The sequence below is a fragment of a genome, unplaced genomic scaffold, assembly GCF_019419815.1.
Source record: "Pyrus x bretschneideri cultivar Hongxiangsu unplaced genomic scaffold, Pyrus_bretschneideri_v1 Contig6, whole genome shotgun sequence".
NCBI classification, from domain to species: Eukaryota; Viridiplantae; Streptophyta; class Magnoliopsida; order Rosales; family Rosaceae; genus Pyrus; species Pyrus x bretschneideri.
This window is the reverse complement of record NW_025999798.1, coordinates 3314182-3382455: the sequence shown is the minus strand read 5'-3', so window position 1 is coordinate 3382455 and position 68274 is coordinate 3314182. Positions and strand designations below refer to the sequence as shown.

At 37.4% G+C, this 68274-nt stretch overlaps 5 protein-coding genes across 11 annotated transcripts; 1 reads left to right on the top strand and 4 right to left on the bottom strand.

Annotated features, from left to right (window-relative positions):
* The first annotated feature begins 12987 nt into the window (after positions 1-12987).
* LOC125471596 (cysteine-rich receptor-like protein kinase 2) lies at positions 12988-31182 on the top strand. 3 transcript variants are annotated; one of them, XM_048572220.1, is made up of 8 exons: positions 12988-13271; positions 14086-14936; positions 15078-15191; positions 23135-23283; positions 23366-23576; positions 23680-23914; positions 24009-24153; positions 24266-24842. In XM_048572220.1, exons 2-8 carry the CDS (start codon positions 14177-14179, stop codon positions 24596-24598), a joined length of 1947 nt encoding a protein of 648 aa, XP_048428177.1. In that variant the 5' UTR covers positions 12988-13271; positions 14086-14176; the 3' UTR covers positions 24599-24842. The 3 variants fall into 3 exon arrangements, with proteins under 3 accessions (XP_048428177.1, XP_048428176.1, XP_048428175.1); XM_048572219.1 differs by lacking the exons at positions 14086-14936; positions 15078-15191; positions 23135-23283; ... (2 more) ...; positions 24009-24153; positions 24266-24842 and adding exons at positions 28103-28962; positions 29104-29217; positions 29359-29498; ... (2 more) ...; positions 30198-30348; positions 30470-31182 and having other exon boundaries at positions 13031-13271; XM_048572218.1 differs by lacking the exons at positions 12988-13271; positions 14086-14936; positions 15078-15191; ... (3 more) ...; positions 24009-24153; positions 24266-24842 and adding exons at positions 26248-26601; positions 28103-28962; positions 29104-29217; ... (3 more) ...; positions 30198-30348; positions 30470-31182.
* Positions 30785-32889, bottom strand: LOC125471599 (2-phytyl-1,4-beta-naphthoquinone methyltransferase, chloroplastic-like). 3 transcript variants are annotated; one of them, XM_048572221.1, is made up of 8 exons: positions 32748-32876; positions 32602-32639; positions 32414-32504; positions 32227-32315; positions 31938-32071; positions 31796-31857; positions 31588-31687; positions 31097-31349 (listed from the first exon to the last, which is right to left on the bottom strand). In XM_048572221.1, the coding sequence occupies exons 2-8, from the start codon at positions 32619-32621 to the stop codon at positions 31249-31251; spliced, it is 597 nt and encodes a 198-aa protein (XP_048428178.1). In that variant the 5' UTR covers positions 32622-32639; positions 32748-32876; the 3' UTR covers positions 31097-31248. The 3 variants fall into 3 exon arrangements, with proteins under 3 accessions (XP_048428180.1, XP_048428181.1, XP_048428178.1); XM_048572223.1 differs by lacking the exon at positions 31097-31349 and adding an exon at positions 30785-30917 and having other exon boundaries at positions 32602-32889; XM_048572224.1 differs by lacking the exon at positions 31097-31349 and adding an exon at positions 30816-30951 and having other exon boundaries at positions 32602-32889.
* Positions 32890-33763: 874 nt separating this feature from the next.
* LOC125471240 (homeobox protein knotted-1-like 6) lies at positions 33764-42334 on the bottom strand. Its single transcript, XM_048571450.1, has 5 exons — positions 41665-42334; positions 41424-41573; positions 41169-41322; positions 34293-34534; positions 33764-34135 (listed from the first exon to the last, which is right to left on the bottom strand). The coding sequence occupies exons 1-5, from the start codon at positions 42016-42018 to the stop codon at positions 33977-33979; spliced, it is 1059 nt and encodes a 352-aa protein (XP_048427407.1). The 5' UTR covers positions 42019-42334; the 3' UTR covers positions 33764-33976.
* Positions 42335-53416: 11082 nt separating this feature from the next.
* LOC125471622 (protein trichome birefringence-like 2) lies at positions 53417-56334 on the bottom strand. Its single transcript, XM_048572284.1, has 5 exons — positions 55195-56334; positions 54696-54888; positions 54418-54608; positions 54154-54312; positions 53417-53996 (listed from the first exon to the last, which is right to left on the bottom strand). The coding sequence occupies exons 1-5, from the start codon at positions 56094-56096 to the stop codon at positions 53654-53656; spliced, it is 1788 nt and encodes a 595-aa protein (XP_048428241.1). The 5' UTR covers positions 56097-56334; the 3' UTR covers positions 53417-53653.
* Positions 56335-57829: 1495 nt separating this feature from the next.
* LOC125471526 (protein NSP-INTERACTING KINASE 3-like) lies at positions 57830-62909 on the bottom strand. Of its 3 annotated transcripts, none has more exons than XM_048572012.1 (11): positions 62190-62909; positions 61834-61966; positions 61646-61717; positions 61383-61526; positions 61203-61274; positions 61033-61092; positions 60845-60939; positions 60596-60739; positions 59614-59958; positions 58887-59278; positions 57830-58505 (listed from the first exon to the last, which is right to left on the bottom strand). In XM_048572012.1, exons 1-11 carry the CDS (start codon positions 62311-62313, stop codon positions 58188-58190), a joined length of 1899 nt encoding a protein of 632 aa, XP_048427969.1. In that variant the 5' UTR covers positions 62314-62909; the 3' UTR covers positions 57830-58187. The 3 variants fall into 3 exon arrangements, with proteins under 3 accessions (XP_048427969.1, XP_048427970.1, XP_048427971.1); XM_048572013.1 differs by having other exon boundaries at positions 59614-59955; XM_048572014.1 differs by having other exon boundaries at positions 60596-60733.
* Positions 62910-68274: the final 5365 nt, after the last annotated feature.

Below are 68274 nucleotides of genomic sequence, written 5' to 3'. Positions count from 1 at the left end.
GACGATGTCCAACTGACAGCAGAGACGGCTGTCCAGGTCGACCTCCATCCTACCGAAGTAGGTCCAGGCCATGAAGTGGCACCTCTTGTTAAGCTAAAAACGATGTCAGAGATGCTAGTTCATCCCTAGAACCAGAACCTCGACATTCCTCCTTAGAAGGTCACTTCAACCTTTGTAAGCCTCATCATCATTTTCTTTAAGTACTTTCTTGCCTTATAACTCTAAACCAAGAAAACATTAAATGCCAGGTGCCCAATTGCTCATTTCATCGAAATTTCTATGCGCCAAAGGGTGTTATTTATATTTCCTGGCCACCCTAGTGGCCATCAAACGTAGATAACCTTTATTGGCCACATGAATTAAAAGGCTGCCTTAAACACTGGGCTCGAGCAACAAACCAACAGACATGGCCGGAGTCTCTTCTCGGTATGTCTAAAACAACTTCTTTCTTTGCCATCCCTTTGAATTCTCTTTTCTCTAATAACTCTTCTCTATGCAGCCTTTATGGAAGGTCAAGCTCGACGTCATTTTCTCCAGTACTTCTGGGATGGTTTGGTCTTCTGCAACCGCGGCTAAGTCTAGTACTCTCGCTAAGCTGCATGAGTTTCTGTCTCTCTCGGCCTCGTAAATCCTACAATGCAAAGGTCTTAACTCTGTGAGAAAGTGCCTAAATGACCTTGCATCCGACGGCCTGGTGAGCAACGAGTATGTTGTTCATTTGTCATCTGTCCTGGAAAGAGCTCGATAATATTTCATTATTTTCAAGAAAGCTCTTTGGGCAGATGATGACCTTAAGGCTGCAATGGTTGCTCATGAAGCTATCCAACCATTGAGGCAAGAAAGGAAAAAAATGAAAGACTGGCCGACCTTGACCATCAAATCGCTGAGCTTTAACGTCAGAGGTCGGCCGTTACTTCTGAGCTTGAAAAAGATTTTAAGTCAAATAAACCTCGACTAGTAGAGTACACAACTGGCGCGAAGTGGATTCAGCAACTAAAGCTTGACAAAAGAACATGATTGGCCGAGGTTACGATGGGCGAAGTGAAGTGGTTAGAACTGAAAGCCGCTCTTGAAGATTTTCTTCCTTCGACTCCTAAGGATTTTGTATGCCGGCTTGTAACCCGATCGATTTTTTTGTTTATAATTCTATATGTATGCCCTTTGAAAATCAATAAAATAAATTCTTTATTCTTACATCTCCCAAGTGACCGAATAATATTTCTTTAAGAATTTCCCATTGATCTATAATTTATGAACTAAACCAGTTCGATCTTTATGGTCCTTCCCAATTCGTCAACCATTTCCTGAATCTAGGATCTTTAAGCCCTACTGGTAACACTGTTTGCCATACTAATTCACCTTCGCCGAACGTCTTTTGCTTAACTCGTCGATTATAAGCTCGTTTGATAATTTTTTTCTGCACCACTAGTAAGTTATAGGCATCGAGCTGAGCTTTCTCCAGATTTTTCAAGTCTTGCCTCATGGCTTGACTATACTCAGCACTGAACAAACTGCTTTGTTCGATAACTCATAACAAGTTTATGCTTAGCTCGACCGGTAGCATCGTATCGTGTCCGTAAGTTAGCGCATATGGGGTCGTCCTTGTTGCTAATTGGAGTGAAGTTCGATATGTCCATAATGCCTTGTTTAACTTTAAATGCAATATACCAGGCTTTTCTTTAATAACTTTCCCAAGGATACTGATTAAAACTTTATTACTTGCTTTGGCATGTTTGTTTACTTTGTGGGTAATACGACATGGACTAATCGAGCTGAATTTCAAACTTGCCGCGTATTCTTTAAACCTATCGGCTGTAAAAATTGTGTTGTTGTCCGTTATAATTGTTTCCAGTACGCCGAATCTTGTTATGATGTTTTCTTCTACAAGATTACAAACTTCTTTAGATGTTAACTCGATATATGATTTCGCTTCGACCCACTTGGTGAAGTAGTAAATCGCAACGAGTATCCACGTATGCTTTGCTGATTCAGAAGACAACATAATTTTGCCAATTACATCCATGGCCCACCCTTTGAAAGACCATGATTTAGTGACCGAGTGAAGTAATTCGGCCAAAAATAACTGTGTTAGAGGAGTAACCATTGTGTTTTGCATTCGAATTGATAAACCCTGCATATTCCTTTGTGTACCTCTGTGATAGCTTGGGCGGCTTTTTTTGGGGTGAGGCACAATAACAACAGATCGTCTTCACCTTTTCGGTATAGTTCATTCTGGTACATTACGTAATTTGTGGCATGTACCTTTGTCTTGCAGTCGTGTCTGCCACTAGGATTATCGAGATACTACATGATTAACCTTCTCAAGTCGTCTGGTAATGTCTCGATCGCGCAAATTTCTATAGGATCCTCCCATTCTAACAACGAAGGTATGGATATAACTCGTGTGCGGATGACATGGTCGTGTTGGAGAACTTGTTGATTAACCAAAGCTAGGTGTGGACGTCGCTCCACTGGTATGAACGGCCCAGTTTGCCCTCCCAAAAGTTGTGCTTCGGAGGCTATTTGAGCCTGTCACGCCCCGATCCCTACATACGTCCAGGATCGACACGTGACATCACCAAATACTCATCTCTAACATACCCCGCCTCCGAAAAAAGGTAAAACATAACTTAAGATCCGACTGCACAATTATTCTTCGTAAACTTTATGGCTGCATCTAACATCCTCGTTAGATTGCATACGTACCCTAAATAGGGATCAAGCCATTCGTAGTTCATTGCTTCATTACACTCGAACATTCATTACATAAGTCGTTATGTCCCAATGAAATACCACACTGCATATCATGCAATATTTCAAAGAACAAACAACGAAGCACAATTTTATTCTCTCGCCATATTTATCAACAAGTCTAATCATAACAACAATGATATCCAACATAATAATCCCACATGACGAATAACATTTCCACTTCATCCATCACATAAATCATCACGTTTCCCCACATAAAATCACAATTCATAGCATGTAACATATTAAAGAATTAACAAAGCACAATATTATTCTCCAGAAATATTAATCAACTAAAATAAGCATAATCACAACACTCATATCCAACGTCACTCCACAATCCCGTCAATTAATCAATTCATGAATCAAGAGTACAATCTTAGCATATAATTACGTTCATCAAGCAATGCGATAACAAAACATTTCACGAATTACCAAGAAACTCTATATAATTCCCCACTTGGATTATGAGTAATAAACATGGTAGTTCTAATTTATTTTCACAGTATCTGTTATGGGTAATTCCCATTTACTCAAATTTAGGATTCTAAGATCACCTTACGGAATGAACAAGAGCAAGGATTCCGGACCACTCAACGGAATCCAACAACATCGAGTTCCGGACCACTCAACGGAACCAAAATATCAAGCAGTTTCTCATAATCTACCTAGACCTGTCATAAGTAAAGTCAATGTCTACATTATGGGATTAGTGCATTGGCAAATCAGTCACTCAGATAAACTACAAGGCTCGGGTGAGTGACAATAATATAAGCATGTGATACAATAATGAAACCAACCATCAATCACAATTTATAAACCTTGAATATAAATCATTCATAAGAAATCAATACCAAACTTTTGAAAACTCCGAGGGAGTCACCTAAACATCCAACGGTTCGTCTGAAACAACCACAACATCTCACAACCATATTCTCATACATACAATGAAAAGTAAGGTTAGAGTGACACAGTTCGGCCGAAGTCTACATCTTTGAAGCTATCTCAATCCAAACTCAATGAAATCCAATGGGGATGCAATCCCGGACCATCACTCAATAGAATTGTGGAGTAAGAGGGATTCCGGACCATCACTCAACAGAATCCAAACCAGGATACGATTCTGGACCATCACTCAATGGAATCGCGGAGTGGAGTAGGAAGGATTCCGAACCATCACTCAATGGAATCCAAACCATGACACGATTCCGGACCATCACTCAACGGAATCGTGGAGCACAATGCATAACAACCAATCAATGAAACAACCTATGAATCAAGTTACTCAAGTAACAAAGACTCGACGAAATGAGAATGAAATAATGACACAAACATTGACACATGTTTCGAAGCAACAAACCCCATGACAATGGTTAACGGTCCACTATTAGCCCTCACCTTTCATTAAATCAAGTCAATCATACAAAACAAACCCTATTTCCAATATGCACGTCAAATCCCACTTCATATAACTACATCGATGACTAAATATAAAATTAACAATTTATAGGAAACATAATTATAAAACCATTTCATATTCACATATATTAGAGTCACTCACATTTCATCATATCATGCCATCTATGCAAATCAACCACCCTTCGAATATGCACGTCAAATTACCTATCACGATCATCATCAGTACACAAACCGAATCATGTTTAATGAACATAGGTCAATGGCTAAATATATATATATATATATATATATATAATCATATTTAAATAGAAATCACATTATAAAACCAAGTCATATTCACAGATGATACCAATATAAGAAATCAAGGTAATAAAGATATCACATATATTCAAGTCATTCTCTAACCAATGTAGGCCCACTAGACTTCACTTAAGTCTCCCGTAGTACTAATTTTATTATTTAGAACGTTTCGAGACATGTTGACCACAATTCAACTCTCGGTCAACGATGGGGTCCACAATGATCCGTACATCAAATTTATGATCCATAACTTCTCAAAGTCCACATTATGCTTCGAGAATAACATACTAAAATTTCATTATGATCCAACGGTCAGATTGTCGTCAATCACACAAACAAGTGGCGGTCCAAATTGATCACCACACCAAACAATTGAATTTTGGGAAACCAAGCTAGACATAGGTTCACAGGGTCACTAGAAGGTTTTTGGAACCTAGAAAACACTCGTGAACGATCCCATGCACCGCCACGCGGTGGTAGTCAAGATGGAGGGTTTAGAAACCCTGAATTTTCAACATTAACTAGATGAGCTCAAATTTACGTGGTAGCTAGAGATCAATGAGGGAAACACTTTTCATAACTAGGCCGACGATAAATTCTAACCAGAAACCATCCAAATTCACTGGAGAAAACCGGATTTCTTGGGTTCTAAACACCCAACTCTAACATGAATACGAAAGCACAAACTAAGCATACCAACTTGAAGATTACGAAGAGTAGATGAAGTTTCATACCTCACTCGAAGGAAATGGTTGTCGGAATCACCGGAAAAATGATAAAACCGCCAGAAAAGTCGTGGGCTTTATGGCTTCGAACTGCAAAGATGGAAAAGAAATTGGGAAATCTAACACCACAGAGATGTAGGGTTCATCAAGAGCTTTCCACGGACACCAAGATCACCCAAAACGGAGCTCAGATGAAGAAGATACAAGCGGGTCAAGTTTGTGGGTTAATGGGTCCAAATCTCCCCTAAAACGGGTTAGTAGCAGCTCCCTACCCATTTTTTTTTTTTAGAAAACCTCCCCTTTTCTGGAGGTTTCACTCACATTTATAGCATTTTGGTAAATTTACCGAAATGCCACCAACTTCAAACGACTCCAACTTCTCCGTTTTGACTTGAAAATAAGATCCGTTTATGCCTACGTGCTCATGGAATCGAACTCTACCTCACAAATTCAAGAGTTGACAGAAAAGGTCGAGAAAATTGTACCCCTCACTTTGTTTTTCTCAAATTTGGAGAATTAATGAACTAGTTCTAATCAAAACTTTGAAATACGTCAAGAATAAAATAAAATAAAATAATAATTTTGCGGATGGGATATCACAGAGCCAATTCGTCTACATCAGTATTTTGAACTCGTGAAATGTGCTTAAATGTAATGCCTGCAAACAATTCGGCTAAGTAGCTGGCAACCATATGATAAGGCGCCATAGTACAACTTATACAACGAAAGGTCTAGTTGAGTTGGTTAATCACAAGTTCGGAGTTGCTAAGGACAAGCACGCGGGCTGCCCTCAAGTCGTGAAGGACATTAAGGCCGATGATGAGGGCTTCATATTCGGCCTGATTATTTGTACAATCAAAATCCAACTTGAGAGAAAAATATCATCGCTAGTGATCAAGTGATTGGATGACGATTTCAATGCCAGCTAAGGTTAAAGTACTATAGCTATCAAAATACATCATCAAAATACACACCAGCTGATGTTGAAGTCATTTCCCCCAAAAATGTATGGAGAAGGATGTTGAGTGAGGAAATAAGCCAGCACTTGTCCTTTGATAGCTTTTTAGGGCACGTATTGCAAACTAAATTTAGACGGCGCCACTGTCCATTTCCTAATTTGTCCTTTTACTATCGGTCGAGTGAGCATATAACGAATAACATCTGTTTAGGCGATGACCTAAGTAACATAAGGGAGCATGTAATGCCTGAGCTTAGATGCAGCGAAGAACAAAGCCAAACAGAGTTTCTCGATGGCTGAATATTTTATCTCTGCTGGGTTGAGATTTTGGCTAAGATAAAAAATGGCTTGCTCTCACCTAGTGTCATTGTCTTGCGCAAAAAGACAATTAATGGATTCCTCGACAGCTGAGATATACAACTTAAGAGGTTTACCTCGTCGAGGTGGCACGAAGACAGGTTGGGTAGTAAGGGAGACTTTGATTTGTGTGAACACATCTTGATGTCCTTCGCGCCATTCAAATTTGTCAGAATCCTTAAGTTTCTAGAGTGTGGAGAATGCCTTCATTTTTCCTGCCGAGTTAGAAATGAAACGGCAGAAGAAATTGATTTTGCCAAGTAAGAATTGTAATCGCTTCTTGGTTGTTGGGGGTGGAGCATCAATGATCGCTCGAGCTTTATTGTTATCTACCTCGATGCCATGATGATGTACAAGAAATCCTAAGAAGTTGCTTGCTGATACACTAAAGGCACATTTGGCAGAGTTCATTTTAAGGTTATGTTGGCACATACGAAGGAAAGCTTGTCGAAAATCATCTAAATGTGATCGGTAATGCTTTGATTTGGCCACAACATCATTAATGTATACCTTAACGATTGTGCCAATTAGGTCATGAAAAATGGTATTCATAGCGCGTTGATATGTGGCACCGTCGCTTTTAAGTCCAAAGGGCATGACGACCTATTCGTAAAGCAGTTTTGTGGACATCAGCCTCAGCATTGAAAATCTGGTTGTAACTAGCATGGCCATCCATGAAGGATAACATCTCATGGTTTGTTGCGACATCAATTAACAAGTCTGAAATTGGCATTAGATATTCGTCTTTAAGGGTTACCAAATTCAAATTACAAAAATCAATGCAAATACGTAGAGCACCATTTTTCTTTAAAACAAGGATAATATTTGCTAACCATTCGACGCATCGAGCTGTCCAAATAAACATGGCTTTTAAAAGTCGAATGAGTTCATCTTTTATGCCGAGTTGAACTTTGGTCAAGAATCGTCGAGGGGGTTGGTAGAAAGGTTTACAACTAACCTTGATGCGTAATTCGTGATCGATGAGAGTTCAGTCCAAGCCAGGCATCTCATGGTCACTCCAAGCAAAACAATCTTTAAATTCTTTGAGTAATTTACAAAGCTCAGTTTTCTTAGGTTAGGGCAACAAAGAACTAATAAATAAAGGTCAAGGGTCATTGGCTGTTCCAACATTTATTTCATCTAATGGATATTTGACTTGGGGTTGACTTTTTTCAAGCTCGGCTAGGGCAGCTTGGACTTCATCAAGTGATAGGATTGGACTGTTGTTTCCTTCGGTGAGGAACTCTACTAAGTTTATGCCAGAATTCGGTTGCTTGGAAATAGTATACCAATGGGCCAAGAGGCATTCCATGATAGATGAAATTGTGGCCTGACGTTTGCCTGTTTGGTATCAGGCATCAGGATCGTCAATTAGGTTAGCCAACCCAAGTCTCGTCGAATCCTGGTGAACAATCTCGACGCCAACCTCAATGGCTTTCTGAACTGAGATCCGAGTTGACCGTTTTTCTTCGTTAAAACCTTGCAGGGTGATGTAGCCAACGTGATCATCGTAATAACGAGCCTAAATCATATTAGCTTCGAACATCTGATTGTCAGTCAGATAAACTACGACCGATTTACCATTACAGAAGATGATGACTTAATATAATGACGAAGGGATATAGCTAATATGGTGGATCCAATCATGACCGAGCAATGCATTGTACTCAGTCTTGAATCGACTATAAAAAACACGATCATGTGATTTCGACTTGCGATATTTACCTCTAAAGGAAGCATTCCCTTACTCTGAGATTTGTCGCCGACAAAGCTACTCATGGTTACCCCTGATGGAATGAGTTTGTCGTTGGAGCGACGTAGTGTTTTCATGATAAAAACAGGCATGATGTTGACCATTGCTCCACAATCGACAAAAATCTTGGAGACCGGGTATCCTTTAATATAGGTTATGACATACAACGGCTTCAAATAATGAAGATTAACAGATGAAGAATGAGGAAACAATTTGGCGAGAACTTCTTTAAGTTTATCCTCCTTGCTTACTTGCTCAATCTCTTTGGTGGCCACAAAATTGACTTGTGTGGCCTCTTTAACAATCATATCGTTGTCTAGGAAATTCGGTTAGGATGTGGTTGGCTGAAATTCTGCGGGTAAGACATAGACCATGTTAATTTCCATGTTGTCGAGGATTGAAAGGCCCATCGAGTTGTGATCTTCGTCTTCTCCATCTTCGAGCGAGATATCTTACTTATGGGCATTACTCGTTTAGTTATCTTCGGCAGCTGTGGGAATACGTTTATGCGGCATGTCTGTTAGAGCTGTTTCATTTTGAATGTCGTCTTTTGGCTCACTCGGCATGTATGCTAATGCTAGATCAAGAGCCTTTTGGCAGGCTGTACAAGTCATTAGCCGAATGTTTCTTATGAAACTCCCGCATGTATTCCAGAGCTTCACCAAGAAACAGCGGGTGGAGATTTCATCGGACTTTAATTAAAGGCTCTTGCGAGGGTAGTGGAGGAAGTTTACTTTCGGCTTCCTTCTGGAAGTGCTCGAGGTGCACTTTCATCTCCCTAGGCCGAAGAAAAAGTTTGATTCACTTATCGAATTCTTTAATTGTGGTTTCAAAATTGCAATCAATCACCTTCTTTCCTTGAAGTAGTTCTGCCATGATCGCCGAAGGTTGTCGGTCATCTTCGTTACCCATCGTTTCTTTTGGCTGCCATGTGCTAGCCTTGGCTGTTTGTCGATGAGCCACACAGTCTATTCTTTGGTGACGACATTTTTTTGACTTGGACAATGCGGTATATACACCGGTAGGGGAGTTGTAATTATACCAATGTTGGTCGCGTGGCTCAGGTGGCTTGAAGGTTCGCCGGTTCGCAGATGAACTTGAATCGCCAGAGTTACGCGCATAATAATCTTCATTGTAAAATGACGCGTTGAGATCAAGTTGCCATCTGGCCGAAGATGACTTGTTATCATGTGTTTGAAGGCCGAGCTTATCGAAGACTTTCTGGCGTTGGCATGCACTTAGCATTTTATGAGATGTTGCTATAGCTGCAAATGCCAGTCGCGGTGCTTCAGCCCGAAGTGGCTTTTCCTTCGGCTTAGTTATGATGACGTTTGATTTGCACCAACTACATAAAACCATCAGCCCGTCAGTTTCCTTCGTGTTTGAATCCGACATTGACTCGACATAAACTGGGTTTGAAAATTACTTGGATGGTTCGTTCGAAAATAGATCAATTTTCAATTGTGGCCAAGAATTTTGTTTTGGGATAAACTCAGCTTTTCCTTTATCCTTGGGTAGATGAGCATCTACCATGCTTACCATTGCAGAAGGGAAATGATCATCGTCAACGATCATTTGTTTCTCAGGAAACTTTAGTTTACCATTATTGATCCAACTTTGGATGGCATCGCAAAATACAACACAATTATTTGTCGTATGCTTGTTCAAGTTGTGGTATTTGCAATACGTTTTTCCTTTCAAATCTTCAGCCTTGGGAATATTATGCCCTGGCCGAAGCTTGATGATTTTTACGAGCAATAACTGGTCGAAGATGGCATCGGCCTTGGTGATGTCGAAAATGTATACCTCTGTCGTTTTGACAGCAGCTTCCACAAGGGTCGAGTGGCATCTTTGGAATTAGCATGAGCCAATGCTTTGCATACGTATGGTTTGTCAATGACTATCTCAGCTGCATCTATACTGGCATATTGGGACTTTTCACATTCTATCGATGCATAACTTACCGTTGGGTTTTTGTATATTGTCCCTCAGGTTGGGAATTTCGAGATTTTCTCTTCTCATAGCAAATAATCATATTGCTCGACATGTTGAGCTAGTTCGTACATATCTTGGAAGTTTGCCCCCAAGAATTTCTTTTTGTACTGCACATCCAGGCCATTCAGAGCAAGCCGAACAAATTCGACTTCAGCGGGTCCAATGTCATGGACTTTATTAACCAAGACTTCGAGCACAGCGCTATTGTCACACATTTCTTCCAATCAGAGGCCTCGTCATCGTCATCACAATCTTAGTCCTTCAATAAAAACGGTTTTCGTCATTCTGGTGAGGATTTTTGTATCACGAGTCTGACCGCCAAGATTAACTTCATTTTCTCAGCGTGTTGTACTTGTGGCTTCGGGTGTCGTGACAGTGGGAATATTTTGTGCTTGTAACAAGCCATCTTGTATTGGGCTTTGGACTGTAGATGGAAGATTAGTCGTTGACTTACCCATAACTGTTTTCTTTTTTACTGACCATGTTTCAATGATCATGAACTTCATAGCTTTAGCAATGAGTCCCACCGAGCGTGCCAAAATGTTGACCCTAAAAACTACCAAGCTTACGTGGCGTGTGCAGGGCATGCCAACTTGTCGGCCGAGGAGTAAAATATGTTGATGTGGCATTGGCCGTGTTATTGACTTCTTGCCCTTGCGATTGCGGCTAAGGAAAGAATACGTCTCGGTTTATGTTCTAGAGCCTAAAGACAAGGCTGCTAGTTTTACGAAGTTCACAAGTCGTCGGCGCCAGGTTCAGTCTTGGTAATTATATTCGTGAGAGTATAAGTACGCCAAACTGGCACCAAACTATATGGACACAAATACTCAAAAGAGATAAATGTCTTGATTGTAAATGTGGTTCGACCGTCAGAGTGCCGAATTTTAAAATGTACTTGCAAATTTCCGATCATAAAGTAACACTCGGCGTTCAATGTGCCGAGCCTAGTAACCTGTAACACCTCACTTTGCCAAGAAGGCTAATGAGATGACCTCTACCAATAAGGACTCGAGAATCCTTATCGACTGAGACTTGGATAATAACCAATCGGTCTTGAAGCAGTGTTGTTTATCCAAATTAAAGGTGCTCCTTAGTCGATTGATTTTACGGCTCCAGTATTGTTTATCCAAACTGAAGATGTCGTCGGTTGCCTTCACAGTGCTGTTTATCCAAACTAAAGATGTGTTGGTGAGTAAAAAAGGGATGAGGAAAAAAAAATCTCAGGGTTGTTGAGAAGCTTTGCGCAGGGCAATTTATGTGTTCATTTGAAGGGGCCTTGAATGATGCATTCTCTTCTTTATTTATAGCAGTGAACTAGAAATGTACGCAGATTAGAACTCCTCAACCCTCTTCATAGCCAAACTAGAAATGTACTCGGATTAGAACTCCTTAACCTAATCTGAGAAGGTTTCAACCAATCCTAACCCCTATTAGACTTTGAACCAAGCTCCATAATGAACCAAATTCATCTCCTAATTCTAAACATCTTTAGCTTTAAGATTCCTTGTTGCATCAAGGTTCGACCACCTCACCCTTATCTAAACCAATCTTCCTTGTAACAGGATTCAGCCGATCTTGAGTGGATGGCCCGTGACAAGATTCTAGATAAATGCTACTGGGCCGAGAATGATTCTAAGCTCGGCTCAAAATATTATTTTGGGCCCAAACATAACTTAAAAAATACAATTTTCCACCACTTATATAAAAACACATGGTGTACCATCCGTGTTCCGGTCACAATGAAAATTTTCTCCTACTTACTGGAATGGGGAAGTTATGAATCAAATAACGGAAAACATTGTTTAGTATAACCCTTATCCCAATACAAAATAACAGGTACAAGACTAGCTTACCATGGAGCTTATAATAATCTAATTGATGCTAAAATCTTATTTGGCCAATTTGCTGGAACTAGAGTGTTTTTACCAAGAATCTCTTCAAAGACCACAGAAAGCATTAAACTCCCATTTGAACTGATGAGAAAACAGTTTCATGTGAAATTGAGTTTTGCACTAACCATGTTGTGTACAAAGATATTTGGCTTCCATTAAATATATGATAAGGTTACATTCATTCTTTTGATATTTAATTTACTTTTCAAATCCACATACATAAATACATTTAAATTGTATAAGTCGCGTGTAAAACATTGGAATTACAAAAGAGCCTTTTGCACGAACATGACCGCGTGCAGGGAGACTAGTGTATATATAAAGCCAATGGAAAAGGTGAATAGTGATTTTGGTGTCATCAAGCTTCAACAAAAAATATTTGGAAAAAATGCCCCCAAGACAAAAAACTTCAAAGGCATCCCAAAATAATGCATCAAATAAGGCATGGATATTTTTGTCATTTTAATAGTATTTTTTTAACAATTAATTTTTTTGTGGTTTTTTTTTATTTTAAATAGTACGTCACAATAGGCTAATAATAATGTAATTCAATTTCTCTATTTTTAAATACGTTCAAAACATCATAATAGGTGGATTCGGTGCACATTGCAGTGCACAAAGACATTCGGGAAAAACTCCTTGAAACACCCCCACAAAGGCTAGTCTAGTAGTCTTACATCAACATACCCCAATCTCCTTAAATCAAGGAGTTGACAAGAAGTAAAAAGCTTACATCAATCTCCTTAAATCAAGGGGAAAAAGACCACCATTCCTTCAATATCCTCCTCCTACACACATATATGTATTCATATTTGAGTGTGTGTGTGTGTAGCTGTCGGCTTTTCAGTCCAACACCGCGTAGTTTCCACTTTCTCCTTCCTCAGTCTTCAGTCTTTTGATTTGAAAGTTTGATGTTGAATAGCAAAGAGGAAACTTTTCCAGTACAGTCCTAGATCACTCTTGACTTCTCATCTGAACATATTCCAAATTCTTCGAGTTGGCTTTTCTCTCTTTAGCTAGCTAATTCATTTCACAATAGCAGAAGCCAGAAGTCCTCGATTAAGCTTCTCACCTCACCTGCAGGAACTCATAGTTTCACTGATCCAATGCAAAAACAAAAGGTACGTGTACATACATACATACATACATATATATATATATAGGTCTCGTGTTTAAGGAAAAAATCCAATTTTCATGCACTCAAAACTTTGCCTACAACTTCTTCATTCTTTTCTTCTCTCATGGATTGATTTCTGAACCAAATCCTGGTACGAATTCCTTGACAGTTTAGTTATATACATATTTCTATCTGCAATTCATACCCTTTATTTATGATATAAATCGAAAAAATTCAATTATAATCCTGTCTATTCCTGCTGGCTGCAGCTAAGTAAAATCCTTTATTTTTGCATTTATTAGCTGTTCAGTCTAGGTGCCTCTATTGATGACTGCCGATGCTCTCGTGTTTCTCAAGCAAGCTAATCTGAACAGATGGACAATATGTTAATATATATCATATCAATATTAATATTATAGTGTCAAGTGTATCATTTCGAACATGACATTGTATTATCAGTTCGAGTTGTCCCAGGGGCATCTCAGGGCGTAGGTAAGTCTACCTCCAGTTTCAAGAGGCCGATCACAGAAACGTTTCTTGTTTAAATTGTCTGTGAAAATGTAAACACGCAGGAAGAAACTTGGGACTGCAAACTGCAAACCCTGCAACAAGTTTTGCCTTTTGGGTACAAACCCAAATCCAAGACCTGCCCTTTTGACTTTAAGGACGGTGCCTAAATCTCATTGCAATTTATCCACTTCAAAACAAGTTTGGTTTTAGTTTGTTTTTATCTTTTCTTTTTCGCCCAGGTTGTATTGCTGCTTTTGTGCCATCTGTCCTTCTGTAACCCCTAATTCCCCCATTTGCCCAATTGACAGCAATCCTTATTTCTTCCACGACATTCCTTCATATAAATTTGGATGGAGGCAGCTGCAAACTAAATCAAAGTTCCAATTCATCCCAAAAAAAATGAAGAAATGCAACGCTTCAGTTCTTTCCCAACATTTGCTTCTCCTGAAGATCCTGCTGTTACTAGGAATGACTGTCGGAGATCCAAGAACGAAGACGGTCCAAGTAATGTGCGGCAACCAACTTGAGCACAACACAACCGTGTTTGTTCCGAATGTTGCCAGCACGATGCAAAACATCAGTGAACAAATGCGAACTTCCGGCTTCGGAGTGGCAGTCACCGGTTCAGGCCCCAACACCGACTACGGCCTAGCTCAATGCTACGGAGACCTTTCTCTTCCAGACTGTGTGCTATGCTACGACAAGGCGCGTACAGTGCTTCCCCAATGTTTTCCTTACACTGCGGGTCGGATTTTTCTCGACGGTTGCTTCATGAGGTCCGAAAACTATAGCTTTTACGAGGAGTTTAGAGGATCGGAAGACAGGGTTGAGTGTGGGAACACGATGAGGAAGAGTTCGGCGTTTGGAGACTCGGCAAGGCAGGTTGTGAAGCGTGCGGTTGAGTCTGCGCCAAGCAACCGAGGATATGCAAGGGGTGGGGTGAGCGTGAGTGGGACGGAAAACGAGTCAGCTTATGTGTTGGCTGATTGCTGGAGAACTTTGGATGAGAGCTCTTGCAGACAGTGTTTGGAAAATGCATCTGCATCAATGTTGGGATGCTTGCCTTGGTCCGAGGGGCGAGCGTTGTACACCGGGTGCTTCATGAGGTATTCAGACACAGATTTTCTCAACAAGGAAATGGGAAATGGAAGCTCCAGAGGTACATGAAATTTCTACCCCTTCTATTTAACATAGGTTCCCTTTAATCACTTTAAGCGAGGGGATGGTAGGGTGCTTCGGTGGTTCGAGACTGAGCCTGGTGTGTAGGTTTGCTCGCCTAATCTTCGGAACTTTGTTGCAGGTACCACAATTGTCATAGTTGTTTCAGTTGCCAGCTCCTTGGTAATTTTGGTAGTTGGAGTAGCCATTGGATTTTATATCTGGAAGCACAGATATATGCAAAAGAAAAGAAGAGGTAAAAGAAGAAAGAATGCTTTCCAATGTGTTTTCTGTTCTTCTCATTCAGAGGTATATATACAATCATATACAATCCTAACATAATAAGGAAAGAATAAATACAATTGATTACAAGAAATACACCCCAAACTAGGAAACCCAAGATAAGGGATCCCTCAATCGTAGGAATCCCAATACAAGTCAACACTCCCCCTCAAGTTAATGCACATATGTCGCACATGCCCAACTTGTCTAGAAACCTCGAGAACTTGTTGCTAGAAACCGCCTTAGTGAGAATGTTCACTACTTGGTCTTCAGTTCTTATGGAAGGAACCTCAATTACGTTAACGTCCAACTTTTCCTTAATAAATAAGTTGTCAACCTCACATGTTTGGTCCGATCATGTTGCACTAGATTATGAGCAATATCACGAGCCGCTTTATTGTCATAGAATAACTTCATTGGCTAAGTATGTTTGACCCCCAAATCTTGTAACAGAAACTTAAGCCACAAGATTTCACAAATACCAAGTGCCATACCTTCTATATTCGGCTTCTGCGCTTGACCTTGCTACTACATTTTGCTTCCTTCTTCTCCACGTTACTAGATTTCCCCCAACAAAGGTGAAATATCCGGATGTTGAGTGCCTATCATTCGCCAATCCTGCCCAGTCAGCATCCGTATAACCCTCAACTCTGAAATGTCCATTTTTTTGAAACAGAATTCCTTTACCTGGACTTCCTTTTAAGTAACTCAATATTCTCATAACAGCACTCATATGTTTTTCTCCTGGATTGTGCATATATTGACTAACTACACTTAATGCATGAGCAAGATCCACCTTAGTATAAGCCAAATATATTAATCTTCCCATTAACCCTTGGTACCTCCCTTTATCAATGGGTACCTGGTTATGATCAACACCCAGCTTCATCCCTTCTGCCAATGAAGTAGTCACCAGCTTGCATGCCGACATACCAGTTTCTTCCAACAAGTCAAGGATGTACTTCCTTTGTGACAGAAATATCCCGGACTTGCATCTTAACACTTCAATCCCAAGAAAATATTTTAAAGAACCGAGATCTATCATTTTGAATTCCGTGGACAAATATTTCTGCAAGGCTGCTTACTCAACGGGGTCGTTACCGATAATCACCTTATCATCCACATATACAATGAGAGCTGTAATCTTTCCATTCTGAAGTTTTAGGAATAATGTGTGATCCCAATTACTCTGCCTATAACCGAATGCTCTTATAGACTTAGTGAACCTACCAAACCAAGCTCTCGAAGACTGCTTCAATCCATACAATGACTTCCTAAGCCTACATACCTTTTGTTTTCGCAAGCTCGGATCATTACACCCTGGTGGAAGGTCCATGTAAATCTCATCAGTTAGATCTCCATGGAGGAATGCATTTTTTACGTCGAATTGTTGCAATGACCAATCTAAGTTCACAGCTAAGGGTAGTAGAACAAGTATTGTATTGATTTTGGCCACTAGTGCAAATGTATCAGTGTAGTCGATGCCATATTTCTGTGTATACCCATTCGCCATCAATCTCGCTTTAAAGCGATCTACTCTTCCATCCACTTTGTATTTCACTGTATAGACCCATTTGCATCCCACAGGTTTCTTTCCGGCTGGCAAGTCAGTTATTTCCCAGGTAGCATTCTTCTTCAATGACCTCAATTCCTCGTTCATTGCATATTTCCAATGGAAATCCGCCAAGGCTTCCTGCACACTGTTAGGAATAGCTACAATAGATAATTGATATACAAATGACTTATTTGATTCAGACAGGTGATGGGTAGACACATAATTACTTAATAGATATCTCACTCTTGAATCAGAATTTGGTTTACTCGCGAAATACTTGTGTTTACGCTTAGGATCTACCTCGTAAATGGGTTTAGGAATACCTCGATTAATACGCTCGGGAAGGCGATGAAGTGAAGGCGCATCCGCTGCTCAGTTTCATTTAAAACCATAAGCTGCAACTCCCTTTCAAGCACAGAACTCGTGGGCATATTTTTCTCCCGAGCCACAGGGCCAGTTCCTGGTTCGCTGCCTGCTATTCGGTAAGTCGATCAGTGGGTTGTTGTTCAGTCAATCGCCGATCAGTGGGTTGTTGTTCAGTCAATCGTTGGTCAGTGGGCTGCTATTCAGTGGCCTACTAATCACCAAAGGTCGTAGGCTCCAAATATGGTACTTACACTTCATGCAACTCCACAAGGAAATAATAAAAAAACTGAACTTCATCACCTCGATACTCCCCCTGAAGTGATGATGGTGGTGGAACTAAAAAACATTTCATTCTCATGGAAAATCACATCTAGAGGTATAAACATCTTCTTAGTTGGAAAATGATAACAACGATGTCCCTTTTGGGTAGAGGCATAACCCAAAAACACACAACGAAAGGCTCGAGGCTCAAGTTTACTTTTCCGTTGGGGATGATAAAGGTGAACAAAAGCAAAGCACCCCAAGACCCGCGGGGGGAAGATTTAGAATTGATGGGTAACTAGTCTGAGCCATAAGGGCTTGAAACAGTGTCTGGAAGTCAAGAGTGCAAGAAGGAAGACGATTGATAAGATAGGTTGCGGACGTGAGTATTTCACCCGACTAATGTAGATGAAGATGTGCCTCAATAAGCGAGGCATAAACCACTTCTAACAAGTGTCTATTTTTTCGTTTGGCAACCCCATTATGTTGAGGAGTATACGGGCACGTGGTCTGATGAACAATACCATGCATATCAAGGAAGGAACGAAGTTCCATATTAACATACTCTCCACCATTGTCATTTCGAAGAACCTGGATATTCATGTTGTACTAAACACCAACAATTTTATGGAATTTTTGAAAGGTTGAACTAACTTCATTTTTCGACTTTAACAAACTAACCTAAGTCATTCTTGTACAATCGTCAATAAAAGTGACAAACCAGTGAGCACCACCAAAAGTAGCTATTTTCAAGGGACCCCACACATCATAAACAGAACGGGACTCTTATTTAAACTTGGAGGAAAAGAAGTTCGATGGCTTTTAGCCAAATCACAAACATCACACTTAAACTGAGAAACATCGTTCTTAACAAAAAAATTGGAAAATAACTTATGCAGGTAACCAAAAGAAGTATGCCCAAGGCGCCGGTGCCACATCCAGATGCCCGACACTTTATTAGTATCCCCTTGAGAATCCTCCATGGAAAGAGCTTGTCCAGATGTCCTTAAAAACAACAAAATAGGGCCAAAAAATAACCAAATAGTATAAGGCAATGGTTATTTGGGTAACAGATAACAAATTATAATTTAAAAAGGGAACCACAAGAACGATGTCAAGTTTCATGGTATCAGAAAGGGCAACCGTGCCTTCCCCGATAACCGGGGTGGCATCCCCATTGGCAACATTGACCATGGTTTGTGTGGAGGTTTTTAGGGATGGAACCTGTCTAGAATCACAAGTCATATGTTCGGTAGCTCCGGAATCAATTATCCATGTATTATTTGTAACAGGAGTCCAAATATTTAGTGCCTTACCATCAATACTATCTGCCGCAACAATCATGGCAGAAGCCTTGTTCGCTATTTCATCTAAATCATTCTTGGTTTCTACAATGAAGACTCGAGATTTGTTGTAGTGAGGATCACAGGTCTTATCCCAATTCTTGGGTTATCCAATCAGCTCAAAGCAGCAGCTCTTAGAGTGTCCTATTATGCCACAGTGTGGGCACTTACCTTGGGGATGGTCCCGGCTTGTCTAGCTAGGGCAAGTTTTTCCTAGTGGATTTTGTGACCCTGCTCAATCTGACCATGAGTCTTTGCTGCCATAGCAGCAGGTTCATTCTTGTCAACTTCCGTCTTCATTGCTTCCTTTCAATCGGCTTCACGACAAACATAGACATAAAAGGCCTGAAACCTAAGCAGGGGATCCTTCTGCAACACTTATCCACGAACCTAATCAAACACATCATCAAGGCCACCAAGAAACACATAGACTCGTTGTCTCTCGGTGGATTTGTGAAACGTTTGAATGTCGTTCTCACACTTCATGGACACCTTATTAAAGTGATTCAATTCCTGGAAAATCTCAGTTAGTTCCCCGAAATACGTAGCTAAAGGTCGGCCATTCTGACAAAGACGTGATGCCTTCTGATTCAAAGAATAAATTCGAGCCTCGTCATTCTCATCAAAGTAGACTACCTTAAGAGTGTCTCAAATCTCATTCGAAGTAGATAACTGAATGTGTCGTTTCATAATCTCCGACTTCATTGAAGACAATAGCCAACTCTTAATTCTCTAATCTTCAAAGAACCAATCATCGTATTTAGGATCGTCTTCGTTAGGTGCCTTGATAGACCCAAAAAGATACCCCATCTTCTTCCTTCCAGCGATATGAATTTGAATGAGAGGAGCCCATAAATCATAGTTCTTCTCATCCAATACCATACCAATGTTGAAACTAGAATTATCCGACTGCACCATAATTGGAGCAGTAGCAGGAACAAACACAGAACCAGTCGCCTTTTCTTGAGCCATCTATCTTGCCGTTGATAGAACTCAAAACCTGCAGCATTGTGATGGGAATCTGGAACAAGGGAACAGATTGACAGAAAATTGGGCAGCAACAACTCTAAGTTGCTCGCTGCAATTAATCAAGGACGGGCAACAACTCGAACAGCAACAACATTAAGTCGTTCACTGTTTACGTCGGAACAGAGGCACAACAAAAGTGTGCTGAGCACAGCAATACCAACCCAATTAGGGCTCGATGTTTTTCTCTAACTCGGCTCTGGTGCCAAGAAGAAAGAATGTTTTCCAATGTGTTTTCTATTCTTCTCATTTAGAGGTATATATAAAATCATATACAATCCTAACATAATAAAGAAAGAATAAATACAATTGATTACAAGAAATACACCCCAAACTAGGAAACCCAAGATAATAGGAATCCCTCAATCGTAGGTATCCTAATACAAATCAACAGTAAAAAGCTAGTAGAAAGTCTGCAATGCTATCAAATTGCATTGCTTCAATGGTGAAATTAAAAGAACATCTGTGATGGACAAAATGCTATCAGAAACGCTAAATCCCACTTCCACAGCACAAATCCAACACACTCTCTCCCATTTTTGCTCTGTAACCCAAAATTCAAAAACTTGAAATTCAGAGACCCAAATATACATACATACATACATATTTTATATATATATATATATATATATATATATATATATAATAGAGCAAAAAAATAGTTAATTTTAAGTTTTACATGAAACTGCTATTCTTTTCCATATTCAATGCTAACCCAAGCTCAATAAATCATTTAACTAAAAATTATTTAAAAAATCAGAAGATAAATATTTAGGCAGATTAATCTCCTCTCTATTAATTAATAAAACACTTATTGTCAACCAAAACCCTATGAAATTACCAGTTTAACCCTCTAATTAAAACACAACATGAATAAGAAATATGGAGCAGAAATGTAATTTCACACAACCAAATTTTGCTTTTTTATTTCAAAATCTTACCTACATGTAATCATAACTAGGGGTGCAACTTGGGTTGGGCCAACCCGAATCCGTCCATGTCCAATCTGATTTTAAACCCAAGCAAGCGGGTTTTTTTTAAGTTATAACCCGTCCGAACCCAATCCGATTTCAACCTGTTCATTGAATAGGTTGGGTTGGGTTGGGTTGATCATTTACCCGTTCATCCCCAACCCGATCACTATCTCATTTTCTTTTGCAACACCACTTGTTTCCTCCTCAGTTTTTGCTGCTTCTGCTGGCGATGGCGGCGGCTCTACCGTTTCCTCAGTCACAATGAATGTTGAGACCTTCTCGAACACACAGAAAACTGGATCTGAAACATATGCTGGCCCATATTTTGAAGAGGCTTGTGATACTGTTTGGGATCTTAGGACTTTTGTTCATGCAAATATAGATTCAACCCAATTAATTAAATAATTAAAACACAAGAATTTTTGAAGAATTAAACCCAAAAATCGTTGAATATGATTTAAATAATTTACATACCAATTTTAGCCAACTCTTCAAGGAACTTGTGGACTGCAGCTGAGTACTTCTTCAACTCTGACTCCTTGCCGTCCTTAACCAAAATCTGTTAAAAGAAAAGGCTCGGCAATCCAAACCCAACCCAAGTAAATCCAAACCAAATTAAACCCGAGCCCAAATAAACCCAATTAAAACCCAACCCGAACCTGATTCCGAATTGTAAAAGTTGGGTTAGGATTGGGTTGACCTTCTAACCCGCCTGAGTTGCACTCCTAATCCTAACATATCTCTAATTAAAAAACTTTAAAAATAATAAAAACTTCCCACTTCCACATTCTCTATCACTCTCTTCCTCTCTCCTTCTATTTCAAAAACAAAAATAAAAATTTTCTCACACACTTTGCGTGTGCCAATATGCTAGTTATTAACAAAGAAATAAAAAGTAACTACAATTTAAAAATTAAAACAATAATAAAAATAATAAAAAAAGGAGAGGAATCAAACGTTGTCGTAGACAAAGGCAATGTGGTTGAAGAGCGTTTGGCGTTCGGTGAAGGATCGGACCGGACTGCGTATGAACCGAGAAATGGGTAGGCACGGATCGGCTGAGAATGGAAGATGTAACTGAAGCGAAGCCATGTTAGTTAGTGTCAGTTACTGAAACAACAACTGGGAGACACTCCTTCTGAGATCAGTGATCAGATAAGAGGGCCTAATTCATGAGAGTTGGAATTCGGTAAATTATGGGTTGTCAATTCTACAGTAAGCCTAATGTTAGTAAGCAATATCAGTCTGAGCCCAATAATGATGCATGGACTCAAATTAAAGGCGTAGGCTGACATGGGCTAACCAACCATAAACTACTTTGTTCTTCAAAATTTTATGACGTGTTTACTTACTTGAATGGGGAAGTTATGAATCAGATAACGGAAAAGGATAAAAAGCTATAGGATCAGCTGTCACATCCCGGCCTGGCCCCCCACCACATCCTGGACTCAACTCCACCGTAGCACGATATTGTACGCTTTAGGCCCCTACCACACCCTCACGGTTTTGTTTCTGGGTACTCACACGAGAACTTCCCAATGGGTCACCCATCTTGGGAATGCTCTCGCCCCTTTCTCGCTTAACTTCGGAGTTCCAATGGAACCCGAAGTCAGTGAGCTTCCAAAAGACCTCGTGCTAGGTAAAGACGGGAATGTACATATAAGGATCACTCCCCTGGGTGATGTGGGATCTAACAATCCACCCCCCTTAGGGGCCCGACGTCCTCGTCGGCACACCACGGCCAGGGTTCGGCTCTAATACCAAATTGTCACATCCCGGCCCAGGCCCCCACCACATCTCAAGCTCGACTCCACTGTATCATGATATTGTCCGCTTTGGGCCCCTACCACACCCTCACGGTTTTATTTTTGAGAACTCACACGAGAACTTCCTAGTGGATCACCCATCATGGGAATGCTCTCGGCCCTTTCTCGCTTAATTTCGGAGTTCCAATGGAACCCGAAGCCAGTGAGCTCCCAAAAGGCCTCGTGCTAGGTAGGCATGGGAATATACATATAAGGATCACTCTCCTAGGTGATGTGGGATATAACATCAGCCCCTTTTTAATTGACATATTTCCTGATTTTTCAAGTATACATTTTTTTTTTTAGTACATCGATATTTTTACACTAAGGGGGATGGGGAATTCGGCTAAGCCACACAATGAGCAGTCTAATTTGGTATCAAATTCGCTATCCACGAGATTCAAACTTAAGACCTCTTACTTGTAAGCGAAGAAGAATACCACCGCACCGTAATACTGAATGGCCTTTTCAAGTATACATTAACACAACAAATTACATGCTTGCTGAAAAGTAATGAATTGGAGAAGGAATACGTGTTCTAACTTTAAGCATTGGATTAAATTTGTATTCTTGTTTTAATTTCACAGCTGCTTCAGAGAAAAAGCAATTCGGAGCTCTGTTTGCCACTGTGAATAAGTCCCAACTTAATTTTTCATACGAAGTTCTCGAGAAGGCCACAAATTACTTTCATGATACCAACAAGCTTGGACAAGGAGGATCTGGCTCAGTGTATAAGGTAATTTCTCCCTTCGTTCTGCGCAGGTATCATATTTCATTATATGGAATTAACTTGGGAATTTCCTTTATTTTACACACAGGGAGTTCTGCCGGATGGAAATGTTATTGCCATAAAGAGGCTGTTCTTCAACACAAGGCAATGGGTGGATCATTTCTTCAACGAAGTTAATTTGATCAGCGGAATTCATCATAAAAATCTTTTAAAGCTGTTGGGGTGCAGCATTACAGGCCCCGAGAGCCTTCTTGTTTATGAGTATGTCCCAAATCAAAGCCTTCATGATTATTTTATTGGTAATTTTCTCTTCTCCATCCTATTTTCGATAAGACAATTTGGTTTTTCGCATCATCAGTTCATTTTCGCATTCTTACAGTTCATCCCTTTATGAATTCTCAGTGAAAAACAATGTGGAGCCACTGAGGTGGGATTTGAGGTATAAAATCATACTGGGAACAGCTGAGGGCTTGGCCTACCTTCACGAAGAATCGAAATTGAGGATCATTCATAGGGATATAAAACTGAGCAACATTCTGCTCGACAAGGAATTCAATGCAAAGATTGCTGATTTCGGACTTGCTAGAATGTTCCCTGAAGATAAAACTCACATAAGCACTGCCATTGCTGGCACACTGTAAGTTGCGCCTGCCTGTTTTCGTTTTTATTTTCTGCTCCAAAGACTTGTGTATCGTTTCTAACATAGAAGAATACTAAATTTTCTTGCTTAGAGGTTATATGGCTCCGGAGTATGCCGTTCTTGGCAAGTTGACCGAGAAGGCAGATGTTTACAGTTTTGGAGTTCTTGTCATCGAAATCATCTGTGGAAGGAGGAACAATTCTGTCTTTTCAAATTCGACTTCAATCCTGCAGATGGTAAACAAAATTGTTTCTCTTGCATATCTGCTAAATTTATATTTCGTGACCAAATTTTCACATCCACTTTCAGTAATCATAATTTAACCTTCTTTTATCTCATTTCATAAAGACTTGGGATCTTTATGGAACTTGTAGGTTACGTGAAGCTGTCGATCCACTCCTAGGAGGTAAGTTTGAAAATGAAGAAGCATCTCGGTTACTTCAAATAGGGTTACTTTGTGTGCAAGCTTCAGCAGAGCTGCGGCCGGCAATGTCATTAGTCGTAAAAATGCTTACCGAAAATCTTGAGATTCCTCAGCCAACACAACCCCCATTTCTCAATTCTGGTAGCGCAATATTCAACAGGAGAATTCCTTCAGGAAGTCTCAATTCACTGCCCGCGGAGTTTAACACGCAATCTTCGAAGAATAGCATGACCCAAAGCTGGATTGAGCCGAGATGAACATTTTGTATTTGTCATCATCCACAATGTAAATGTTGCGAGTTCGGTTGCTCTATGAGCTTAAGCAATCCCTACAGACTTGTGAATGTCAAATGATCCAACCCCGCAGCTCCTAGAGTCTAATTACAGTCAAAATTTGTGCAACTTCTATATGTTTTAGCAACATGGGTAAGTAGGACTGAATACCTTTTGTAAAATATATGTGGAGAATTATATTATTGATATGCAATCTTTTTATCTTGAAGCAGTACAATTGTCATACTGTCACGTCATCAGTTTTCTCGAAATAAATTTTTCGAGCTTTTGTTTGTATTAGGTAATTTTGGTGTACTTCTCGAATAAAATCAAAATCAGAGTTATCAATTTTTTCATAATAAACTTTTCGAGATTTTGTTTGTATTAGGGAGTTTTGGTGTACTTCTCGATTAAAATCAAAATCAGAGTTACGTAAGTGGAACTCTATTTCTTTATTTTAATGTAATATATATAATTGGTTGAATCAGCATTTTCAAATGTAGGTGAGAATTATACTGAAACAAGTAACCATACTAAAGTCAAAGTTAATACAAAAAATAATCCAAGATTAACAGCTAATCAAGGAATAATGACAATGCCAGCTCTTGGGGTGCACATGCAGATCAAGCTGCAGCTCCTACAATTTTCAAGCACCGCACTGAATCCATCGAATTTTATGGAATAAAATATGATATTATAATTTATCTGGAAAGCACAAAAACTAAATATAATTAGTCTGGCAATTTTTCTCTGCAAAGAGACTGGTTCATAAATTAATTAGATTTGTCTTCTGGGTTAATTTGGTGCGGTGTATACAAATATAATTAGTGATAATGTTGATTAAGATAAACATTCAAATTAAATGACAAATGGTGGGTTAATTTGAAACACCAAGTTGCTATATCTAATAATATATATATATATATATATATATATATATAGTATTAGATAGTTACAATATAACAACAGCAATAACATTAATAGTAGCAACAATTATTTATTATTATCAAAATTCTTCTCCACTTGTTTTTTTTATTTTTATTTCCGCGGGATATTAATTTGTGTGCATCTGTTAATTATTTGGAACGATGATTAAGACTAAATGTCATTGACTTATATTGCAGTGGGTGGTTTGTTTTCACGTTGAATATGTCATCAGTGCCAAAGAGCTCTAGAAAACAAGGCATCAATATGAACATCATCTTCCCATAACAAACTTGTGCTGAGCTAACAGCCTTTGTTGAATTTTGCTGGGGACGAAAAAAAAAAAAAAAAACTGTAATTGGCACTTTAACAATTAGATGTTAAATTTGTCACAAATATATATCATTATCGTCATGCATACGAGTCGTCAGTCAAATTTAATATTCTGTCAATTTTCTAAGCAATGACAAATATCACTAAACCAAAACGAGTTTGTAGTGTGTATGAAAACCTAGCAGCTATTTTACCAAGACAAAAAGAAAAAGCTTCAATTGTCAACTCTCACTTTATTTAACCATGAAAACTAATCCCAGATACATCACAAGAGATTATTATTATTAGGGTAAAACTGTTAAATGGAGACATTCATTTCTCACAACAGTCAAATGCACCAACTACGACCGGACATAGCTATCCCTCCTCCTATACACATACATGTATACACATTTGCGTGCGTGTGTGTGTGTGTGTGTATAGCTGTCGGGTTTTCGGTCCAACACGGCGTAGTTTCCACTTTCTCCTCCCTCAGTCTTCAGTCTTTTGATTTGAAAGTTTGAAGTTGAATAGCAAAGAGGAAACTTTTCCAGTACAGGCCTAGATCACTCTTGACTTCTCATCTGAACATATTCCAAATTCTTCGAGTTGGCATCTCTCTTTAGCTAGCTAATTCATTTCACAACAGCAGAAGCCAAAAGCCAAAAACCAGAAGCCAGAAGTCCTCGATTAAGCTTCTCACCTCACCTGCAGGAACTCATAGTTTCACTGATCCAACGCAAAAACAAAAGGTACGTGTACATATATATATTTATAGGTCTCGTGTTTAAGGAAAAAATCCAATTTTCATGCACTCAAAACTTTGCCTACAACTTCTTCATTCTTTTCTTCTCTCATGGATTGATTTCTGAACCAAATCCTGGTAAGAATTCCTTGACAGTTAAGTTATATACGTATTTCTATCTGCAATTCATACCCTTTATTTAGGATATAACTCGAAAAAATTCAATTGTACCTATTCCCGGTGACTGCAGCTAATATGGACGTAGGGAAAAATCCTTTATTTTTGCATCTATTAGCTGTTCAGTCTAGGTGCCCCTATTGATGACTGCCGATGCTCTCATGTTTCTCGAGCAAGCTGCTCTGAACGGATTGATAATATGTTATTGATAATATGTTAATATCATTGCCGCTGAATAAAAAATGTATCGACATGTTAATAGTATTAATCAATAAATTTTCTACAATACCAGTACAGTATTGATAGTAAGCTGGTGTTAAGCTAGCTGCCTAACATCTTGATTTGAGTACCGGAGACCAGTACAGAACGTCAGCAGTTTAGACGTTGACCGTTAGCTGTTGGTGGCAATTGGCAACGGCGGGCTGGCTGGAGGTCATGGGACCATGGTAGGTAGGGATTGGTGGGGTCTCATGTGCTTGGACATTTATGTGGGTTACAGGGAATCACACCTCCTCCCTCCCTCTATAATTCAATGCCGACCTTTTATCTCTGGAATCGTCTTTCATTCACATTCAATCCAAATTGCGGGGTTCAAAATGGGAATGCTTGTGGGGGCCCATGTGGGACCCACTTGTTGTTATGTTCCGTGCTCTCTTCACCTTATGCCCCTGTCTTTTGTGTAGATTTCATCCAAAAGCCAATTTTCAAGATAGCAACTTTTCTGGGAGGGGCTATACGGTCATGAGAAACTTACAAACACCATTTTATTGTTGACGGGATATCGCCATGACGTTATATTCGAGTCACCATGACGGTATATACGTATCATAAAAATTGTCATTCAATTTTAGAGTAAGAACTTACTTACATTCTAGGATTTCCTCCCTAATCGATCATAAAAGCAATGTGTCTTGTTTCATATCAATATCAATATTAAAGTGTCATGTGTATCGTTTCGAACATGACATTGTATTATCAGTTCGAGTTGTCCCAGTGGCATCTGAGGGCGTAGGTAAGTCTACCTCCAGTTTCAGGAGGCTGATCACAGAAACGTTTCTTGTTTAAATTATCTGTGATAATGTGAACACAAAGGAAGAAACTTGGGATTGCAAACTGCAAATCCTGCAACAAGTTTTGGGTACAAACCCAAATCCAAGACCTGCCCTTTTGACTTTAAGGACGGTGCCTAAATCTCAATGCAATTTATCCACTTCGAAACCAAGTTCGGTTTTAGTTTGTTTTTATCTTTTCTATTTCGTCCAGGTTGTATTGCTACTTTTGTGCCATCTGTCCTTCTGTAACTCCTAATTCCCCCATTTGCCAATTGACAGCAATCCTTATTTCTTCCACGACATTCCTTCATATAAATTTGGATGGAGGCAGCTGCAAATTAAATCAGAGTTCCAATTTCATCCCAAAAAAAAAAAAAAAATGAAGAAATGCAACGTTTCAGTTCTTTCCCAACATTTGCTTCCGCTGAAGATCCTGCTGTTACTAGGAATGGCTGTCGGAGATCCAAGAACGAAGACGGTCCAAATAATGTGCGGCAACCAACTTGAGCACAACACAACCGTGTTTGTTCCGAATTTTGTCAGCACGATGGAAAACATCAGTGAACAAATGCGAACTTCCGGCTTTGGAGTGGCAGTCACCGGTTCAGGCCCCGACACCAACTACGGCCTAGCTCAATGCTATGGAGACCTTTCTCTTCTGGAGTGTGTGCTATGCTACGCAGAGGCGCGTACAGTGCTTCCCCAATGTTTTCCTTACAATGGGGGTCGGATTTTTCTCGACGGTTGCTTCATGAGGTCCGAAAACTATAGCTTTTACGAGGAGTTTAGAGGATCGGAAGATAGGGTTGAGTGTGGGAACACAACGAGGAAGAGTTCGGCGTTTGGAGACTCGGCAAGGCAGGTTGTGAAGCGTGCGGTTGATTCTGCGCCAAGCAACCGAGGATATGCAAGGGGTGAGGTGAGTGTGAGTGGGACGGCAAACGAGTCAGCTTATGTGTTGGCTGATTGCTGGAGAACTTTGGATGAGAGCTCGTGCAGACAGTGTTTGGAAAATGCATCTGCATCAATGTTGGAATGCTTGCCTTGGTCCGAGGGGCGAGCGTTGTACACCGGGTGCTTCATGAGGTATTCAGACACAGATTTTCTCAACAAGGAAATGGGAAATGGAAGCTCCAGAGGTACATGAAATTTCTACCCCTTTTATTCAACATAGGTTCCCTTTAGTCACTTTAAGCGAGGGGAGGGTAGGGTGCTTCGGTGGTTCGAGACTGAGCCTGGTGTGTAGTTTTGCTCGCCTAATCTTCGGAACTTTGTTGCAGGTACTGCAATTGTCATAGTAGTTTCAGTTGTCAGCTCCTTGGTAGTTTTGGTAGTTGGAGTAGCCATTGGATTTTATATCTGGAAGCACAGATATATACAAAAGAAAAGAAGAGGTAAAAAGCTAGTAGAAATTCTGCAATGCTATCAGATTGTATTGCTTCAATGGTGAAATTAAAAGATCATAAGTAATGGACAAAATGGTATATTAAATGTAAGAGATTACCGGACTGCTAAAGAATTTCGGGGTTTTGCAGGATCATATGATGCAGAGAAGTGGGCGAAAACCCTAAACGACAGTAGCTTAAACTTCAAGTACTCAACAATTGAAAAGGCCACGGGGTCTTTTGACGTTGTCAACAAGCTTGGACAAGGAGGTTTCGGAACTGTTTATAAGGTAGTTTGTCTTAAATGTCTGATGCCTCTGTACTCGGAAACTAACCAGGGTTTCTCCTTGCAGGGAGTTCTGGCTGATGGCAGAGAGATTGCAGTGAAGAGGCTTTTCTTCAACAACAGACACAGAGCAGCAGATTTCTTCAATGAAATCAACATTATAAGCAGCGTGGAACACAAAAACTTGGTCAGGTTGTTGGGCTGCAGTTGCTCGGGACCTGAAAGCCTTCTCATCTATGAATACCTACCGAACAGGAGTCTAGATCGCTTCATCTTCGGTGATTACGTAGATTTATGCTAATTTACACAAATCTTAACTAGGTGGTATGTGCATGTTTCTTCATTTCTCTCAATGTTTTTGACAGATCAAGAAAGAGCTAAAACACTTAACTGGGAGAGGAGATATGAGATCATTGTTGGAACGGCAGAAGGTTTAGCCTACCTTCACGACAACTCGAAAACAAGGATCATTCACAGAGACATAAAAGCGAGCAATATACTTTTGGATTCAAGGCTTCGTGCTAAAATTGCAGATTTTGGTTTGGCCAGGTCTTTTGAGGAAGATAAGAGTCACATCAGCACAGCAATTGCAGGAACATTGTAAGCCTATTTATAGTAAATTCATTTTGTGTTATTTTAGCGAAGATAAATGAATAAGACTCCAAAAAAAGTTGAGCTTACCGTTGTTTCTAACCTACCTCAGGGGATACATGGCTCCAGAATACCTAGCTCATGGCCAGTTGACAGAAAAGGCAGATGTCTACAGCTTCGGAGTGCTTATATTGGAGATCATCACTGGAAGGCAGAACAACAGGAGCAAATCTGCAGAGTACTCAGATGGCATAGTTACAATTGTAAATTTCCCAATAAATTCTTCCTTTTCTTCCATTCATAAAACAATTTGATCTTTGAATTTGCAGTATACAGTAGATCCCCATTCTTACTTCGTTGTTCCTGTGTTTTTTGTCCAAACAGACCTGGAAGCACTTTCAAGCAGGGACCGTAGACGAACTGTACGACCCAAATTTAATGTTGCAGAATTGCCATGACAATGTTAAGGATGAGATATTCAGAGTGGTTCAGATAGGACTTCTATGCACCCAAGAGAGTTCCTCTTTACGACCAACAATGTCAAAGGCGCTGCAGATGCTAACAAAGAAGGAGCTGCACCTTCCTGCGCCCACCAATCCACCTTTTATAGATGAAAAGACCATGGAACTCAATGACCACGGCGACGACCAATGTTACCCTCTAAATGCAGATGGTGTTTCTTCAGTTGCGAGTGTTTCACATAGTTCTTTCTATCCAAGGTAATCACAACATGGTGAAAAGTGAAAACGAAGGGTTTCACAAATTCCAGGGCTTGCAACTAAGTTCTCCTATGAAGGAGCTGAGGAATCTCAGGCTGCTACTTGCCCCTGCTCTGCTCAGTCAGAGAATACGTCAAGTTTGAGTAACTGAGATGAAGTACAAATGGCATTCGACGATTTGTAGATATAGCGAGAATGGTAGAGCCAGAGTTCAAAAAAAAGAAAAAAAAATTTCTCAGTTTTCAAAGCCAGACAGTGAGCGATATTTTTGTTCTCATTTGTAGAAGTAAAATTGATCAGAAATGCTCTTAAAGATTGATATTCACAACTATGAAAGAATAATTGAAAAGAAATGTATGAGGCACAACATTTTTCTTATTTCCCGAAGGCACATACTTCGTGTTCACCAAGACACAATTTGAAACAGCATATACATGAATCAAACTATCGTGTGGCTACTAAGTTCCCCATGAGGCTTCTGCCAATCTCATAATATCTGGCATTGGAAAAACCTACGTCTAAAGCCAGGTTCTCCAACTCGTCCTCTGTGTTCACAAAAAGATTTTAAACAAGGAACTAGTAACCTATTATCCGCTTAACCACTCCACTTAACCACTTATTAAGGCCATGCCTAAAGGCCTCCAAACAGAACAATTCCCAAGATTTCATGAAATTTGAAGATACAACGTACAAACACATTAGTACAAAGAGAGCTTAAACAGATAGAAACATCGTGTGGTGCATATGCCATAAAAATAAGGAGTTAAAGCGAGGAAAATGCACCTGTCAGGAATGCCCTGACTGAACTCTTTAAATACTTGTAATCGTCCTCAAGTCCAAAACCAGAAGCCACCGGGACAACAAGATTGTCAATCATCAATTCCTAGCAAATGTTCCTGAAGCATTCAGCACTTATCTGCAACAATAAAAACATAACGGGAAATTGGTGTACGCGTTACAAGGCAAAAACTTACTGTATCTGGTTGAGTACCTGAACTGCAGACACAACTGGATTGGTGCTTTTATTGAAATCACGGATTGATACCCTCGAGCCTGTAATGCCAAGGAAAAATGAGAAAAAAGTAACCTACCCAGAACTACATCATCATCAATCGAAGGCAAGAGAATGGAACCTGCTTTCAAAACTCTAAACATTTCCTCCATGGCCTTATATTTGTCTACTACATTTCTTAGCCCATAACCGATAGTGATGGCATCAAAGTGACGGTCAGAAAACGGCAAATCAGTTGCATCACCTTCAACCCACCTAACAAGATGCAATGCATAACATGATCGATTATTCTCGGTAATGTAATGCTGGTATCTATTAAAGCGTTTCACGTAAAATAAAACATTTCTAAAATCCTGAGTTAGAGTTCAAACATTTTTAGTTGATTGACCACTAGATTTACCAGTGCTCACTCAATGTTCAAGTAGCAGGCTTTCGACTTCAACTTTTGCCGCGAGGAAGCAACTGACAACTGCTCTTTCAAGAAATCGAGACCAATCACCTGCCAATGCAGCCAAATTTTACTATCCCAATCACAAACATCAGCTCATATTCAAATTAAATTACCAATCTTTCAGCCAATTACAACAAAGAACAAACCTTGCCATTGGAGCCAACTTTCTCAGATAAGAGAAACGCTAAATCCCCACTTCCACTGCAAAAATCCAACACACTCTCTCCCATTTTTGCTCTGCAACCCAAAATTCAAAAACTTGAAATTCAGGGACCCAAATATATATATTCCACCAAAAAATAGAGCAAAAAAAATAGTTAATTTTAATGTTTACCCGCTCCACGAAACTGCCATTCTTTTCCATATTCGATGCTGACCCAAGCTCAATAAATCATTTAGCTAAAAATTGTATAAATATTAACAAAGAAAGAAAAAGTGACACTACAATTTAAGAAAAAAAGAGAGAGGAGATAATCGAACGTTATCATAGACGGGCAATGCGGTGGAGGTCCTGGAGGACCGGACCGGACTGCGTCTGAACCGAAAACTGGGTAGGCGCGGACCGGCTGAGAACGGAAGAGCGAAGCCATGACAGTTAGTGTCAGTTACTGAAACAACAACGGGGAGACGCTCGTTCTGAGATCGGTGATCGGATAAGAGGCCCCATTCATGAAAGTTGGAATCCGGCAAATTATGGGTCGTCGGTTCTAAAGTACGCCCAAAGTTGGTAAGCAATATCTGCCTAAGCCCAATAGTGATGCATGGACTCAAATTAGTGGTGTAGGCTCACATGGGCTCACCAATCATAAATCACTTTGTTATTCAAAATTTTATGACGTGTCTACTTACTTGAATGAGGAAGTCATGAATCAGGTAACGGAAAAAAGATAAAAGGTATGAGATTAATCCCCTTTTAATTGATCTGATACCTGATTTTTCAAGTATACATTAACACAACAAATTACATGTTTACTTGATATTCGGGAAGTCATGAATTGGAGAAGGAAAGAAGGAATTGACATGCCCAAAGTGTGAACTATTGGAATATGGATTGTTACGTGAAAGTTGAAACCCACACTTCTTTAATTTCTATGTGTTCATAAACGCTTAGAAAGTCAACAATCAAAATCACATGAGTACTCATTCTATATAAGTAAACATATTCCACTTGGTTTTTTCTGGTCAATAGAGTGAGTATTCGATCTCATAGCCTCTAACAATAATTGCAAGAGAAAAATGAATCAAATGAAAACGTAAATGGTTTTTATTCACTTTTCTTGGTTGATTATAGTTCGTATACCTTTTAGGGCCTACTTATTAGGGTTTTTTTCTTTTTGAATACAAGTTATATTTTGCACTGAACGATACTATGATATCAAAATCCGAGTTCGAGTGCAGAAGGATGAGAACGTTATTCTGGTAAACTTGGTTAAGCTCATATTTGCACTTATTAATACGAGTTTTGCGTTTTGAGCCCAGATCATTTGCAAGTGATATCAAGGGTATGTAAGCATTTCATTCATCATCAACCGTGGTCAAATTCCATAGAGTATACATTGAAGCAAATTACAATCAAATCCCCCTAATCATCTTGAAGATAGGGTAATTGACGAATGTCAGTAAGGTTTGCATTTTCCAGATCATGTACACATAAATTATCAGGAAAAGAAGCATAATTAAGCATTTGAGAGAATGTACATGCATGCACCTCATTCATTTGTAAAGAATGGTCCAGTAAGATTATCCATCACCTCAAACTGCATGTTCTCCGATGGTCTCCAGTGACGCTTACGCTGATTAATAAACCAGTTGTTAATTTGCCTTTGATCTAGCCCCGTCGATTCGGCCAGTGCAATCTTATCAGCCTCCTGAATGAGATTAGAGCAAAGGAAGAAAATAAACAACCACATTTTGATTGTCAAACATTGTTATTAGGTGAGTACGAGAAAAATACTGAGGTGTGACTGTAACGTCACATGGTGTTATAATACTAAATGTTATAACGTGAGAAGAGAGGTTTAGTACCGTTGGATAGGGCCATTTATAATGCGTACTCCACCAATCAAGTAACGTTTGCCTTGCTTCTTTCGGCAGCTTTCCTTTTTTCTTCTTCTTGGAGAATTCGAGCTTCAAGGTGCTGAGATGACTGCCAAACCTACGCATAAGCCGATCCTTGAGATCTCGATCTTCACCTCCTTGTTGAGCTTCCTGCACATCTATTCCGCCTCCGCTGAAATCCTCATCCGATGACATGCCACCACCTTCATCTGATCACCAACATTGTCCATCAGGTTATATGAATTAAACCATTAAATCCATTTCGATCGAGATAATAGGGTGCTATGTAATACCACTACACTAGTCAATGTTGTTTTCTCAGCAGAGGGTTGTACTAAAGTTACATCTTGGGGAAAACAAACTAGTAGATTTTACGAGGTAGACAATTGCAATGCATAAATAACAATGTGCAAATTAAACATACGTGATTTCTATGTTCTCATATCAAAATTTCCCGAATGGGATATAGATTTCAAATTTACGCTGAAGCACAAGCATTACGTATAGGTGACTATCTAAAAGTGTCATACTTAAATTTGTGACTACGGATTAAGACCAACTTCTAGAGCACGTGTATACTGTCACCGTCAATATCTAAAACCGCTTGTGAAATAAAAAAATTAAACCTAGCACAGTATGATCCACTTAATACAACAGTAGCAGTGTACCGCGACAAGAAAATCTTTCGCCAATTCATATCACCAATAAAATTAAAAAGTAAACAGAGAACGGAAGGACCCACACCATGAACCTTTTCTTTGTCCTAAAGATCCACACCATGAACTAGTTTTCAAAGGCACTACAGTACAGGGTGCCATTCTTTCTTTCACGGGGGGGGGCGGATAGTGGGCTGTTTTGGGTGCTTGAGAGTGCCCGCGTATTCTGGGTATTTTAGAATAAGGATCATCTCTGGATCTTCTTTGTGAGGATTTGAGAATCTTCTAATTACATCCGTTTATCATATATCATGCGATAAAAAATTTTTGTAATTTTTTTATTTAAAATTAAATATAAATAATATCCGACTAAAACTGACCGTACGATTTATAATGAACGGATTTGATTAGAGAATTCCCGAAATTCTCAAAAAACTGATCCGAAGAGGATCCTCATTTGGTATTTTAACCTTAGACCTCCATTAAAATGTATAAAAAATTAAAACATTCAAAATATCAGATACTTCAAAACACTTGAGAATTTTTGTGTCGATAATATTGTTTAGAAGTGGTATCCACACACATTTTTTGACTTCTCACATACTCTTTGTTAATTTTTATCTCTTCTTTTTTTTCTTTTTCTTTTTTAAATATCAATCTCCCTTGAAGAGAAAACATTGTTTTTTCTTCTTATTTTTTCACCCCCACCCACACACACACACCAGGTTTCGAACCTGGGACCTAGAACTACCCCACCCCTTACCCACACCCTCACGATCAATTTACCCTCTTAACGATCAAAAATTAAAAAATTGTGTAAAAAGTAAAATAGACCGTGGATATCACATTCTTTTTCCACATAGCTCGATTAAGACTTATACAGAAGGAGAAACAACAATGTCAGACTCAGAATGGACAAGACAGGCGGAGCCCTCAATCAAATCAGAACTGACACAAACCACACAAACGTGCATGTGTGAGTGGGTGGGCAGAGTCGGTGACCAAACAGAATGGTGAACTTCATGGCAAAACCCTAGAAGATGCCTAGTAAAATACTCCTTTGAACATTCATACGAGAAATTTTTAATTATGACAAAAATACAAGTAGTTCATTATGTGTATTAATAGAAGTGGTAAGAAATTTTATTTTTTAAATTATTAATTTTTTAACACACATATCTTATTATTTGTATAATAACAAGTAATGTATCACCATGTGTACCAGTAACACTGAAAAATCTCTCCATTCATACACCTCAATGTTTAGGTATCCAGTTGGTAAATGCCATGGAAACGATCACAGTTAATATCCACCGTGACATTTCGAATAACTAACACAACATTATGTGCAAGACTTTTTCCGCATGATCTTATATTCGTAACATAAAATGCTACGATATCTTGTATTAATAATTGGAGACGCCCCAGCTAGAAAGAATACTTTGCACCCAAGTCATTTCCATGCCCTTGGAAGTCAAAAGAAAAGGGATGTGATAGGGTTTGGTGCAGCGGAAAGAAGAGGATTGAATTTTCGGGGGCCCCCGATGCCACTCAAAAGTACATGTAGTGAGCAGACACGTGTGAAGCAATAATGAAACGCAAAGACCCACAGCGGGAAGAGATGTCCGTCCATGGAAATGACTAGCACTTAACACAAGTGGCAGTACTGGCCAGACCAAAGCGAGAGAGAGTTGAAAGACATAAAAGCTGCTCTCGGCGTAAACTGCGGGAGTCCACATGCGAATGTGTGGAGAAAACTTCGACCACCCCCTCGATCCGGGCTTTAAAATTCTCTTCCTTCCTTCTTCCATATGCAGTTGTAGCAGTACCAGTAATTTTTATTATCCAGTCGTCCATAATACCCCTCACCGTTTTTACCAGATGAACAAACAAAATATGGGGAATTTAAAGGTCTTCTGTTAGGTATAAAGAGACTAACCTATAATCCAAGTTACATTCAAGTTTCCAACGGGTAAGCTTGTATTCGACTGTAACTTACTTGGATGCGGCAGCATACAACACAACAACGAAGACAAAAGCACGTAAAAAAGAAAAGGCATAGCAAAAAAGCTCAAGTCTGTGACACACATTCTCTTCTCATGCTATGCTTGACGAAGAGACGATGACACAACGAGAATATGCTACTGGAAGTCCGGAACACCCGAGTTTGACTGCGTCACTCTCTCTTCTCACGTTATGTGTGAGGAAAGTTAGACACAACGAAAACACGAGAAAATGCAACGCCGACACCAGAATTATGCTCCTTGTATATAGTAACAACGTCACATGTTCGGCCAAAAACTATCTCAAGACTTCCAGTAATTAACCTTCTATTAGTGCTATGAATGAATATAGCACAATGACAAGCTTCGCTCTCATGCCATAGGCATCATGTAAGGCAACATAAATAAAGATACTAATTTATAGAATAAGAAATCAGCAATATTCTATGGCTACACACGTTACATGCAAAGTGCATGGTAAGATCAATACAGTTTACTTGCAAATAAGCTCAACACTTCAAATCAATGAAAAGTTGAAAACAGCACAAGTGTCTTCAACTAAACAAGTGAATCATCGATCTATCCTTGTAGAATATAATTGAAAGGGTAATGCTACAGAGACTATATTTATAGACAAAATTTTGTAAACTAAATGATATGGAAATTGATTGTTATGTTATTACTTAAGCGTTGATAAACATGCTCATTCCTATTAGTGACAAATCATTTAGTTTGTAAATTTTGTCTACAAATTTAATCTCCTTCACATTACCCTAGCTATTTGAAAATTTCAAAGTACATGATATATTGGTTCGAGTACTTACTCCATGGTGCATGCGAAAGTTTTGGGATTAAAAGATTAGTAGCTATAGACTTCAATCGATCAGAAACGGTTTGCGTACTATAATGCATGAAAGACGTTCAAAGAACACATAAACTTTAAGAGAACATTTAAAAATAAAGAAATTCCAACCAAACACTAATCGGATAGTCTTGAAAAAAAAAACCTAAAACAAGGCTTTTACAAATGCAGGAGCCAACAAGATAAAGCCACGAAATCACGTGAAATATGCCAATATTATGTTTATGTCCAACTGAACGTCTGCCATGGTCGCATTCTTAAGGAATGTTCTACCTCTCTCCCTTTTCATTCGGGTACTTAGTTAAAGAATCTACTGATGCAGCAGTGAGAGCACGAGGCGAATTAAATATGAATCCACATCGCTGAAAAGGAATTATGTACTATCATATAAAAAACAATAATAGTTGCGAACCATAACCTATAAGACTACGATGACACTCCACCAAAGATAACGAGATTTCTAATCATCCACCACTCTCTTTCAATGTCTAAGGCTGCTACTTGCATTCCGGTTGCACAAGCTCCCCGCTCGTGCAAATGGAAGTAACCACAGTTTTACTCTGATTGAGATGCTTAAATGTACAAATCTTTGCTCAAATAAGTGGAGTAACAAAAGGAACTCTTCTTATATTAGCAACAAGATCAGCAATTTATGCACACCGTTTTGTAATTATGGCCCTTGATACGGCTTTATTTGTTCAATTCAATGACTGAACAAGAGGACCGGTGTGCAAAGATTGTGTGAAGAAATCATTTCTTGAGACAAAATGATTTGTACTAAAGTCTAGATCTTGTTAATTTTTTGGCTGTTATCATCATAGGCAAAGGGATGGGAAGTTATAAAGAACAGAAAGCAGATCATGATAACTCAATAAAAATAAAAAATAAAATTCCAAAGGCAGTGTATGATATGCACTCACGTGATTATTAGTAATATTCCTATATGTGCTAGCTAACTAATCCACTTTTCTTTCTAAAGATCATGTCCAAGGGAAGTACAGATAGATTTGATTATATCCTGCTTTAATATTCAAAGTTAGCTATACAATTTTTAGACGGAATTTATAAACTTTGTGAGGTGTTAATAATAAAAAATAATCATATTCAATAACACATAAATAATAATTTCATCATTAACAATCTTGTTATATAATTCAAATTTTGCTGCATGCAATACAGGCAAGTACTACTCTTGCTGCATCGGAACTTGAGAATCAATAAAGGAACCTGACTCCACATCATTACTTGTCACACCTACATTGTCTCTGATTAAGATATCAGTTGAGTTGAGTGGTCTAACACTTCTAACAATTCACTCCAAAATAAACTTGACAAATATTCATAACAATTACGTTTTGTGAATAAAACTACATTACTTTAACAACGCAAATAGGAGGATAAAACTAACAGTAGATCTATTTCCCCAAACTTTATAACCATGCACAAGTTTCAAAAGATTTCTAAACCAAAAGCGCATATATAGTAACATTGCATTGATATATTGCATATATCACATAACAAGCAATTTGAAACAATTTTCTTGCCCATTTGAGAACTGAAAACTAAAATTAGGCTAAAAAATGAAAAACTAAAGAACAGTTGCCAGATGCTTCCCCACTGCTGATCATGAACAATATTTCCCCAAACTTTTCAAATTTCAAAACATTAAATAAATAAACTGAAAAAGAAATAATTATTAAACCACCCTTAATTTTCCTCCTATTTGTAATTTAAAGGTCAAACTTTTTGTGATCCTTAAATCTACAAGGTGCATTTTCTTAAAAGAATTTAAGGGTATAGGTATAATATTTAATTACTTATGCCAAGCTTCCCCACTGCTAATAATGAACAATATTTAGCAATTCCCCTAAACATTCATGTCAATCTTTAATACAGTCACACTGATACATCCATCAGTAAATGTGCCTTTTTAAATTTTGTACCGTACTCTTCTTTAATTCATTTAATTTGATAATAAAAAATTAAGAGAGTTGCGTGAGAGATAAAAATGAGAATGTAGATTGCCCAACCCCCAGTCTATATGAACCCTTTCCGTTAAAGCTGAGCTACTTCTACTATACCATGAAATGACTTATCATACCATCTTTACAACACTGTTCAGATACCTCACACTTGCTCAACAAGCACAACAAAACAAAAACTACAAGGACAATTCTTCTGTTTTTTTTTTTTTTTTTTTTGAAATAAGAGTAATGTTAGGTAGATTAAACTTGTAAATTAAATGATGTATCACCAATAAAAAATATACATCTTAATCAATACTTAAGTAATAATTCAATCAACAAATAAAATTTCTACACATTTAGTCTATAACATTACCCTTGAAATAAACTGATCTATTCAGTGCACATTTGCCACCGACTTTGTATGATCACTTTAATCATATTCAGCAAATGCAACATCCATAAAATATGTACAAATATGTATTGACTGTAATATGGAAGCTCCTAACAAGATCATCCACTTAAACTTAACATGCATGCACTACATAAGGTAATTATCAATCATGATCACTAATTTCTAGGTCATGCATGGTATGAAGTTGACAATCCAGATTACATGAGTTTCAACTTGAAACTGAACATGTCTAAGAATGAAACAAAAAGGAAAAAAAAAAAAAAAGAACCATGATTAGGGATTATTGATACAGATTATGAGCATGTGAAAAAGACTAAGTTAAGAAGGGCGCTATACTATAAAAAAAGAAACATAGAAACATTTGAAGGGGCACCGTATGAAACAATCAAACAACTATTGGAGTGTCATGAGATGAGACTACAAATCTCTGAAACGTCAAAGTCAGAATCTTTAAAACAAAAAAGAAAAGATTTTGCTTTTCAAGCTGGTTCTTATATGGCGTCTTTGAGTAAAAACTAGATGAGATAAGGAAGGTGAAAAAGGAAACAAACAAAACAGACAACAAACAACCAGGATGGAATTTAGAAACACACAGACACAGGCACAAAATGCGTAGCTAGAGAGAGAGAGAGGGAGAGGAGGCAGGCGATGATAAGATATAACAATGAACCGTTTCAAGATTAAAATTCCGAAGAAGAGCTAGCATTACTAAAAACTCTGGCAAATATAAGTATGAGACGGAAGGGTCTCTTTCCGTTGTAGAGGTACTAGGGTTTTTGTGGCTACCTAGGTGTTTGTTTGTATCATTACTGCCACACACACACACATATATGATAAAAAAAACCGTCCACAATTCTGCGAGCATGCATATGTTTTCATAGTTCTCAGTAAGTGGGCCGCTCGCATAATCATCATCATCGGAGAGAGAGAGAGAGAGACTGACCGCAGAGGGTTCTAACGGAGGAAGAGGCATGAGCAGATGATGAAGTGCAGAGGTTTGTGAGTTGCGTTTCGATCTTGCTCAAAAAAGAGGTGGCTTCATCAAAAGGCCTGGATAGATCTGATTTGTACTTCACCAAAATGTCGCAGTAGGTTTCCTATATACAACGGAGAGACAAGAAAGAATAAACAAAAAATTAAGATTAAAAGACGTAAAAATTAGTAAAAAGAATAAAGAGAAACAAAGAGAAGGGGGGACCATGAACTCGTCGAGCTCGGGATCGGCTCCCAAACATGTGGAGGACGACATCGAACTAGAATTACATGAGTAGTCTCCCTGCTTCTTGTACAAGCCGTTTTCTCGTCGGATTTCGTCCAAGAAACTCGCTATTTCGGGCGGCGCCCCAACCTACATCACACAAATAATAAAACATTCACAAATCCTGATATTAACAAGAGTTTATACTAATTAAATAATAATTAATTAGGTATTTGTTCACCTTCTGGCACTCGATGTATGCGTGAATGAGCCTAGGGTACGTCGGATGCGACGCGATTCTGGTTTTGATGGCGCCGAATACGTCCTCCTCGCGTTGCGCGATTATCGTCGAAGCAGCTTCTGACGCTGCCGAGTACAACACGATGTCGTTCGATCCGAACATCGCCTCCCGTTGATGTTGGTGGTGATTGTGCTCGCGGAAGGCTACGGACGAGTGCAGAAGGCTGTGGTAATCCAGCGGCAGTATCAGATTCTCCGGCGTCATCAACGCCCCCCTGTCATCGTACTCCGTCGTTGATTGAAACCCTTTGTCCCCATAGTCGGCCGTTGATTGCAATCCGTACATTTCCTCCATCAGCGTATACAACCCCACAAGCTTATCTTCTTCTGCTGCTGCTGCTATATTAATGTCTTCTTCTAACTCCAGCAAAAACTACAGGGAGAAAAGATAAAAGAAAATAGAAAGAAAAGAATATAATTGTCTCTGCCACTGCCTGCCAGATGATCATTCAATATAGACTTAACGATATTTCTTCACTTGTATTAATTTTTATATTTTAACTCCAATTTTTTAACCAAGATGGAAATTGCTGGTAATGGAGTAGCAGAGGGTAACTGCAAGTGTTCTTGGGGAGTGTGTTTGTTGCCCGACCAATTAGAAAAGTGATGTATGATTGAATGTGATATGATAGGGCAACACTAAAGGGTTCAAAATTTTTAAATCAAATTGATATAGCATCAATCAGAAATAACCAAGTTAATCTACACTTAATTAATAATTAAATCATCTATAACTATATCATTTGGTTTACAAATGTGATTTGAATCAACAACTTTTATTTTTTTAATAAATTGTAAGAGACATGTTGAATACGTGGATAAACATTTATTGTATGCTTCTCTCTCATTTTTTTCATTATATTCTAATACTTTATAATCTGAATGTCATTCTATTTTAGAATTTATGTATCACAACACAATGATGTATTTTCCACGTATAAATAGATATTTATTTATAACAAATTTAATTAAAATTATAAAAATCGGTTAGGCCCTATCTAAATGTCTAGGCACTAAGCCTTCCAAACATATCGTAGCAGTTTTTGTCTATGTTTCGTGGAGGAAGTGCAGTTTAACGTAATACAAATAGTAGTTTCGATTATGTGCGCATAGTCTCTATTATATAGGGATGGCAATGTGACAGGTCGAATACCACCTCGCCGATTATTGTGTCCCCAACTCTAGTAGATAGAGTTGATTATTTGTTGTTTTGGTAGTTAAAATTTATTCAAGTTATAGTTTCACGCGTAGTGGAGTAATGATAGGTAAATTAAGTTTTTAAACCAAATTTGTAAATCATGTAATGTGTCAGCAATACTAAATAAGCATGTTAATTAATATTTCAGTAATAAATCAATTGTACGTTATATGGTTTATAAAATTGATTTAAATAGTTGGTCTATCTAACATTATCTATAAGAGTGTAGTGTTCATATGTTTTACTTTTGTGGTATATTAATAAAATAAATATATTGACAAGATATAATTAAGTAAAATAAAAACATCATATGCATGTATATCTAGTACACTAAAAAATTATCCTTGCACTATTGTTTTCATGTAATTAAATTAAAAATATATATATTTGCTTAAAATTCATTTAAATTGTAAAGAGAGGTTTGAAACCCGAAACATAGTGTTTGAAGGAAAAAACTTGTCTGTCAAAACGATTCACCATTTGCAACATTGTTTCTTTTTTCAAAGAGAATTTTAACGAAAAACACGTAGTACTGTTCACTTTAACGAAAAATCACATTTTTACACTAAAAAGTCAATAATGCTACTATTCATTTTACCATTTATTTTTTCCTTATCGTTAAAACTCAAATTTTTAAACCTTTTTTATTAGTTTTTTTTTTTAAAATAACATTCAACTCTCTATTTTATATGCCAAATAAGAAATTAATTTTTTTGTTGAATATGCTAAAAAAGACAATAAAAAAACTAACGTGAAATCGAGAACTATATCTAACAAAGATATGTTGTTCAAAAAATAATTTATGGAGAATTAAAAAAATGCAATCTTCAGTAAAAAAGAAATTCTAGTAATTTATTTTTTTTTTCATAATAAATGTGATAAATAAGGCATTCAAAAACAGAAAAAAATATTTCTCATAAAACAACAGAAAAAGTATTATATAAAAGTCTGATTTATTAGTCAAGACGAATTTTAGTGGTGGGTCATGCATTACACGTGGGACTCACTAGAGGTTCTCAAGGAGTGGAACTGGAACCCACCCGCATATGGGTGAATTTGAACTTGGCATATGTATATTTCATAATTCATATGCATGCATTGGGTTGTCTACACATGATGATGCTAATTGCTAAAGAAAAATCAAACTTGAAAATGAAACACATATGAAAATAATGCATGATAAAAATATGGGAGTTTTAACGAAAAGTCCCGATACTGTTCACTTTTAACGAAAAACCACATTTTTACACTAAAAAGTCAAACATGCTACTATTCACTTTACCATTTATTTTGTCCTTATGGTTAAAACTCAAAGTTTCCAAGCCTTTTTTTATTAGTTTTCCTTAAAAACATGGACAACAGTGGATACAAATCTAGAATGATTCATGTTTCATAATGTTGATTATATAACGATCAACGAGTTAAGATTTGGGAACACACGTTTTTTTATGCATGACCAACTTCGTAATGTATTTTAACAATCTGAACCGTTTATTTTTTATGTCTTACCTCAAATATCATGTTTATCAAAAATCACCCAAATCTAAAATCATACTACCGTTTAAGTAAATTTAGTGTCTTGTAGAACCGTGTTCATTCATTTTCTAATTCACTACAAATAAATACCTTAATGATTTTGGATTTGTCTAATTTTTTGTAAGGATGATCTATGAATGATGTACTAAAATATAAACGGTTCAAAATAAGAACGAAACAAGAACATGTTTGAATCGTTGAAATGCATTACAAAGTAGACCCTTACAAAATTAGTGTCAAAAGTATATTGCCAGATTCTAACCCTTATGTAATTATTATAGTGTTTTTAACGTTTAATTCTAATTAAGGGTAGACTATGACACGACTTGAAATTGATATGAAGCGGGCGAATTTGGGTTGATGTTATTCGACACAAACAAGAGTATGACATGATCCATGTAAGACTAGTGTCAAGCTAAGTATGGTCAACTCAAACAGAGTCATCTTACTACCACTCCGAGAACAGTAACTCACAAAAGCGAAGAAGATAAAATGTGGAGGCACGACCGGCCCCATTTGACACATTGTTATGCAATGGTAGGAGTTGGAAGAAGATAAGAGAGGGTATGGGAGTTTTTAAAGATGTAAAAGTCACTACATCCATGACTTTTAATGGTGGCAGAGTTTGATATATATAGGGCTGAATCATGTAAACCAAACAACCTAGTGAACAAAACAACCTAGTGTACAGGTCAGTGTTTGGTTTGATATTAATTCTACACACATACAATACAAGGGCTTTGACTAGTCAACAAACCAGAGGATTTATGAGGCTGAAATTTTCGCGGTAAATGCATCCAAAGAAAAATGCCACAAATTACTGTTATTTCATCTATTCTTCACCATTAACTTAGTTAGGTGATAACCGGTAAAGTGTGTATTTATGGTTTTTATTCTTACGAAGTAGTAACGGAGTCAAGATTTTTTTTTTTTTTAAATGTGAAATATAAAATCTTAGTGTAGTTTTCTTGAAATGAAGGAGAAAAAAAAATAGGGAATTTTAACAAAAAAAATTTCGGTATTATTCACTTTAACGAAAAACGATATTTTTACACTAAAAAGTCAATCATGGTACTATTCATTTTACCTTTTATTTTGTCTTTATCGTTAAAACTCAAAGTTTTCAAATCATTTTCATTAGTTTTCCTAAAAAAAAAATTGTTGTGAATGAGGTTCGCAAACCGGAGCCACCACCTTGTTCAATTACTAGGTGAGAAAAATTTGATCTAGCAGTTCGAAGTCTAAGTAGGCAGTTCACGCTTGTCAGTGAATGAGTCCGTCCATACGAAGATTATTAATATATCAAATATTCAAATCCATACTAACTAATTTGAGCGAAAAAAAAACACATTCTTGCTATTTTTTATACACACATTCTATTCTAGCTAATTAACTTATAAAGATATGACCAAAAAACTTATTTATGTAATTGACAAGTTAATATTGCGCATGTGGGTCTATATATATAGAAAGATTCTTGATGTTACACGTGAGAAAACCGAGTTGCTGCCAAATGATCAAGGCTTTGTCTGAAAAATAATTTAAATGATTAAATTGCTTTTAAGAGAAATAATTTTAAAGTTAAAATATGTTTCAGAGAATCCAATGGCTTGCCGTTCTCACCGTTGGATAGAATGTCCTCCAGTCAAACAAAGAAATCGGACGGGTTGATGTCTAATCGTAAAAGAAAAACCGACAGTTTATCAATAAGCAAACATCCTTCTACCTATTCTAACATAAAAATAAAAAAATAAAAAAATAAAAACCATCCTTTTGCTTATCTTGTTGAATATAATATTCATATTTCTAATTAATCTTATTATTACACTTAGTGTACTGGACTGTATTCTCGACACACTGAAAAGTTTCTTTATCTTTTAAAATCATAAATCATGTGATGTGTCATCAATATAAAATAAGTACATTAATTAAAAACTTAAGTAATAATTCAATCATTAATAATCATGTCACATGCTTTACATGATATAGTTTAAATAGACGGTATCCTTAACATTACTCTAAATAATTATTGCTTTCCAACCAAATATAACAGTCACAGTATCACTATAAAATTGTAAATGATCAACAAAGTTGAAGTACCTTCGAAGATCTAATGGCTTTGGAGGAGCTTAATTTGATGCAGAATTAACCCACATGATGAACAAGGTTGGTCGTACGAGTGCATGAATTGCTTTATATATATAGGTTATGGTCAATGAGAAACAAGGTTGCTCGTATAAGTGCATGAATTGCTCTCTTATATATAGTCAATGAGGGGAGAGCCAAACTTTGAAAAAAGGTGCCAATAAATTGGCGAGAAAGTTGGAGAATCACAAATATAAAGAAAATGATAGAGATATCTTTTTGGGCTAATGCTATGAAGGTTAAAATTTTAAATTATATTTATAAACTAAATAATGTGTCACCAAAAGAAATAAGTAGATTAATCGACATTTAATTAATAATCCAATCATCTACGACCACATTATTTGGTTTGCAAACTTTGTTTAAAAAATTTAATCTTCCTAAAATTATCCATATATTTTAGATTGTATTTTATCCATATGTTTTAGATCGTATTTTATTAACACAAATAAATCCAACCATAAACTGCACTTCGTTTAATCTATAAAATACGACATAAAAAAAAATGATATCTCCAAAACTAAATGCCCGGTGCATCTTGGGAAGTTGCAATCTATCTTCAAGTCAAAACAGTACGCACGTGTCCCTAATTCATAGATTGACATAGATTTATAAGCTATATTTCGAAAGATGCCCAGTTCTCTTTTACTAATTGACTTTAAAGGTAAACGTAAACATGACCAATTACCACATCCCACGTTCAGAAAGGCCACATCTGAGGAAGCTGAAATTGGGGGACAATTATCAAAGATCAATGATGCTAAATCCGACAAAATGTTGGTGCTTAACAGGTGCTCAACTTCATAACCATGCATGATGCGTGTTTGATTTGTACAATTGCACCTATCAAAGTAGCTAGAAGAATTATCAAAACGAATTCAAACGGAAGAAGAAAAAAATCTATTGATAAATGAAATTCAATTTGTTAACTAAAGTATTTTACACTATATTTTAAATTATTAGAAGAAAATTTTAATTTTTAAGGGTAGAGATAATTGCACGTTGCTCTAATTAATTTTGCAAATTCATACTCAACTTATATGCAATCTTTTTCTAAGCTTTTTTTTTTCTTTTTCTTTTGATAATTTGTAAATGCATTTTTTTTATGTGGGTAAAAAAAAATTGTAAATTCTAACGAATCGTGGCTTTTGCATTGTTTTATGTTGTTGCCAGTCAAAGAGAGGAATCATTGGTTGTTGGTGGTTGAGAAGAAGGCTTGACCAGGAGTTGACAACACTGACAAGGATCTTTAATTCTGATTAGTCAAAAGATAGATCGTTGTTAGCAATAGTTTCATGTGTATTTCTGGTAAATCACGTAATTTTAATTAATTGAAACTTTGGTTCTTTGTTGTGTTTGATATGTACCTTTTCTTTTCAATAGTACTTACAATGCTGATTCAATCACCACAAATAAAAAAAATAAATTTTAACGAAAAATTTTCAGTACTGTTCAATTTAATGAAAAATCATATTTTTACATTAAAAAGTCAATCATGATACTATTCACTTTCCTCTTTAATTTGTCCTTATCGTTAAAACTCAAAATTTTCAAATTATTTTCATTAGTTTTTCTATAAAAAAATAAAATAAAAAACCAATCCATGGATCTCATCTTAGTCTCACACACATACACACAACATGACCGTGAAAAAAGGTTAAGAGTACATAGTTTTTGGAGTATCGAATAGTTTGTATGTACTTACATGCTAAAGAAACGTAAGTTCTTATGTAAATTCATACCGATAGTAACTGATAGTTAGATGTTATGCGTAAATATTTCCAACTCGAAATTTTGGATAAACCCTAACACGGATGATGAGAGTAACCAATCTTCTTCTAAACTTTTTGTTAAAAAAAAAAAAAAAAAAAAAAAAAAACTAATTGACATTCTTTGTGCATGTACTCTTGTTTTTACACATGAGTTCATAGGATCGTAAAATAATATAACGAAGGTTATTAATTAGGAACAGAAAACTTCGCCCACCTTATTTTTTTTTTAATTTTTTAATTTTCTGGTGCATAAGCCATGATGCTAAAAAAAAGCTAGAAAATGAAGAGTAAGTGGAGTGGAGGGCATTTAGTTTTAGTCCCAGGAAATAAGCTAGTCTTTCTTTTTCTGGTCAAAAGAATGGAGGATTCTCGTAACTATATCGGGTTAAAGTATTGTTTTTCAAAAGGCATTTGGGAGACAAAAATGAAACTGCAATCAACTTGGAAGATGTCTGATGGCTGATCATGCTATCCTGCTATTCATTATTCATATCGATGGGGAACATGAATTCCCCATTATCTTCATCAGGATATATTTGAATAACTTGTTGGGAGTATAATCTATTAGTTTATCTGTAAATTCTCCTTTCTGATCTGTGCTGCACAATTAATAATTATATCAGATTATATCATTGCTTAGCAGAAAATTAAAGAACAAAGGATGTCGTTAACAAAGTCAAACTTAACTAAAACGACACTTAACACCTTAAACGGCTCTAAAAAATTGTATGATAATTTTGTCAGCAATTTTACGCGTGAAATTGTTGCCTACTATTAATCGAAATGGCTGAGCAATAAGAATATGAATCTGAGCAATATTAGTCGGCAACATTCGATATGTTACTTAGTAGTCACATTGGGCAGTGAAACTATTTTTTGTCTACTAATTCTTGCTCGAGTTAGTGCCCATTATTGTAAGGAGTAGGATTCTCTCTGTTACAAATTTCTCTCCCCTTCAATCCTTATTTGAACCCTGACAATAAGGTCACGTCAATATCTTATGCTGATTTTTTTATAGAGAAAGAAGGATAGAGAAAAGTGAGAGAGGAGGAGATGGAATTTAGAGGGGAGATAATCCTACTTCTTATTCCAAATGCCAATAAATAAATGCATATAATTCTTTAACAAATGCAACAAAGAGCCATACAAGAAAGAGAAACACTAAGGAGACTCTCAAAATAAAGACTATCTATCACCTCGTATTTTTTGTATGAAATTTGTACCGATAACCTTAGGTGTAGATAATCCATAAAAAATCTCACTTCAAGAAAGTCTCATTGGCATTTCTTAGAAAGAAAATAATAAGCAACCATTAAGTTTTGTTGATTGGTTGTTGTCACTAATGTGAACTGGCCCAAGAAAATTGAGTTTCTCTTACTTCACTTGGGCTGTGCTATTGTTGTTGTCCCATAAGTTTAAAAGCCCCAGTTCGGGTTCCAACATCAATCAAATTTTCTCTAGTGCACATTTCTAGATACATATATTAAATACACATGTAAACAATAATCGTAAGATGTAAATCAACGAATGAGATAAATCTTTAGCTTAAATTCCATTCGAGTCAATAAAACCCGAATTGGAAACCCGGTAGAAAATTTACCGTGAGTCGCTGTCTGCTTTCTTTCCTCTCTCCTCCCTTCATTGAATCGTTGGCAGGCTTCATCTTCTCTCCTTTACTAATGGTTATAAGCTAAATGTGCATATAACATGTCATGTGCACTAGAGAACGCCCCTCATCAACATAGATGGATGTCTTTGGATTGGAACTCTCGTAATTTGAACAGAAAGGTCACAACCTCAGTCACCTTTGAGGTTGAACAAAATAAAAGATAGAAAAGTAAAAATCGACTATTCTGAAGTGCTAGTAATAATTTATTATGTTTCACGGAAATTGATTCAATGATGGAGGTTATCATTTCATATGAGATTTTCTGTCACCAATACGAGGTGGAAGACAACTAAGAGCAAGCATCACACAACACAGTACTTCTGTCATTTCATGTGACTAAATTAAGTTGATTTTTCTTATCATCTACCTTGTCCTGTTGTGCCTCACTTACCTAGGTTTGCTTGTTCTTGCACAACATCGGCAAAACAAAACAAAAATGGTCGAAATAGGGATCAAAATCTGCAATTTGTTTCGGCGTAAGAAGGTTGATTAATTTCATGATGTTATAGCATCAATGAACAAATGAAATAAACAGATAAAGCAAAGAGAGATTGCACATCAAGTATTGATTTTTGCTTTCTTTGCTTGTAGTGCACAAAGAAACATCCAATAAGATGAAGCCTTAGTGGAGAGTCTAAGCACGTACCACTTCTTTTTGGGTGAAAGAAAAATCATTAGAGTCGTCAGGGAATAATTCCTAATTATCTTAAAATATTGTCTTAGTGTGTAATTAGTTGCATTATTTGGGCTTTAGTATTAGTTGCATTATTAGTGTGACAAACGGGAGATTGTTTCACATCACCAGTTCATCACGTATCAACCGTCTATTAAATGTGTGGCATATTTTTTTAAACACGTGACAAATATTTTTTTTTTTTATAACGCCACAAAACTAAATTATGGTTATACGAGATAATCTCTCCTAACAGACTGGCCGGGCCTTGAAATAGTATGTAAATGGAAACTCGGCTTGGCTGCCAAAAACAGGAGATTAGCGGCTAATTAAAGGGATTTGAGTTGGAAAAAGGATTAGATGAGCATGAGTGATGACTGATAGGATCCACCGTGCTCCATAAAAAGTATTAAAAACCCCAACAATTAGAAAAGTAATGCTCTAAAAAAGGTAGTTTAGGTGCCTTTTTAATGTTTCTCTTACACTAATATCCTTGTGAGATTCCATAATTTTCAACAAGTCAATCGTCGTAAATTTTCCCATATGCAGTAGTAGGAACCAGAAAAAATGTTTGTGTTCTGCAGAACTGAATGGAAATTAGGTGAAAGGGCAAGATGGTAATCTGGTGATACTTCTTCTGTTTACTTTTGATGATGAATTTTTGAAAAAGTAAAAGCCTTTGGCATAATTTTTTAGTGAACTTTAACGAAAAGTTATCGATATTGTTTATTTTAACGAAAATCATATTTTTACACTAAAAAGTCAATCTTGATACTATTCTCTTTACCTTTTATTTTATCCTTATCGTTAAAACTCAAAGTTTTCAAATCATTTTCATTAGTTTTCATTTTTTTTTTTTTAAAGTAAAAGCATGTGGCATAATTTTTTACGTTAGTGGAGGAGTTGATGGGTTGTCAAGTTTTCAACTAAAGAGCATATCCCTCACTTGCTGATCAAGTATTTAAAGCCAATAGCCAGCGAGTTAATCTTCCACTGGGTTTAAGACCCCATTATCCAAAATATGGGGCTTAAAAGCATTGGACATGGAGTGAGGATTTGCCTAAAACCTCCTCCAAAACTTGAACAGTTAGTCTGAGCTCAGTCAATAGCTGCTGCTAACTACACCAAGTGCAATTATCATACATACTGATCATATGATCTGGAGGTAGCAGAGGTTTGGGCTCGTGCTTAGCGAACCGGCAAGTCACAAATCGGCAACGGACTCAGTCATGAGTCCCTATGGCTCTCTTTTTTGTTCTGTAATGTTTATTTAAGTACCAGTATGAAATGTAATAAAACAAGTGTTGGTAGTATTTTGGGCAGACGGTTAGCACTCTTCTGTTTATCCTTTCATCTGCTGCAAAGTGATTAACACCTTTGGTTTGTCTCCCTTCTTGTGAATGTACGTGTTGGAATTTATTTTTCTTATGGTGTGATGATAAATTTTATTTATTAGTTATGCAGAAATTGGAAAAATGGTAGATATTATTTGTTCTCTTTTTTTAGCGCTTTATCTCCCTTCTTATGTCTGCTTCCTGCTTACATGGCCAGCCGATGACATCAGTTCAATATTGCAAATTAAGTCGTATTGTCTCCCTTTTCATTCTCAGTAGTTAGTAATGAGCCATGAGTTTTGCGTGTAATTTTGTATCACTCAATATATGAGAGGAACATTGCCGGTAGGGTTACGATTGAGCTGAACAGATGCACTGGAATGCCCATTGCATGCCTATATTCTTAACCCTACAGTTTAGCTCATTTGCATTTTGTATGTGAATATCATCCCATATATAGTTTAGTTCTTCAACCTAATCAAACCATAATCTTTCATTTTGCATGGTATATTGGGAGAAGCTAATCTATGTATAATTATATATCAAATCAATTTATCAATCATGCGGCGAAGGTAATTTTCACCTTTGTTTATGTAGACACGGTGAAGTATATTTGTTAAGAGATTGTGCTCATTTTTTGTGTGGCTTGTGTTCTAGTGAAACACATTAAAGGACAAGTGCATCCTTGTTTGAAGAAAGTTATTAGAGAAGATGCAGCATGCTATGTGCTACAAGATTTAGAGCTCCACTCAAAACCTGGAGTTTATGATGATTCAAGCATTTAGGGCGTCTCGGACATTCATTTAGCAACCAAGACCTTGCCCCGTCATTTCCATTATGTATGGTTACTCGATAGACAATTTCAAACATCTAGAAACCCATGTCGAGCAAGCAAAGTTCTGATCGGCAAACATGTCATGATTCCCATCAGTCCTGAATAACGAATTCACAAGCATAAATAACTCAGCCGTCAAACCAAAACCGCATTCCAAAATCAAGAATCGTAGCAGGATACCAAATTCAATAGAGAGAATCTTTCTCGCTCTTGTATACCCACTTCCAGCTACAGGTAAAGAATCAAACCACATTTTGTGTGAGATATTGGAAGAAACTGACACATGCGTTTATAGATAACGTAGTCAAGTGCTCAATTCATACATCCGGCACGATGGAGATTTTTATGCTAAAATCGTCTACTTTTGTTGTCATGTAATTCTTGTGCCGGAGGTTCTTTGCTTGAGCCAGACCACTTTCTAAAAAATTTGGTTCATATTCCTCTCTTCGTGAAAGAGGTGTCGGAAACTGTTTGGTTGAAGTGGTAAATGAATCAACTCATTCACAGATTTGAAACTATACTCCTGAGAAGGGTTGAATAGGTTGTGATTTTCATTGTCAATAATTACAAATGGAGGATTAATTGGAGCATGTTACAAATAGTATTTTAGTGATAAGAATGGCACTTACGGAACATGTCTTTTTGACATAAAATGTAATTCAATGTGTCAGAAAATTGAGATGTAAAAGGCTACTTAAGAAACTCTCACAGTACACAAAACTAAGCCGATACGATTAAAGAATACCAAACGATTGTATACAAATTTCTTCAGTTATCGCGTGATCCCCATCCGGCCTTCAAAAGAGCGGCGTATAGCAATTCATTCCAAGCATCTGGAACTCCAGGCAAGCACCAATGGCTGCAATCCTGAGACCTCTCAGCCGTAATTTGTTCTTCCACTGTCTTGTATTTCATTCTGTAAATGGAAGGGTGTCCATCTTTTCGGTAATCGGTAAGCCTACTTATGTTTAAATAAATCACCGGAGTTTTCATTTCCTTAAGTACATGCTCTAGAGCTCTCATCTTTGAAGGGTAATTCGCTAAATAAGTTTCGTTAAAGATTGGCTCCGTTTCTTTGTGGCACTGTCCGCCTGAGTTCCATTGCCCTCCGCTACAACCAAATTAAACAGTTCCATTTTCATTGAAATCTAAACAAATATAAACTTCCTAAAAGGAGCAAAATTGGATTCCTCCAACAACAACAACATTCAAAAGTTTGAGACCGATATAGAGGTAAGTCAAAGTGACGAGAAAACATGGTCCGATACCTGAAATGGGTAACTGAATATCCTCTGAAGAAAACCTGAGTCCGGTTGACATCAATATACTTGTCAACCCATCTGGCCCAAGTGGTGAGAGCCCTCTTGTATGCTTCAAGAACCTTGAGTCTTGGATGCACATAATTGCCTTCTTGGTAGTAATCTTCTCTGTGAAACCACCAAATGCAAAAATGAGATAAATCAGTCAAGTGACATGGTAGTTTGATTGGTAGCACACTGCAAGGGATTTAGAAAGCAAACAACGGTGCGCACCCTCGAGATGTTTTTTCATGAGTCCACCAGTGTCCAGTGTTAAAAACTATGACATCCGCATCATGGTACATTGAAGTTGTCCGGTCCATCAAATCCAACCTTAATGTCTCAAACGTACCGTTTTTACTCGTGAATGATGATTCCCTAACAAGGAATGGAGAAACAACAAAATCCACCGAACAATTATAATCCTGCAAGTGCGGCAATAGCATGGATGATTAGAGATTTTCATTCCAAATATTGATTTTTTAGAACATACAAAGATGTATGACACTTGCCTCAAATCTGAATGCATAAACGCCCTTCTTTTTAAATTCCTTCTTCCCAGAAATCTCATGAACTCTTTTCTTGTTTCGAATGACATGACGAAGAATACAAACCAGAGATTCCCACATGTTCCTATTCAGTGAATCCCCCACAAAAACCAACCGCTTTCCCCTCAACCTCATCAGAAAATCAGTGGCATTCAGACTGAGGATCACATCAGTAAGAAACAACGGTATGATAAGAAGATTTACATGGCAGAAGTTCAAAGACCGCTAAATATAAATGCTAGAGCACTTTCCTTTTAGAAGAATCGATATTCTAAACTACTCTAAACTACGAATAAAAGAGGACTTGGATGCACGGGTGGCAGGCACACTGCCCAGGCCAACGAGCATAACTCATATATTCAATGTTAGAGCACTTGTTTAAAAACACAAAATTCATTAGATTAAAGTTTGTTTTTAAGCTCAAAAACACAAAATTCGTCAAGAAATTGAAGATGGATTTTACCTTGGGATGTCACATTCACTTGGCTGCCATTTCCATTTTATAAAAGCATTGTCTGGCCTCCCATTGAGGTGACAATTAAAATCCCTATCAATGTATGGGCAAGAACCTCCAGGATAATATGGCTTTGAATCATCTCTCGCCCACCTACCATTAAAAATATCACATTTCTGATACAAATCAGTCTGCATTTTCCCCATTTGAGAATCAGACTCAGCGATTTTCACAGTCGAATTTCCTCGATGAGCTGCCTTCCAAGCCCTTTTCTTCTTCACAATTTTGGCAACATTACCATCCACACTAGTAGAATTCCTTGAAAAACTACCTTCAACTGCCTTCTCTGCATACGTATCTTCCTTCCCAGACAGGCTAAGATTCCCATTAGCCCTCCCTTCCTCACCATGCAAGCTTCCATTTTTCGAAACCTCAGAGGAGTTTCCCAAATGGGCAATCTCCAAACCAGTTCCTTCCCCATTTGAATTCAAAAAGTTACCGTTTTCAGCAATTGCTGGCCCCTTCTCACTGTTTTTCTGCTTACCCATATCTCCTCCAACCCCAAAGCTTCCATCTTTACCCTCCTCTGTAAAATTCCCCAAATGGGGCTTCTCCAAAACAGTAAAATTTTGCTTCCCAGCAACTATTGACTCATTTGCTTCATGGGTTTTGTCCACAAAATCCTGCGTTTCTGAACTGCTTGAAAAGGAGAAAGGCCATGAAACAGAAGAAGAATTCAAACTGTAAAACCCTTGAATCGAAGTTTCCACTGCAGGAGTCTTCAAGAAGTCGGCAAAAAACAGTACACCGAGTACAATCACTGAAACTCCAATTCCTAAGCCAAACCCAGAAATAACCTTTCTTCTGGGTGAATAAAACTGCTCTGGAAATGCAGGCTTCTTCCAAACCATGGCTGAAAGATAATGCAGAGGATCTACTGCAAATGCGAGTGAAATATGAATTTCGTTTGCATAATCAGGAGAGGAGATAAGCAAGACGAAGCGTGGAACGGCATCCTTTCATTTATGAAAATATGGAAGGAAAAAAACACAAAATTAAATAAAAAAGATAAACGAAAGATATGGGAGCGGTGCGTGCGCGTGACGCAGAAAAGCAGAGTGCTGGAACAGTAAGGGCTTCTTCCGCTCTTTGGCGTGGAGAGAGAGAGCGACAGTGAGAAAAATACAGTTACAAAGATACCCGTCGACATCTAATTTCATAGACGTAAATACCCTTCATTTTGTCCTCAATTTACACCGCAATCTGGAAGTGTATCGTATAAGTTGTGGGCAGATTAGTCATTTACAAAGGGTTTCGGAGTAAATAAAACGCGTCATTAATGTACGAAGCGGAAGGGTAGCTTTGGGAGAAGTGCTTTTGAAATTTTGAGTTTTCTTGTACTAACTGCCGAACGACACAAATAGGATTGTTCCCGCCGACACATAGAGGACACGTGGTGGAGTTATGAGGCCCATGGAACATTGATAGCGATTGCCGATCACTCCATCCGTTGGGATTGCGACGCGTGGTGGTGGTGTCTGAGGGAAGCTGTGCGTCGGCGACTGCGATGCCTTCCAGGTGGCTGGAGCACGCTGCACGCGAAACACAGAAACAAGTTTTGTCTGCATGGGTTGCAATGCTCCAAGATTCGAATCAGTCCAACGTTATTCTTGTTCGTTAAATAACGTATTTTATTTTTTGTTTTTCTAATTAACGAGAAGTAATAGAAACAGTTTAATGAAACACTACAAATATACGAGTTTTAGTTTAGAGAAATATTATTGACATACCGAACAATCATTATGCACTTCTTCCTTATAAAAGTGCACTATAACGAGCACATTACAAATTTTTCGAGCTCTGTATAATAACTTTGTTAATTAATGAGTATTTAAGAGTAACCATATGTATAAATAATATACAAATCCAGAAAATATGTGTACATAATATATTTAGCTAGCAAAATGAAAAAGGAGCAAGTGAAAAATATGGTTTTGGACGAGTCTTCTGCTTCTTTGTTGTTTCTTTTGCAAAAGAGGAGTTGCTTTGATAAGAAAAGCTCGACAATCGTAGGAAGAAAGGGATACGGTAATTATGGGTTGGAATTTGGAACTCATTGGCCCATGGGCTATTACTTGTGAGGCTATGGCACAATTGTCCTTGGGTCGTTCTTTTGCATATTTCGTTTGGGAGTAGGATCTTCTCTCGTACTAATCTCCTTCTTTTTCCTTTTTTTTTTTACTTGAAAGGTTATTTTTAAGCCACGTTAACATTTTATATTGGTTTTTTTATATAGAGAGAGAATCAAGAACAAGAAAGTGTAAGAGGAGGGGTCGGGGGAGGGGAAGAGAGGGTATTAGGAGGAAAGAGAATCCTAGTGCATTGGTTTGAAAATCTTGGATACCATCTCCTACAATTGGAAGAATGACCATCCATGCCACCGTGACAGTATTTCAAGAGAAATGTTAAGGGAACACTCAAAAGTGATAGTACGTCATCTCAAAGTTTAACGTTAATTTTCGTACCTATATTATAAGCTAATGTACCAAAAAACATAAGATGCAAAAGAGTCCATGAAAAGTTCCAATTCACAGAGAAGCTCATTAGCATTTTTCATCTTCCAATTTAATAATGTACTATCATATGAAAAAATTGAAATAACATTAAGTTATTAATTTAAAATACTGACACAAACGTAGTATCCGGACCCAAAGAAACAACTGAAAAGCCTGTCATGGTTTTCTGTTTTATGAATCTCAGATAATAATAAAACTAGAACAAAAGCAACTACGTACAAATTTCAGAAACAACTCCAAAATCTCTTTGGCAGAAAGCTCAATCAACTCAATTGATTTTCCAACAAAGAAAAAGGAAAAGTGAAAAAAAGCAGCTTTTACATGGACTTTTCTTTCTCATTTTTACAGACGAATACAATCACATATTTCTGATATTTCAAACTAAAATTAACTTAATGAACAGGGGAAAATTTTGAAAAATGGTTGTCACCTAGGGCCAGAAAGCTCCATAGCTTCCACCACAAGTGAAGATTCTTCTATAAAATCTGAATATCTTTGACGCGGGTGTTCACACGACCGGAACCTCGGTGTCTCTACCTTCTGCGAGGCCTCCCATTTCTCGGCTAAGCCATCACCTTCCAACATCTTTAACACCTCTGACATTTTTGGTCGGTACAAAGGATTAAATTGAGTACACAACAAGGCAACCTGAACCATTTCTTCCAGTTCAACCCTGTCAATATTGCCCTTTAGATCCTTATCCACCATGAGATTTAGCTTTCCCTCCTGATGGAGCTTCTTCACCTGCATTTGTGTTACACAACCATGTGAGTTGTTGAAAAACATTTTTCTTTGTAGAACATGGTATTTTCTCACATACATCAGCAGTGAAAATACCAACTCTGCGTTAATGCAGTTATGCAAGTAACCCATTAATATTTCATGTAACAAACCAAGTTTCTTGACACTTCTAGCAACACTCTAAGGATCACATGTATGTACCATCAGGACAGAAACAGGAGGGAAAGCCAACGGCCATGTGTTAATACGTGGTTTGAAAGGGAGAGAGTGTTACCCAATCAAGCATTACATTGAGATCACAGTTATTTCATACATGCAATTAGGTAAATCTTACAAATGAGCATGCATGTCTGTGTGAGAGAGCGAAAGGGAGAGATAGCGTACCCAATCAAGCATTACACCCTTCTGGTTTGCAACTCGTCCAAAGTCCAAAGCCTTTTGACCTGTGATTAACTCCAGGAGTAAGATCCCAAACCCGAACACATCAGTTTTATCTGATGACTGACCAGTTGACAAGTATTCTGGAGCGATGTGACCAACAGTGCCGCGGACAGCCGTGGTCACATGAGATTCTCTGTGATCCAAAAGCTTTGCCAACCCAAAATCTCCAACAACTGCCTCGAAGTCTTCATCGAGCAAAATGTTCGCGGCTTTAACATCACGGTGGATAATTCTTGGGTCACACTGCTCATGCAAATAAACCAAACCCCTGGCTGTACCTAAGGCTATTCTCTTTCGCCTTGCCCAGTCTAGAGCTGGTCGACCATGTATGTGATCTGGGGGAAAACACACAGAATGCAAAAAAGGGATTTAGCAACAGTCGTATGTCAGATTTGAAAATTGTCAACTTAGCGCTACAAGAATACTCTCAAATTGAACAGATAACAAGGAACACAAATGGTTGCGATCAATGAAATGCTGGAAAATAATAAACGGTTTATATTAGTTGAATCATTATCAACATGTTAGGTTGAATAAAGTAATTTTTTATATCGTTTTGCAGCTTAGTTTTGGAAGTACTGGGCGTTGGACTGGAGATGAGAATATGGGAGGCTAGGTTCTGATTAGAGGCTGGCAATAACAGCAAGCAGAATTAAAACAACATGCTAACCTCTTAATCGAGAGGCTACACTTCCGTTAGGCATAAAAGGGTAAACAAGAAGTCTTTCGTTCTCAGTTGAACAGAACCCGCAAAGCCTCAGAAGATTCCGATGGATAGCCAAACTAATCATCTCAACCTCTGTTTGAAATTGGATCTCACCACCAGCGGTGCTGTAGTCCTTCAGCCTTTTAACTGCAACCAGAGTCCCATCGTTCAAGCTTCCTTTGTATACAATCCCAAAACCACCCCTACCTAGAATGTTCTTTGAGTTGAAATGGTCCGTTGCTGCCCAGAGCTCCTTAAATGTATACCTCTTCAAATGCCCCAAGCACACTTCTGGGTCATACTGATCTGCTGCACAACCCACCAAATCAAGAATTCATGGATTATCGTTGGTGGGGAAAACGAGTATCACGGGTTGCATGAAACAATATTAAGAAATTCTCAAAGTACAATTCAAATCCTAAGGGTTCACCGAAAGAGAAGGTTCAACGACTTGAAACACTTTCCCTAAGATTACCTAACTACAAAAGGAAAGTGTTATTCATGATTTAGATTTTAGTCATGTTTTGAGAATCTTATTATTATGATTATTATTATTATCTCCTATTACCATCATGTGTTAACAATCTTTATATGAACAAATTGACTCTTGTGTTTTCTACATACAAAATCTTTTTTGTTGTGTTTGGATAGAAGAAATTAAAGAGAGAACGTGCCTTTGGATTTGGGATTTTCTGAACTATTCATTTCTAATGAATGTTACTGCATTTTACCAAAATATCAAAAGCTGAAATCTGAAAGATTACTGATTGAAACATTCACACACTCAGACTTGCACCATTATTAAAGAGTTGGAGCAGTGTGGCCCTTAAGGTAGGTAATAAAAGGACGAATCGGAACCATACCTCCTAAAATTCAAGCACCCCTATCAGGATGTTAAACTATCTGAGATACTAGTATCAAAATCTAGAAAAGCAGGAAAACTTACCATTGACATCGAAGAATATCTGCTGGTTGTGTCTATATCGCAGCCAAACAAGTAACCCAATAATTATTATGACACCAAAGGCAGCACTGAAGCTTGCACCGAGGACAATAGTCATGTGGTGGCGTTTTGTTCCAGAGTCTGATTCTAAGAAAGCCAAATTCATGAATCACCAGTGTCACAAGGAAGGCTAAAGGAAGGAACATAAAAATATATAAAAAAAAAAAAAAAAGAAAAAACGTGCATGTATACCTTTTAGAGCATCAGGTGGGAAGGATAGTGGCTCTGGAAAGACTGCAGAACAGTTCTCAGACTTTACTCCACAAATTAAAGGGTTTCCAACAATTCTGAAGTGAAAAGGAAAACAAAATAAGGCTGAGAAAGGAACCGAACTCCACGAGTAACTACGCATTAGTGGATCAAAAAACAATATAGCTCACTTGAAAGTTCGTGCGGATATTTTTGGCAAGGAACCGCTCAAATTGTTGAAAGAAAGGTCCCTACACAAATGTTCATTGAAATTATCAACAAACAAAACTCGACTTATAGGTTTTCCCATTTATACTGCAAAGAAAAGTAGAACACACAAAAGAAGGGGGAAAAGACATACACAAGAGTGAGACCTTCAACTGCAGATAGAGACTCGGGGAAGGGTCCTGTAAGGCTGTTGTTGTTTAACCGCCTGTCTTGCTCGAAAAACACGAGAAAAGGTGTAAGCATTAGCTAAACTCGCGTGGTTATGAAATATCAAAATGTTTAAAAGACGTAATGTGATGATTTTTGAACTTACAAATAATTCAGGTTCTTTAGGTTGCCCAGCGAATCTGGTATGTCACCATTGAAATTATTATTGGAGAGGTCAAGAGTCTGAAGCTTCTCCAAATTCCCAATTGAAGCAGGAATTGGACCCGAAATCTCATTGTTTTGAAGCAACCTGCACACGTAAAACAGTCACGTTTGTTCAAATCAAAACACTTCTGCAACACAATATCAATTCATATTCAAATTTCACAAGAACAAATAAAAACCGACATGAAGGAGGTGCAAACTTACACAGATTGCAAGTTACTGAGGTTTCCAATCGCCGGAGATAAGATACCGGACAAGCTCTGGCTAGGCAATCCCCTAAACAAAATAATAAGAATCATTTACCGAGAAAATAATTCATCAAATAGACAAATAGTAAAGAAAACTCTGAATTTTTTTTTTTTTTCTAGCCATAAATATCCGGAAGAACTTACAGAGCAGATACATAGCCATCAGGAGTACAAGTAACCATCCTCCAGCTGCAGGGATCTACAGAGTTACTATCCCAGTTTTCCAAAACGTTATGTGGGTCATGTAGATCGCTTTTAATGGCCGCCAATGCTTCAACTGTGAATATTTCCAAAAACAAGATAAAAGGGTTATTTTCTGCAGGAATTTTCTTTTCCATTTTCAAGTTTTAAAGATAAAAAAAATAAAAAAAAAATGCAAATCCTAGGCTGCACCCAATTGAGACAATGCAATGGTGAGAGCATTAACTGAACAAATTGAGGGAGAAAAAAATATATATGGTATTTTCCTCTTAAAAAATTAATGAAAAAATTAAATGAACCTTCATAATTTACACCAGTAGGAGAAAGAGTTGCAGAAGAAGCCTCCACCAATGCCAAAACAAGTAAACCCAATTTCCACAACGTGAAAGTACTTCTTCCCATGTAGTCTTTTTCTCTCCCCATTCAACTTTCTTTGTGCTAATTATAATTAGAGCAAAGAAGCAGCTTTTATTCAAAAGCACCACAACCAACAAAAGCACTATCCATTATCCAATTGCCTAATCCAGAATATGCAGCAGTTTCACAATCAGAATCCTAGAAAGCAAACCCCACTGCTCTTCCGGCTTTTCACTTCCAGATAAAGTCAGTGTCTTTGTGGATGAAACTTGAAGGAAACAAAAACCCAATTGCTAAAATCACTTTCCCAGAAAGCACTTTGCTCGGAAATAGAAATTCGAATCAAACTAAGGAGAATGAGCACCGTATGAGCTGAGACAAGCAGCAAAAGGGAGAGAATTTTCTCGAGAAACAAACAGATACAAGCCTGGATATATGGGATCCTAGAGATCTGAAAGTAGTGGGTTTGATTTTCTATAAGTTTTGGGCGATCCCCATAAATTCCATGTGGGCTGTGTTGTTGGTTTGTAGGCGAGCTCAGTCCTTCCTCTGTGATTCCTGCAATACCACTACCACCACCATTATCTTGGTTTACAAGGAGTGAAGGAGTGAGAGTGAATTTCCATTCAAAGAGTGAAAAGGAGAGTGAAATGAAACTCACTCACCCACACCAGAAAAAACCACACACGCAAGGGCCAATGCAAAAGGCCAAACTCGGACACAGATACACATGCCAACAGAAACCATCAACTAAAAAAGAAAAATTGTGCCTTTTTAAAAAGAAGGAAAAACAAAAGGGCAGTGAAAAAAGGGGTTTTTGATATTTGGGAGGGAAACAACTTGGTAGGGATGAATGATTGGGGTTGCTATTTACACCGACGTAATTTGTGACTTTTTTTGTGAGAATTTTAATGAAAAATTTTCAGTATTATTTATTTTAATGAAAAATTATATTTTTACATTAAAAATTTAATTTTTATACTATTCACTTTACTCTTTATTTTGTGTTTATCTTTAAAACTCAAAATTTTCAAGTCATTTTCATTAGTTTTCCTTTCTTTTATATGTACTTTTGATCGTAAACGTTATTTTTTTTAAGTGTTTAGATTAAAAACGTTAAAATTTTAATTAAAGATCAATTGTTTGGAATTACATTGTGAAGATCCACTTAGCAAGGAAGCATTTTTGCTAACGTTATTTTAATTAAAGATCAATTGTTTGGAATTACATTGTGAAGATCCACTTAGCAAGGAAGCATTTTTTCAAACGTTATCAGAACTATTTTTAGTGTTTTTATCAACAGTCTCGAAGAGGTTATAAATCATTAATGGCTTTTAATGTTTTTCATTAACAATCTCAAATAAGTTCTGAATCATCAATAGGTCCACCTTTAGTGTTTTTCATTAACAGTCTCGAATAGATTCTAAATCATTAATGTCTTCGACTTTTAATGATTTTCGTTAACAGTCCTGAATAGGTTCTAAATCATCAATAAGTTCGGTAGACTCTATACAGCTTAACTCGACATGATTGCACGATAACAAGACTGATCAAAATACAAAGAATCTCATGTCCACAAATAACGCGGTCAAACACTCTCTATCCAAATTATGTAAGAATTTCAAGCTCTTGTAAATTATGTCTTACCAATGACGTAGTCTGAGATTTGAACAAATTTTTTTATTTGAGATGCTAAAAGAAATTCAAAAAGAAAAAGTATAAATTAGGGGGACAAAAAATAAAAAAGTAATATTGGGGGGGGGGGGTGGTGATTGGACTGAAGGGAAGTGTGGAATTGATCAGAGAGAAAAATGGGATAGTCTATGCAAAAGGGCAAAGATTGCAGGTAAGTTTCTGGCGGGTCACGTGCTTGGATTGTCTTGGCCTTCGTTGGCATTTGGCCTGCTCACTCTTTCTTTCAAATTAAACGACATAAAAGTGATCACACTATTCAGTTAAAGTAGTTCTACAGGGCATGGCCCCCCATCTTCTGCTAAAATCAGCTGCGAATATTTCAAGTAATTCCTTTGGTTTTAGATTTGATTTTCGTCAAAACAGAATCTAAACTATATTATTATGATTAATTTAGTGTGAAACTTAGTTCACTTCTCAACTTCTTTGAAAATATCGTCTTTTCAAAAAACAAAAAAAAAAAGATTCAGATTTGATGTAAAGTGGGTCAGTGCATTAGTGGTTGAAGGATTCAATTAAGTGGTTTGAATTTCTGAATTGGTTAACTTCAGACACAATCCGGAGAAGATCTCAATTCATATTCATTTATCCAAACAAATAACAAAAACGTTTTGCCATGTTTTTGGGACTTTCCAAGAGGATTAAACTACACGTGTAACACTAAAAATATTGGCAAATTTAGGTAAAAGTGGAAGTGAAGAGAAATTTTGGACCCACGTTGCGATTTTAAAAAGAGTTAATTATGTTTAAAAAAGTTAGAGCACTCCAAATATTTTATATTTTAGAAAGTAAAATGCTCGTATAAAAATGCACAATTAAATTTTAAAATACTAATAATAGTTGTCTTAAGTTTTATTATCTTTTTAAGTTACTTGAGTACTAAAAACAAAGAAGAAGAGGAACTTGTAAGCTTTGCCCTTAGTGTCTCTTTCTTTCTTATAGAATTTTGTTCTATTGTCTTTTTAGAACAAAGAACAAGAGGAACTAGTAACCTTTACCAAATGGGTAATTTTATGCTATATTTCTTTCTTTCTAACCTAATTTATTATGTGGATTTGTTGTCTCTCATTTTTGAATTGTTGCATGCATCAAGTATCGTAAAAAAAAATAAGGGTATGAAACTAGGATGAAAAAAATTTCGATGTATAAAAATTTGAAAATCACCATTATGACATCCCACATCGTCCAGGGGAGTGATCCTTATATGTATATTCTCATCCCTACTTAGAACGAGGCTTTTTGGGAGCTCACTGGCTTCGGGTTCCATGGGAACTCCGAAGTTAAGCGAGTAATGCGCAAGAGCATTCCCAGGATGGGTGATCCATCGAGAAGTTTTCGTGTGAGTTCCCAAAAACAAAACCGTGAGGGCGTGGTCGGGGTCCAAAGCGGACAATATCATGCTACAGTGGTGGAGCGGGCCCGGGAAGTGGTCCCCCCTCGGGCCAGAATGTGACATTTGGTACCAAAGCCTAACCCTGGCCGTGGTGTGCCGACGAGGACGTCGGGCCCCTAAGGGGGGTGGATTGTGACATCCCACATCGCCCAAGGGAGTGATCCTTATATGTATATTCTCATCCCTACCTAGCACGAGACCTTTTGGCAGCTCACTAGCTTTGGGTTCCATGGGAACTCCTAAGTTAAGCGAGTAGCGCGCGAGAGCATTCCCAATATGGGTGACCCATCGGGAAGTTCTCGTGTGAGTTCCCAGAAACAAAACTGTGAAGGTGTGGTCGAGACCCAAAGCGGACAATATCGTGCTACGGTGGTGGAGCGGGCCCGGGAAATGGTCCCCCCCGGACCGGGATGTGACAACCATACTTGAAGGTATTAAATTGAGAATTACCTAATGTTTTTAACATGCGTTATTTTATGATGATGTGATCATAAAAGCTTTTGTTTACAAAGATTAACTTACGTTATGTTTTATTATTATGTATCATTTGTACAAGATTGTGAAATTATGCATCCATAAAAAAAGAGCTGATTTTCTAAGGTTTTCATTTGAGGACCTATGAGTTTTTTTTTTTTTATACGAGCTCTCAAATTAATCTTACTGTAGATTAAATTATTAACTTAACTAATTTTGTTACATGAAGACAAAATGCTAATTAAAAAATAAAGTAAGAAGAGAGGTGAAGGTTTTATGTCACGTCGAATATCTTCCATCTGCAAAATCTAGTCTCCTTATCGAATATCAAAACCCAGCAATCCAATTACATAAAACGCTAATAACCTTACACATCTAATTTCATGCAAGTTTTTATCAATAATATTCAAGCCTAGTTAGTTACAAAGCACAAACAAAATTCAGATTGTGTGGTTATGAAAATTGGGATCCCATCTTCTTGAACGCGTAAACCCTTTTCATATGAAATTTTGCGAATTTTCTTTTCAATTTAATCACTTTACAAAATTATTGTGTTTCAGTGTGACAACGACCATTTAAATTGACAGTTTAATTTACTATAAGATTAATTTAAGGCTCATATAAAAAAAGACATCACATTCTTCAAAATGACAATCTTAAAAAGCTATTATGTTATAAAAACTACTCTCAGAGACAAAAATTCTACTTAATAATAAGAAAAAGAAAACGAACTGCGTTTTAATTTGAATAATAGAATAATATAAACAAGATTTCACATTTTAAAAAACGAGTAAAATTGGATTAAAAAGTTGATGAGCATATGGGCGTTGCGCGGATGTGGGCGATGTGGGTTTGGGGGGTTTGAATCCGGCGGTTGCGGTGGTGGGTGATGCTTGCGTACCACGAGGCAACGTTTGTATCCTCCTTTTATTCTTCATCGGGGCTCGTGAGGGAATCTCCGCAAACAGCCTTGCCCCGCCCACGTGGACTGTAAGACTTCCGCTCGTGTTATTGTGCGGCGGTGGTGGGTGATTTTTTTTCTTCTTAAAAATCACCATTTTTTCTGCTGCATTTTTGTTGGAAATATTTTGCTTACTACGATCAAATGATAGTGGCGTTTATTATGTATATATTATTATCAATTGAGTTTAAATTTTGAGATATGTATAGTAAATAAATGCAAATTTCAAAATTAAACTCATCTAACAGATAGAATAGCGAGCAAAAATGCACGAGTTTTTGTAACACTTAAAAATCACATTTGACAACAAATAATAAGGCATTTAGTGGATGAAAATATAGAAAACAAAGAGCAAACACAAAAAAATGATAGACATTGTGGACGCTGGTCGGTTAAAATTCACTTAAATACTATTTTTTATAATCGGAACACGGCCACATGCAGTTGAGTCATTGAATGACGGCGTAGGTTCGAACCTCGTCAGTGCTAACCTAATATCTAATTTAACTTATCGTTTGACAAAAAAATAATTTATAACATGTGAATTTATTTCTTTTAGTAAGAAACTTTCTCTTTACATACTAATTTAGAATATCCCATTATTAAATAAATGCAAAATTTAATTATTTGAAACTCATGAGCAATCAAATGCTTTAGGAGATGCTATATCTACGAGTCAAATTTCATGGGAGATATTTTTATATTGGTCCCGTAAATACTCATAGGAAATGTGCATTCGTATCTATTTCAAAGTATAAATAGAGACATAATGAAAAAAATGTATAAAATATAAAAGAAAGTGTGTTTGTATTGTTAGTTGGTAGTGGTAGTGACACCACCAACTAATGCGTCTTTTATTTTGCTTTTCTATCTTTCTAATTTGTGTTACTTGATTAATATCATCACAAATTTGCAACATGTAACACTCATGAGCGTGGTAGTGATGCATGTCGTAACAACGAAAAATAGTTATGTCTATATATGTATCATGGCGTGAGTTTGATTGTCACTAATTCTCTTCAATCTAACAATTTAACCAGATAAATCTATTGATGTACTAAAAAAATACACACATGGGGATTTATACTTGCAAACACTCTAAGAATTAGAGGGACACAACTGCAATAAAAGATTTGAAGAAATTAATTAAATAATGAAGTAATTGGTTGTATAATAATATTAATATATAATATAACATGAGGGAGTGAGCAGTCTTTTAAGAAAAATATAATTATAAGAAGATGATGCCGCGAGGGGAGTGAGGATCCTTGCCGAATCATCATTGTGAGGATCTTACATTATGCTGTAAAAAATTATTGTAATTTTTTTTTTACTTAAAATTGAATATAAATAGTACCTGACGAAAACTGATCAAATATTATACAATAAACAGATGTGATTAAAGAATTCCTGAAATTCACTCAAAAAAAATCTTTGAGATCCTCTTAGGGAGGATCCAGCGAGAGGATCCTCTCTCTCCCGTGAGGGTGGTGTTATTTATGGAGTA

Bases quoted from the DNA above. Each gene is read 5' to 3' on its own strand.
- LOC125471596 (XM_048572219.1), top strand. From the start codon at position 28,203: ATGAAGAAATGCAACGTTTCAGTTCTTTCCCAACATTTGCTTCCGCTG. The intron at 29,773-29,859 runs GTGATTACGTAG...TGTTTTTGACAG, and splicing joins TCTAGATCGCTTCATCTTCG to ATCAAGAAAGAGCTAAAACA. The intron at 30,349-30,469 runs GTAAATTTCCCA...TTGTCCAAACAG, and splicing joins CAGATGGCATAGTTACAATT to ACCTGGAAGCACTTTCAAGC.
- LOC125471599 (XM_048572221.1), bottom strand. From the start codon at position 32,621: ATGGCAGTTTCGTGGAGCGG. The intron at 32,505-32,601 runs GTAAACATTAAA...TTTGGGTTGCAG, and splicing joins ATGGCAGTTTCGTGGAGCGG to AGCAAAAATGGGAGAGAGTG. The intron at 31,688-31,795 runs GTACTCAACCAG...AACATTTGCTAG, and splicing joins CAGTTGTGTCTGCAGTTCAG to GAATTGATGATTGACAATCT.
- LOC125471240 (XM_048571450.1), bottom strand. From the start codon at position 42,018: ATGGAGGAAATGTACGGATTGCAATCAACGGCCGACTATGGGGACAAA. The intron at 41,574-41,664 runs GTGAACAAATAC...TGTGTGATGTAG, and splicing joins CATACATCGAGTGCCAGAAG to GTTGGGGCGCCGCCCGAAAT. The intron at 41,323-41,423 runs GTCCCCCCTTCT...CGTTGTATATAG, and splicing joins CCGAGCTCGACGAGTTCATG to GAAACCTACTGCGACATTTT.
- LOC125471622 (XM_048572284.1), bottom strand. From the start codon at position 56,096: ATGGTTTGGAAGAAGCCTGCATTTCCAGAGCAGTTTTATTCACCCAGA. The intron at 54,609-54,695 runs GCAAGTGTCATA...CCGCACTTGCAG, and splicing joins TTTATGCATTCAGATTTGAG to GATTATAATTGTTCGGTGGA. The intron at 53,997-54,153 runs GTATCGGACCAT...ATTTGGTTGTAG, and splicing joins TATTCAGTTACCCATTTCAG to CGGAGGGCAATGGAACTCAG.
- LOC125471526 (XM_048572012.1), bottom strand. From the start codon at position 62,313: ATGGGGAGAGAAAAAGACTACATGGGAAGAAGTACTTTCACGTTGTGG. The intron at 61,275-61,382 runs GTAAGTTCAAAA...CGAGCAAGACAG, and splicing joins CTAAAGAACCTGAATTATTT to GCGGTTAAACAACAACAGCC. The intron at 59,279-59,613 runs GTTAGCATGTTG...GTTTTCCCCCAG, and splicing joins TGTAGCCTCTCGATTAAGAG to ATCACATACATGGTCGACCA.